At 53.3% G+C, this 60,948-nt stretch overlaps 4 protein-coding genes across 5 annotated transcripts in view; 3 read left to right on the forward strand and 1 right to left on the reverse strand.

Moving 5' to 3' along the window:
- The window catches only part of COPE (COPI coat complex subunit epsilon), a 10,077-nt gene extending 3,321 nt beyond the window's left edge, over nucleotides 1-6,756 (forward strand). Inside the window, exons 4-10 of the mRNA XM_084221253.1 lie at nucleotides 1-38; nucleotides 1,342-1,395; nucleotides 1,819-1,900; nucleotides 3,476-3,631; nucleotides 4,514-4,582; nucleotides 5,444-5,518; nucleotides 5,975-6,756. The exon at nucleotides 1-38 is cut by the window's left edge and continues 115 nt beyond it. Coding sequence (XP_084077379.1) covers nucleotides 1-38; nucleotides 1,342-1,395; nucleotides 1,819-1,900; nucleotides 3,476-3,631; nucleotides 4,514-4,582; nucleotides 5,444-5,518; nucleotides 5,975-6,022 — 522 coding nt within the window. The 3' untranslated portion in view covers nucleotides 6,023-6,756. The remainder of the gene's footprint in view (nucleotides 39-1,341; nucleotides 1,396-1,818; nucleotides 1,901-3,475; nucleotides 3,632-4,513; nucleotides 4,583-5,443; nucleotides 5,519-5,974) is intronic.
- Nucleotides 6,757-10,272: 3,516 nt separating this feature from the next.
- CERS1 (ceramide synthase 1) lies at nucleotides 10,273-27,021 on the forward strand (the record flags this gene model as incomplete). The annotated part of the gene is made up of 7 exons (XM_084221252.1): nucleotides 10,273-10,494; nucleotides 20,018-20,177; nucleotides 21,996-22,176; nucleotides 23,243-23,404; nucleotides 25,534-25,681; nucleotides 26,413-26,549; nucleotides 26,979-27,021. 7 exons carry the CDS (start codon nucleotides 10,273-10,275, stop codon nucleotides 27,019-27,021), a joined length of 1,053 nt encoding a protein of 350 aa, XP_084077378.1.
- Nucleotides 27,022-28,960: 1,939 nt separating this feature from the next.
- GDF1 (growth differentiation factor 1) lies at nucleotides 28,961-31,157 on the forward strand (the record flags this gene model as incomplete). The annotated part of the gene is made up of 2 exons (XM_084221248.1): nucleotides 28,961-29,216; nucleotides 30,258-31,157. 2 exons carry the CDS (start codon nucleotides 28,961-28,963, stop codon nucleotides 31,052-31,054), a joined length of 1,053 nt encoding a protein of 350 aa, XP_084077374.1. The 3' UTR covers nucleotides 31,055-31,157.
- A 3,629-nt stretch (nucleotides 31,158-34,786) lies between these two features.
- Nucleotides 34,787-58,089, reverse strand: UPF1 (UPF1 RNA helicase and ATPase). 2 transcript variants are annotated; one of them, XM_084221230.1, is made up of 24 exons: nucleotides 57,833-58,089; nucleotides 51,560-51,702; nucleotides 51,100-51,189; nucleotides 50,163-50,330; nucleotides 49,196-49,376; nucleotides 48,586-48,747; nucleotides 47,966-48,050; nucleotides 47,719-47,817; nucleotides 47,426-47,534; nucleotides 46,570-46,729; nucleotides 46,336-46,454; nucleotides 45,938-46,102; nucleotides 45,656-45,770; nucleotides 44,505-44,648; nucleotides 43,037-43,250; nucleotides 41,536-41,653; nucleotides 40,431-40,587; nucleotides 39,388-39,530; nucleotides 38,598-38,772; nucleotides 37,877-37,958; nucleotides 36,863-37,024; nucleotides 36,547-36,764; nucleotides 36,124-36,246; nucleotides 34,787-35,185 (listed from the first exon to the last, which is right to left on the reverse strand). In XM_084221230.1, the coding sequence occupies exons 1-23, from the start codon at nucleotides 58,055-58,057 to the stop codon at nucleotides 36,127-36,129; spliced, it is 3,354 nt and encodes a 1,117-aa protein (XP_084077356.1). In that variant the 5' UTR covers nucleotides 58,058-58,089; the 3' UTR covers nucleotides 34,787-35,185; nucleotides 36,124-36,126. The 2 variants fall into 2 exon arrangements, with proteins under 2 accessions (XP_084077356.1, XP_084077355.1); XM_084221229.1 differs by having other exon boundaries at nucleotides 47,426-47,543.
- Between the last annotated feature and the right edge of the window lie 2,859 nt (nucleotides 58,090-60,948).

Here is a 60,948-nt window from a genome sequence, read left to right on the forward strand (position 1 = left end):
GCCCTGAGGGCCCTGCACCAGGGGGACGGCCTGGAATGGTCAGGGCACCCCAAAAACCCTCCCCTGCACCAGGGGGACGGCCTGGAATGGTCAGGGCACCCCAAAAACGGGGGTCAGAAACGGGGGGACAGCCTGGGATGGTCAGGGCACCCCAAAAACGGGGGTCAGAAACGGGGGGACAGCCTGGAATGGTCAGGGCACCCCAAAAACCCTCCCCTGCACCAGGGGGACGGCCTGGAATGGTCAGGGCACCCCAAAAACGGGGGTCAGAAACGGGGGGATGGCCTGGGATGGTCAGGGCACCCCAAAAATGGGGGTCAGAAACGGGGGGACGGCCTGGGATGGTCAGGGCACCCCAAAAATGGGGATCTGGGGACAGCCTGGAATGGTCAGGGCACCCCAAAAACCCTCCCCTGCACCAGGGGGACGGCCTGGGATGGTCAGGGCACCCCAAAAATGGGATCAGCACCAGGGGGACAGCCTGGAATGGTCAGGGCACCCCAAAAACGGGGGTACAAAACAGGGGGACAGCCTGGGATGGTCAGGGCACCCCAAAAATGGGATCAGCACCAGGGGGACAGCCTGGAATGGTCAGGGCACCCCAAAAACGGGGGTACAAACAGGGGGACAGCCTGGAATGGTCAGGGCACCCCAAAAACCTCCCCAGAAACTGGGGGACAGCCTGGGATGGTCAGGGCACCCAAAAATGGGGATACAAACAGGGGGACAGCCTGGGATGGTCAGGGCACCCCAAAAACCCTCCCCTGCACCAGGGGGACAGCCTGGAATGGTCAGGGCACCCCAAAAACCCTCCCCAGAAACGGGGGGACAGCCTGGGATGGTCAGGGCACCCCAAAAACCCTCCCGTGCACCAGGGGGACAGCCTGGAATGGTCAGGGCACCCCAAAAATGGGGGTCAGAAATGGGGGGACAGCCTGGAATGGTCAGGGCACCCCAAAATGGGATCAGCACCAGGGGGACAGCCTGGGATGGTCAGGGCACCCCAAAAATGGGATCAGCACCAGGGGGACAGCCTGGAATGGTCAGGGCACCCCAAAAACGGGGGTACAAACAGGGGGACAGCCTGGATGGTCAGGGCACCCCAAAAATGGGATCAGCACCAGGGGGATCCCAGGAATGGTCAGGGCACCCCAAAAACCCTCCCCTGCACCAGGGGGACAGCCTGGGATGGTCAGGGCACCCCAAAAATGACCCTCAGGGCCATCCCAGGGGGTTTTGGGGTCAGAAGGGGCCCTCAGGGGGTTTTGGGGTCAGGAGGGACCCTCGGGGGGGTTTGGGGTGAGTCCAGCTGGGTCAGTCCCTCTGCTCCTGTCCCTGCAGCTTGGCCATGATGATCCAGATCCTGCTGAAGCTCGACAGGCTCGACCTGGCCAGGTGGGATTGGGCCTTCCCTCTTCCCTCTTCCCTTTCTCTTTTTCCTTTTTATTTTCCTTTTCCTTTTTCCTTTCCATTTTCCTTCTCCTTTCCCCTTTCCCTTTTTCATTTCCCCTTTTCCTTTTTAATTTTTCCTTTTCTTTCTCCTTTTTCATTTCTCCTTTTTCATTTCTTCTTTTCCCTCCTCCTTTTCCCTCCTCCTTTTCCCTCCTCCTTTTCCCTCCTCCTTTTCCCTCCTCCTTTTCCCTCCTCCTTTTCCTCCTCCTTCCCCCCCTCCTTCCCCTCCTCCTTTCCCATTTCCAGGAATCACACCAGGCTTCTCCTGGTGAAATCTAACACAGAAAACTCGAGGGGAAACACCCCCAGTTTGTTTGGTTTTGTGCTGAAATCCCTTTTCCTTTGTGATTCCCCCTTCTCCTGCAGGAAGGAGCTGAAGAAGATGCAGGAGCAGGATGAGGATGCCACCCTGACCCAGCTGGCCACAGCCTGGGTGAACCTGGCCCTGGTGGGTCCCAAAATGTCCCCAAACCCCCCAGGGAGCTGCTCTGTGTCCCCATCCAGACTCCAGGACACAAAATGTCCTTTGAGAGGTTTGGGGACGAGGCAAAACCGCTGAGTTTGGGGGTGCAGGAGGGATGGAAACAACTCCTGCAATTTGTGGGATCCGGGGTCACACAGCTTGGGTCTCCTTAAATAAATTCACATGCCTGGGATCCCATTAAATCAACTCCTCACCAGGAATTCCCATGACCCCAAAGATGTAAATCAGGATTTTCCAGCCCAGGAATGACCCCAAGGATGGAGATCAGGAATTCCATGACCCCAAAGCTGTAAATCAGAATTTCCCAGCCCAGGGATGACCCCTGTCTGTAAATCAGGAATTCTCATGACCCCAAGGATGGAGATCAGCATTTCCCATGACCCCAAAGCTGTAAATCAGAATTTCCCAGCCCAGGGATTACCCCAAAGATGGAAATAATGATTTCCCAGCCCAGGGATGACCTCTGGCTGTAAATCAGGAATTCCCATGACCCCAAGGATGGAGATCAGGATTTCCCATGACCCCAAGGCTGTAAATGAGGATTTCCCAGCCCAGGGGTGACCCCAGGTGTGTAAATGAGGATTTCCCAGCCCTGGGATGACCCTGAGGATGGAGATCAGGATTCCCCAGCCCAGGGATGACCCTGAGGATGGAGATCAGGAATTCCAATGACCCCAAGGCTGTAAATGAGGATTTCCCAGCCCCTGGGTGACCCCTGACTGTAAATGAGGATTTCCCATGACCCCAAGGCTGTAAATGAGGATCCCCCAGCCCAGGGATGACCCTTGTCTGTAAATGAGGATTCCCCAGCCCAGGGATGACCCTGAGGATGGAGATCAGGAATTCCAATGACCCCAAGGCTGTAAATGAGGATTTCCCAGCCCCTGGGTGACCCCTGACTGTAAATGAGGATTTCCCATGACCCCAAGGCTGTAAATGAGGATTTCCCAGCCCAGGGATGACCCGTTGTCTGTAAATCAGGATTTCCCAGCCCAGGGATGACCCTGAGGATGGAGATCAGGAATTCCCAGCCCAGGGATGACCCCAAGGCTGTAAATGAGGGTTTTCCAGCCCCAGGGATGACCCCTGTCTGTAAATCAGGATTTCCCATGGCCCCAAGGCTGTAAATGAGGATTTCCCATCCCTGGGATGACCCTGAGGATGGAGATCAGAATTCCCGCCCTGGGATGACCCCAAGGATGGAGATCAGGATTTCCCATGACCCCAGACATGTAAATGAGGATTTCCCAGCCCAGGGATGACCCCAAGGAGGGAGATCAGGAATTCCCATAAACACTGTGGCTGTAAATGAGGATTTCCAGCCCAGGGATGACCCTTGTCTGTAAATGAGAAATTCCCATGACCCCAAGGCTGTAAATGAGGATTTCCCAGCCCAGGGATGACCCCAAGGCTGTAAATGAGGATCCCCCAGCCCCAGGGATGACCCTGTCTGTAAATCAGGATTTCCCATGACCCCTGTCTGTAAATGAGGATCCCCCAGCCCCAGGGATGACCCTGCCTGTCCCTGCTCTCCTGCAGGGCGGGGAGAAGCTGCAGGATGCCTTCTACACCTTCCAGGAGCTGGCAGACAGGTACAGCCCCTCGCTGCTGCTGCTCAACGGGCAGGCGGCCGCTGCCATGGCCCAGGGCCGCTGGGACGAGGCCGAGGGGCTGCTCCAGGAGGCCCTGGACAAGGTACAGCCCCAAAGGGGGCCCTGAGGGATGGGGGACAGCCCCAAAGAGTGCCCTCAGGGACAGGGGACAGCCCCAAAGGGGGCCCTGAGGGACAGGGGACAGCCCCAAAGGGTGCCCTCAGGGACAGGGGACAGCCCCAAAGAGTGCCCTCAGGGACAGGGGAGAGCCCCTCAGGGACAGGGGACAGGCCAGAGGAACCTCTCAGGGACAGGGGACAGCCCCAAAGGGTGCCCTCAGGGACAGGGGACAGCCCCAAAGAGTGCCCTCAGGGACAGGGGACAGGCCAGAGGAACCTCTCAGGGACAGGGGACAGCCCAAAGGGTGCCCTGAGGGATAGGGGACAGGCCAGAGAGAACCCACAGGGACAGGGGACAGCCCCTCAGGGACAGGGGACAGCCCCAGAGGGTGCCCTGAGGGATGGGGGACAGGCCAGAGAGTGCCTTCAGGGACAGGGGAGATCCCCTCAGGGACAGGGGACAGGCCAGAGATCCCCTCAGGGACAGGGGACAGCCCAAAGAGTGCCCTGAGGGACAGGGGACAGGCCAAAGAGTGCCCTGAGGGACAGGGGACAGCCCAAAGGGTGCCCTCAGGGACAGCCCCACAGGGACAGGGGACAATTCAGAGAGTACCCACAGGGACAGGGGACAGGCCCACAGGGACAGGGGACAGGCCCACAGTGACAGGGACAGCCCAGAGATCCCCACAGGGACAGGGGACAGCCCCTCAGGGACAGGGACAGCCCCAATCCCCAGGAGTTTTCCTGCTCAAATCCACAGCAATGACAATTTTATGGATCCGCCTCGTTGTGCTTGGCCTTGTGAGTGGTTTATTTTTATTTTTTTAAATTTCTTATTTTTATTTTTATTTTACCCCTCTCCCCAGGACAGCGGGCACCCTGAGACGCTGCTGAACCTGGTGGTGCTGAGCCAGCACCTGGGCAAGGCCCCCGAGGTGAGAGCGGGGCTGGGGAGTGGGGTCAGTTTGGGGTCATTTTGGGGTTAAATGGGATAATTTGGGGGGAAATTGGATGATTTTTAAATCATTTTGGGGATAAATGGGATTATTTTGGGATTATTTGGGGGGTAAATGGGATCATTTTGGGATTATTTGGGGGGTAAATGGGATCATTTTGGGGTAAATGGGGTCATTTTGGGATCATTTTGGAAATAAATGGGGTCATTTTGGGGATAAATGGGATTATTTTGGGACCATTTTGGGGTAAATGGGGTCATTTTGGAATCATTTGGGGAATATATGGGATTATTTTGGGATAAATGGGATTATTTTGGGACCATTTTGGGATAAATGGGATCATTTTGGAATAATTTGGGGGGTAAATGGGATCATTTTGGGGATAAATGGGATCATTTTGGGATCATTTTGGGACCATTTTGGGGATAAATGGGTTCATTTTGGGACCATTTGGGGGATAAATGGGACCATTTTGGGCTCATTTGGGGCACTGGCAGCTCCCAGCCCCAGGAACTGTTTTTGGGGGGTTTGGGGGATTTGGCTTTTCCCATGGAACTCGATGCTTCTTGAGGTCCCACCCAACCCGAACCATTCCAGAATTCCACAATTCCTCATTCTTGAGAGAAAAACCCCAAACATTTGGAGTTCTAAGTTCAGCTCTTCCTGATTTATTTTTTTTTCCACCACTGAAAATTGATTTTAAAATATTTAATTTTTTTATTCCAAGTGTGTGCATGGCTCCTGCTGGTTTGAACAGGGACAGTGAGAAAATCAGTGAGAAAAAAACCTCATTTAGGTGGGATTCTGCCACCTCAAAACTGAATTTTTTTGTCCCTCCAGGTCACCAATCGTTACCTGTCCCAGCTGAAAGATGCTCACAAAAACCATCCCTTCATCCAGGAGTACCAGGCCAAGGTGAGAAAATAGAAATAAGAATAGAAATAAATCAAATAAATTGAATTTTCCCCCATTCTGGTGGAGCCAGGGGAAATAAATCCCAAGGGTGCAGCTCCATCTGGTTGAGTTTTTTCATTTTTTTGGGAATCCCAAAGCTGGAAGAAAAACTCTGAGATGCAGATTTTTTAATCCAGGTGGAAATTTGTGCTCAAAACAGGAAAAAAAATGGGAGAGGGGATTTGGGGAGAGGGGATTGGGGAGAGAGGAAGGGAAAAGCAGCAAATGACAAAAAAAAGGGAAAAATGGGATTTGCTGTGAATTTAATTGGGTTTAAATAAATTGGAATTAATTAGGGAGCTGATTGTGGTGGGTTCGGCCTGAGGGGAGGGAATAAATGTAAATTGGAGGGGGATTGATTGGTAATAATTAATTAATTATCAATTAATGATTAATTTTTTTTTGCTGTGGTTGCAGGAGAACGATTTTGACCGCCTGGCCCTGCAGTATGCACCCAGTGCCTGAGCCTGGGAGCCAAAAAATCCTCTCTGGGAGCCAAAAAATCCCTTCTGGAAAACAAAAAATCCCTTCTGGAACCCAGAAATCCCTTCTGGAACCCAGGAAATTCTCCCAGAAACAAAAAAAATCCCCTCTGGAACAGAGAAATTCCCTCTGGAACTCAGTAAATTCCCTCTGGAACCAAAAAATCACCTCTGGAATCCAGAAATTTGCTCTGGGAGAGGAAAATTCCCCCCTGGATTACAAAAATCCTCTCTGGGACACATAAAGATCCCCCCTGGAACTCAGAAATTTCATTGGAACACAAAAATTCCCCCTTGGAACCCAAAAAATCCCTTCTGGAACTCAGAAATCCCCTCTGGTACTCAGAAAATCCCCCCTGGGACACAAAAAATCCCCCTTGGAACCCAAAAAATCCCTTCTGGAACCCAGAAATCCCCTCTGGAACCCAAAAAATTCCCAATGGAACCCAGAAATCCTCTCTGTGTTCCATAAAAATCCCCTCTGGAACTCAGAAAATTCCTCCTGGAACACAAAAAATCCCCTCTGGAACCGAAAACTCCCCCCTGAGTCCCAAAAAATCTCCCCTGGAACCCAGAAATTCCCTCTGGAACCCAAAAAATCCCCTCTGGAACTCAGAAATCCCTTCTGGAACACAAAAAAATCCCCCCTGGAATCCAGAAATCCTCTCTGGGGCATAAAAATCCCCCCTGGAACTCAGAAAATCCCTTTTGGGACCCTTTTGGGACCCAAAAAATCCCTTCTGGAACCCCAAAAATCCCTTCTTGAACCCCAAAATTCCTTCTGGAACCTAAAAAATCCTCCCTGGAACTCAGAAAATCCCCCCTGGAACCCAGAAAATCCCTTTTGGGACCCGAAAAATCCCTTCTGGAACCCCAAAAATCCCATCTTGAACCCCAAAATCCCTTCTGGAACCCCAAAATTCCCTCTGGAACCCAAAAAATCCCTTCTGGAACTCAGAAAATCCCCCCTGGAACCCGGAAATCCCAAATTCTGCATCACCCCCAGCCCTTCTGACAGTTCCTTTTGGGATAAAAATGCCTGGCCAGAGGGAAAACCCCAAAAGAATTTAAAAAAATTTTAAAAAGGAATAAATAAAAATAAAAATAAAAATAATTTTCTTGTAACAGGCTCAGGCTGAGTCTGGTGTCCCTCCTGCAGTGTCCTTGTCACCAATCCCAGCCAGATCCAGACTGGAGGTTTTAGGATTTTTTAGGAATTTTAGGATTTTTTATTTTTTAGGATTTATGGCCACTTCCCCTTTGGAATTTCCCCAATCCCAGCCAGATCCAACCTGGATTTTTTAGGGACTGTTTTGTCAGAAATCCTCCTGGAATTTCTCCCAGTTCCAGCCAGATCCAACCTGGAGTTTTTAGGATTTTTAAAGAATTTTAGGATTTTTTAGGATTTATGGCCACTTCCCCATGGGAATTTCTCCCAATCCCAGCCAGATCCAACCTGGATTTTTAGGATTTTTTAGGAACTTTAGGATTTTTTATTTTTTAGGATTTATGGCCACTTCCTCATGGGAATTTCCCCAATCCCAGTCAGATCCAACCAAGATTTTTTTAGGAATTATTGTGACAGAAATCCCTTTGGAATTTCCCCCAATCCCAGCCACGTCCAACCTGGATTTTTTAGGATTTTTAAAGAATTTTAGGATTTTTAAGGATTTATGGCCACTTCCCCATGGGAATTTCTCCCAGTCCCAGCCAGATCCAGCCTGGATTTTTTAGGATATTTTAGGATATTTTAGGATTTTTTATTTTTTAGGATTTATGACCACCTCCCCCTGGAATTCCCCCCAATCCCAGCCAGACCCAACCTGGATTTTTCGCAGTTCCGGCCCCTCCCCCGGCGCTTTGGGTGATTTTGGGGCAGTTTTGGTTCCGGTGGCGCTGAAAGGTCCCTTTGTGCCCGCCCGGCCGGGGCACCGCGTGCCAGCGATGTCCCCTCAATGTCCCTTTGTGCCACCCTGAAAGGGCCCAGTGTGCTCGGGAATTCCTGCCGGGCCCGGGACCTGGGCTGGGTTGAGATTTGCATCGTTTTTATTTTAGATTTACATCGTTTTATTTTAGATTTACATAGTTTTATTTTTATATTTATATCGTTTTTACTTTTCTATTGATATAATTTTTATTTTATATTTATATCATTTTTATTTTCTATTTTTATCATTTTTATTTTATATTTATACCATTTTTATTTTCTATTTTAATCATTTTTATTTTATATTTATACAATTTTTGTTTTCTATTTTTATCATTTATATTTTATATTTATATCATTTTTATTTTCTATTTTTATCCATTTTTTCTAACATTTTTACTTTCTATTTTATATAATTTTTATTTTCTATTTATATCATTTTAATTTTATATTAATATAATTTTTATATTTATCTAGTTTTATTTTCTATCATTTTATTTCATCTTGATATCATTTTAATTTTATATCATTTTATTCCCTATTTATATCATTTTAATTTTATATTACTTTATTTCATCTTGATATCATTTTAATTTTATATCATTTTTTAATTTTATATAATTTCATTCCATCTTGATATCATTTTAATTTTATAGCATTTTATTTCATATTGGTATTTTAATTTTATATTATTTTATTCCATATTGATATCATTTTAATTTTATATCATTTTATTCCATCTTGATATCACTGTTCCTTTCCCTGGCAGCTCCAGGGGTGCCTGTGATGATGATGATGATGATGATGATGATGATGATGATGATGATGATGATGATGATGATGATGATGATGGATTTCAGTGAGATATTTTCATCCAAACTTCCTTGGAGAGGAAGTTTGATTTTTAAGCTGAATTTTATTTTTCCAGACTCATCTTCAAGGTGAATTTTATTATTCTTCAAGGTGCATTTCATTAATCCAGGCCCATTTTCAGGTGAATTTTATAATTCCAGACCCATTTTCAGGTGAATTTTATGATTCCAGACCCATTTTCAGGTGAAGGTTCCAAGGTTTCCTCTGAGCTTTGTGCTGTGGGAGGGCACAAAATCCCTGGAGAAATGAATTTATTTTCTTTGTACATCAAAGGAAACGGCGCTGCAGGGAGAGAACTCGGGCAGGGATCTTCAACGCTGAGCTCCGTGCACCTGAACCCCAAATTCACATGGAAATGCCCCAAATTCACATTGAAATCCCCCAAATTCACATTGAAATCCCCCAAGTCCACACTTGAATCCTCCAAATTCACATTTAAATCCCCCAAATTCACATTGAAATCCTCCAAATTCACATGGAAATGCCCCAAATCCGCACTTGAACACCCCAAATTCACATTGAAATCCCCCAAATTCACATTGAAATCCCCCAAGTCCACACTTGAATCCTCCAAATTCACATTCAAATCCCCCAAATTCACATTGAAATCCCCCAAATTCACATTTAAAACCCCCAAATTCACATTGAAATCCCTCAAATTCACACTTGAACCCCGTAAAATCCACATTTAAATCCCCCAAACTCGCACTTGAGCCCCCAAATTCGCACTTGAATCCTCTAAATTGGCACCTGAGACCCCGAGGTGTCCCCCGAGTCCCCGCAGTGGCAGCTCCGTGCTGTGCCATCACCGTGCCACCTCTGTTCCATGCCGTGCCATCTCCGTGCCATCACTGTGCCATGCCGTGCCGTGCCATCTCTGTGCCATCACCGTGCCATTTCTGGGCCATTTCTGGGCCATTTCTGGGCCATCTCTGTTCCATGCTGTGCCATCATCGTGTCATGCCGTGCCACCACCGTGCCATTTCTGTGCCATTTCTGTTCCGTGCCGTGCCATCACCGTGCCATCACCGTGCCGTGCTGTGCCATCTCCGTGCCATCTCTGCTCCATGCCGTGCCATGCCGTGCCGTGCCATCTCTGTGCCATCACCATACCATCTCCGTGCCATCTCTGTTCCATGCCGTGCCGTGCCGTGCCATCTCCATGCCCCTCCCCGCCGCCCCGCCGGGCGGGCTCAGCGCTTCCCCCGGTTCCATCACCCCCGCTCCCCAAATTCCCTTTCCCCCCTCTCCTCTCGCCGTCCCGCGGCGCCTCCAGCGCGTTCCCCCCGCGTTCCTCCCTCTCCTCCCCGGCAGCCCGAGGGGGCCGGGCCGTGCCGTGCCAGGGGGCGGCTCCAGCCCGGTACCGGCGCGGGGGGAGCGCGGTGCCCGCCCCGCCGGAGCCTGCGCGGGGCCGCGGCCGTGCCAGCTCCGCGATGCCGCCTCCGGAGCCCATGCCCGGCTACGGGGAGCTGCTCCGCCGGGGTTACGGCAGCCTGGCCGCGGCGGCGCGGAGCTGCGGGGACTGCGGCTGGGAGCTGGCGCTGCGCACCTGGGCCGAGAACGCGCACCTGGGCTGGGCGGAGGTGCTGCTGTGCGGGATCTGCGCGCTGGGCTGGACCGCGCTGCGCCGCGCCTGCTCCCGCCGCCTCTTTCGGGTCAGTGCCGGGCTCCGGGAGCGATGGAACGGGGCTGGGAGCGGGGGGAAGGCGGCGGGGGGGTTTGGGGATTGCGTTGGTGCGCCCCGGGAGCCGCATCCCCGAGCGCGGAGCATCCCGAGGGACCGGGAGAGCCCCCCCGCCGCCTTCCGCCGCCTCCCCCCGCCGCCCCGCCGGCGCTGCAGCCCCGCCGGGCTGAGCGGATTTTCTTCCAGGTTATTGCCAGGTTGTTCCGTGCCTTCCTCCGGCGCTGCAGCCCGGAGGATGGAGCACCCCGGTGCACCGGGAGAGCCCCCCCTGCTCCGTTTCCCTCCCTCCGCCATCCCCCCCCCCCACCGGATCCATCCCCGCATCCCCTCAAAGCTGAGGTTATTTCTTCCCGGTTATTCCCAGATTTTTCTGCCTTTCCCGGAGCTGCATCCTGCAGGATTTGAGCATCCCGGTGCCCCCCCTGCTCCATTTCCCCCTCCGCGTTTCCATCCCTGCCCCCACAAGGCTGAGGCGTTTTTCTTCCCGGTTATTCCCGGCTTTTGCCGTGCTTCCATGCCTTTCCCGGGGCTGCATCCTGCAGGATCTGAGCACCGGCAGCACCGGCAGAGCCCCCCCTGCTCCTTTTCCCCCTTATTCCCCCGACAAGGCTGAAGGTTATTTCTCCCCGGTTATTCCCAGATTTTTCTGCCTTTACCCGGGGCTGCATCCTGTAAGATTTGAGCACCCCGGATCACCGGGAGAGCCCCCCCTGCTCCTTTTTCCTTTTATTTTACCCCACGTTTCCATCCCCACAAGGCTGTAGGTTATTTCTTCCCGGTTATTCCCGGGTTTTGTGCCTTTCCCGGGGCTGCATCCCGAAGGATTTGAGCCCTCCCTGCTCCTCCCCCGCTCCCGTTCCCATCCCTGCATCCCCAGAAGGTCACGGATTTTTCCTTCCCGCTCGTCCCTTGCCCGGGGCGAAGAAGAGGGGACACGGAGGGGACACGGAGGAGACATGGAGGGGACACGGAGGGCACACAGAGGGGACACGGAGGGGACACAGAGGGGGCACATTCCTGCGGTTTTTGGAGCAGATCTCCGTGCCCGGCTCGCTGCTGCAGCGCTGTCGCCATCCGGCCCCCGGAGCGCTTCCCCCGCCGCTGTCCCCCCTCTGTCCCCTCTCTGTCTCCTCTCTGTCCCCTCTCTGTCCCCCCGCTGTCCCCTCTCTGTCCCCTCTGTCCCCTCGCTGTCCCCTCGCTGCCAGGCTCGGGGACGTGCCGAGCGGGGTCCCCGGGCAGGAGGAGCGGCTCTTGGTGGCTGTCCCCTCCCTCCCTGTGCTCCGTTTGGATTTGGGGCTGGGGACAGCCTTTTATCAGGGCAATCTGGAGGATTTGGGATTGGGGACAGCTTTTTGTCAGTTCACCTGGAGGATTTGGGGCTGGGGACAGCTTTTTATGAGGGGGACCTGGAGGATTTGGGTTTGGGGACAGCCCTTTGTCAGTTCACCTGGAGGATTTGGGGTTGGGGACAGCCTTTTGTCAGTTCAATCTGGAGGATTTGGGGTTGGGGACAGCCTTTTGTCAGGGCACCTGGAGGATTTGGGGTTGGGGACAGCCTTTTATGAGGGGGACCTGGAGGATTTGGGTTTGGGGACAGCCTTTTGTCAGTTCACCTGGAGGATTTGGGGTTGGGGACAGCCTTTTGTCAGTTCACCTGGAGGATTTGGGGCTGGGGACTGCCTTTTGTCAGGGCAGCTGAAGGATTTGGGGCTGGGGACAGCCTTTTGTCAGTTCACCTGGAAGATTTGGGGCTGGGGACAGCCTTTTGTCAGGGGATCTGAAGGATTTGGGGCTGGGGACAGCCTTTTGTCAGGGGATCTGAAGGATTTGGTGCTGGGGACAGCCTTTTGTCCCCTCGAGGTGGCCGGGCCAGGCCTGGCTGCCCTTCCCTGGCTGAGCTGGGTGCTCAGGGTGTCCCTAAAGGGATCCCTAAAGGATCCTGGCCTCAGGTGAGCTCCAGCCGAGCCCTCCGGGGCTGGGGGTGAGGATTGTGAGGGGAATTTGTGCTGGGAATTTGTGCCAGGCTGGATTTCCCCCATTCCCAGTCTGTCCATGGCGTGTGGAAGGGACTGAAGATGAGGATTGTGAGGGGAATTTGTGCCAGGATGGGTTTTCACCTCATTCCCTGCCCATGAGGCATTGAAGAGGCTGTGGGTGAAGTTTGTGAGGGGAATTTGTGCCAGGATGGATTTTCCCCTCATTCCCTGTCCATGAGGCATTTAAGGAGCTGTGGGTGAGGAAAGTGCTGGGAATTTGTGCCAGACTGAATTTTCCCCATTCCCTGTCAGGTTCTGAGGGGTCAAAGGGGCTGTGGGTGAAGTTTGTGAGGGGAATTTGTGCCAGGCTGGGTTTCCCTCATGGCCTGTGGGGTTCTGAGGGGTCAAAGGGGCTGAGAATTTGTGCCAGGCCTGATTTCCCCCATTCCCAGTCTGTCCATGATGGGTCAAAGGGACTGAAGATGAGGATTGTGAGGGGAATTTGTGCTCGGCCTGATTTCCCCCATTCCCTGTGAGAAGTTGAAGAGGCTCTGGGTGAAGTTTGTGAGGGGAATTTGTCCTAGGCCTGATTTTCCCCATTCCCTGTGAGGGGTTGAAGGGGCTGTGGGTGAGGAATCTGCTGGGAATTTGGGTAATCACTGGGAATTCAGTGCCAGACTGAATTTTCCCCATCCCCTCTCTGTCCATGACGTGTGGAAGGGACTGAAGATGAGGATTGTGAGGGGAATTTGTGCCAGGATGGGTTTCCCTCATGGCCTGTGGGGTTCTGAGGGGTCAAAGGGGCTGAGAGTGAGGAAAGTGCTGGGAATTTGTGCCAGGCCTGATTTCCCCCATTCCCAGTCTGTCCATGAGGCATTGAAGGGGCTGTGGGTGAAGTTTGTGAGGGGAATTTGTGCCAGGCTGGGTTTTCCTCATATCCTGTGGGGTTCTCAGGGGTCAAAGGGGCTGAGGGTGAGGAAAGTGCTGGGAATTTGTGCCAGGCCTGATTTCCCCCATTCCCTGTGAGGAGCTGAAGGGGCTCTGGGTGAGGATTGTGAGGGGAATTTGTGCCAGGCTGGGTTTCCCTCATGGCCTGTGCGGTTCTGAGGGGTCGAAGGGGCTGAGAATTTGTGCCAGGCCTGATTTCCCCCGTTCCCTGTGAGGAGTTGAAAGGGCTGAGGGTGAGGATTGTGAGGGGAATTTGTCCTAAGATGGATTTTCCCTATTCCCAGTTTGTCCATAGGCATTGAAGGGGCTGTGGGTGAAGTTTGTGAGGGGAATTTGTGCCAGGCTGGGTTTCCCTCATGGCCTGTGGGGTTCTGAGGGGTCAAAGGGGCTGAGAATTTGTGCCAGGCCTGATTGCCCCCATTCCCAGTCTGTCCATGATGGGTCAAAGGGACTGAAGATGAGGATTGTGAGGGGAATTTGTGCTCGGCCTGATTTCCCCCATTCCCTGTGAGAAGTTGAAGAGGCTGTGAGTGAAGTTTGTGAGGGGAATTTGTCCTAGGCCTGATTTTCCCCATTCCCTGTGAGGGGTTGAAGGGGCTGTGGGTGAGCAATCTGCTGGGAATTTGGGTAATCACTGGGAATTCAGTGCCAGACTGAATTTTCCCCATCCCCTCTCTGTCAATGATGTGTGGAAGAGACTGAAGATGAGGATTGTGAGGGGGATTTGTGCCAGGATGGGTTTCCCTCATGGCCTGTGGGGTTCTGAGGGGGTCAAAGGGGCTGAGGGTGAGGAATCTGCTGGGAATTTGTGCCAGACTGAATTTCCCTCATTCCCTGTCTGTCCATGATGTGTGGAAGGGACTGAAGGTGAGGATTGTGAGGGGTATTTGTGCCAGGCTGGGGTTCCCTCATGCCCTGTGGGGTTCTGAGGGGTCAAAGGGGCTGAGAATTTGTGCCAGGCCTGATTTCCCCCATTCCCAGTCTGTCCATGAGGCATTGAAGGGGCTGTGGGTGAAGTTTGTGAGGGGAATTTGTGCCAGGATGGGTTTTTCTCATGGCCTGTGGGGTTCTGAGGGGTCAAAGGGGCTGAGGGTGAGGATTGTGAGGGGAATTTGTGCCAGGATGGGTTTTTCTCATGGCCTGTAGGGTTCTGAGGGGGTCAAAGGGGCTGAGGGTGAGGAAAGTGTTGGGAATTTGTGCCAGACTGAATTTTCCCCATTCCCTGACAGGTTCTGAGGGGTCGAAGGGGCTGTGGGTGAAGTTTGTGAGGGGAATTTGTGCCCAGCCTGATTTTCCCCATCCCCTGTGAGGTGTCAAAGGGGCTGTGGGTGAGGAATCTGCAGGGAATTTGTGCCAGGCTGAATTTTCCCCATTCCCTGACAGGTTCTGAGGGGTCAAAGGGGCTGAGGGTGAAGTTTGTGAGGGGAATTTGTGCCTGGCCTGATTGCCCCCATTCCCTGTGAGGAGCTGAAGGGGCTCTGGGTGAGGCTTGTGGGGGGAATTTGTGCCAGGATGGGTTTTCACCTCATTCCCTGTCCATAAGACATTGAAGGGGCTGTGGATGAGGATTGTGAGGGGAATTTGTCCTAGGCCTGATTTTCCCCATTCCCTGTGAGGGTTTGAAGGGGCTGAGGGTGAGGAATCTGCTGGGAATTTATGCCAGGCTGGATTTTCCCCATCCCCTCTCTGTCCATGATGTGTGGAAGGGCCTGAAGGTGAGGATTGTGAGGGGAATTTGTGCCAGGCTGGACTTCCCTCATAACCTGTGGAGTTCTGAGGGGTCAAAGGGGCTGAGGGTTAGGATTGTGAGGGGAATTTGTCCTAGGCTGGATTTTCCCTGTTCCTAGTCTGTCCATGAGGCATTGAAGGGGCTGTGGGTGAAGTTTGTGAGGGGAATTTGTGCCAGGCCTGATTTCCCCCACCCCCTGTGAGGTGTCAAAGGGGCTGAGGGTGAGGAATCTGCTGGGAATTTATGCCAGGCTGGATTTCCCCCATTCCCTGTCTGTCCATGATGTGTGGAAGGGCCTGTGGGTGAGGATTGTGATGGGAATTCGTGCTGGGAATTTGCCAGACTGAATTTTCCCCATTCCCAGTCAGGTTCTGGGGGGCCAAAGGGGCTGTGGGTGAAGTTTGTGAGGGGAATTTGTGCCAGGATGGATTTTCCCCTCATTCCCTGTCCATGAGGCATTTAAGGAGCTGTGGGTGAGGAAAGTGCTGGGAATTTGTGCCAGACTGAATTTTCACCATTCCTTGTCAGGTTCTGAGGGGTCGAAGGGGCTGTGGGTGAAGTTTGTGAGGGGAATTTATGCCAGGCCTGATTTCCCCATCCCCTGTGAGGTGTCAAAGGGGCTGTGGGTGAGGAATCTGCTGGGAATTTTTGCCCTGGCAGCTCCTGGCAGGTCCTGGCAGCCCCGAGGTGCCGTTCCCTGGGGAAATGGGTCACGTCTGTAACTGCAGAAGGGCCAGGGGGGCTGGGGGGTTCCTGTGGCTCCAGCTGCCTGTGCCTGATGCTGATGAGATGCTGAGCAGGGCTCTGGTGGCATCAGCTTTCCCCCGGCAGCAGGGAGGGACAGCTCAGGCTCCAGGGCTGTATTTTAAAAAGATTGGAAAATTTCCTGGCTGGAATTGCTGTGGGCAGGGATGAGAATTGGGGATTTTCTGTGAAAGCTGCCAGGTTTGGGTCTCAGAGCCCCTGGGAGGGAAGAGCTGGGTCAGGATGGTCCAAGGGGAGAAAAAGGAGTTGTTTGAGCCCAGGAAAATTCGGGATTCTGGAAATTTGGGATGCTGGAAATTCAGGATGCTGGAAATTCAGGATTCTGGAAATTCAGGGTGCTGGAAATTTGGGATGCTGGAAATTCGGGATGCTGGAAATTCGGGATGCTGGAAATTCAGGGTGCTGGAAATTCGGGATGCTGGAAATTCGGGATGCTGGAAATTCAGGGTGCTGGAAATTCAGGGTGCTGGAAATTCAGGGTGCTGGAAAATCGGGATGCTGGAAATCTGGGATTCTGGAAATTTGGGATTCTGGAAATTCAGGGTGCTGGAAATTCGGGATGCTGGGATTCAGGATGTTGGAAATTCAGGATTCTGGAAATTTGGGATTCTGGAAATTCAGGGTGCTGGAAAATCGGGATGCTGGAAATTCAGGGTTCTGGAAATCCAGGATTCCTGGAGTCCTTTCCCCCCCACTCAGCACTGCCAGGATCTCATGTCCCAGTGCCAGCCCTGGGGGTGGGGGCTGTCCCCACATTGTCCCCCAGCCCCGTGTGGGAGCAGAGGACGCCGAGCTGGGGCCGGCTCTGCTTCCTCCTCCCCCGAGCACAAAGCGCAGAGCCGGAGCTGGGGGGGAGAGGAGCCGCAACAAAGGGGCCTTTGTCCCCCGGGGCTGCCCTGCTGTGTCAGCACCGGGCTCCTGCTGCTCCTCCTTCCCCCGGGACACGGAATCCGGGCCGTGAAATCACTCCTGCTGCTCCTCTCCCCCCAGGGACACGGAATCCAGGGGATAAAATCGCTCCTGCTCGGGATTTGGGTGGGAAAATCGCCTTTTCCCACCGGGGCAGCTGGGAAATGTTGGCCAGAGCTTGGCACGGGGCGGGGAAACTGAGGCACGGAGCTGCTGCGGGGGCGGGGAGAGGAGAGATGGGGTGGGTGACACTGCCCTGGCGTCCCCCAGCTCCTCGGGGTGGGTGACAGTCACTGCCCCGGTGTCCCCAGGGTGGCTCCTCCCGGGAGCAGAGGGACAGAGGGGACAGAGGGCACAGAGGGGACAGGGGGCACAGAGAGGATGGGGGGCACAGGGGGGACAGGGGGCTCCGAGCCCCCTGGGGCACCCCCAGCCCCGGGAAGGGGCCGGAGCCTCTCTCGGGGTGAGGCCGGGCAGGGCTCGGGAGCTGTCCTGGCTCATCCTCCCCGCTGGCACTGCCAGTTCCCAGGGCTGCTCCGTGCCAGCCGCTCCTTTGTGTCCCTGGGGAACGTTCTGTGCCCCGGCCAGCCCTGGCACCGGCCCCGGTACCGGCCCTGGCACCGGGTGCCCCTTCCCCCTGCCTGGCTCTCCTGGCTCCTGCTGCTGGAGCTGGGGCAGGATTTAGGGGTCCCTGGGGGTGGATTTAGGGGTCCCTGGGGATGGATTTAGGGGTCCCTGGGGGTGGATTTAGGAGTCCCGGCTGTGCTGGAGGCCGGCGAAGGGAGCAGCCGCGTTCTCTCCTCCCCGCGGGTGTTCCCGACCCCGGGGACAGCCCCAGCTCCGCCGGGCTCCAGTCCCAGCCCCTTCCCCCCATCCTGCCGGGAACCGCGGGATGAGGAGGAGGAGGAGGAGGAGGAGGAGGAGGAGGAGGGGAGGCTGCCCTTTAAACAGAGCCCCGTGACATCACCGCCAGCAGCCCTGGGCTCCTCCAGCCCCAGCCGGATCCCGGCTCCCGACGCGGCTCCGTCGCCCGTAGCAACAGGCATCTCTGCGCCGTCACCATGGCAACGGCAGCCGGGTGATGGGAGGACATCCCCCACCCCCCTCCCCCCTCCGGGGCAGAGCTGGCTCCTGTGGGCAGCCCCGGGGACACCCCCGTGTCCCCCCTGTCCCCTGTGTCCCCCTCTGGAGCCCCCAGGATGGGAAGGGCTGGAGCTGGGTGATCCCTGAGGGGGCTCTGACCCCAAACCCCTGTGGGGTGAGCAGGAGAGCTCAGATCCCAAATCCAGCGTGGCACAGGGGAAGGGACCCCACAGATCCCTGCGGTCCCTCCCGCCCTAAACCCCTGTGGGGTGAGCAGGGGGTTGAGGCCAAGTACAGATCCCAAATCCAGCCTGGGACAGGGGAAGGACTGGAACTGGATGATCCCTGTGGTCCTTTCCACCCTAAACCCCTGTGGGTGAGCAGGAGAGCTCAGATCCCAAATCCACCCTGGCACAGGGAAAGATGTCCCTGCCCACAGATCCCACAGATCCCTGTGATCCTTTCCACCCCAAACCCTCATGAGCAGGGGGTTGAGGTTGAGTACAGATCCCAAATCCACACTGGGATAGGGGATCCCTGCCCCACAGATCCCACAGATCCCTGTGGTCCTTTCCACCCCAAACCTTTGTGGGGTGAGTGGGGCTTTGAGGATCCCAAATCCCCTGGGCTGTCCCTGCAGTGTGGACACCCCAGGAACCGAAGATTTCTGTGCATTTTTGATTCCCCCTGCTTCTCTTCTCCCCTTGGAAAAGGCCTCAGCAGCAGGGGACGTGTCCAGAAACCCCAGAGCTTTTGGGATTGGAGCCCAGAAACCCCAGAGCTTTTGGGATTGGAGCCCCTGGAGAAGGGGCCAAGCACTGGGGACAGCTGGGGCCTTAATTTAGGAGCAGAAAGTGCTGACCCAGGCAGGGTCCTGTTACTCTGCAGAGTTTTGTTTTCACCTGGGGCTCACCCGGAGCAGTTCTGGGGGGGATTTGGGATTTCTCAGGGTTCCCCCAAACCCCTCCCTGGCCTGGGCTGTGTCTGGGGGCTCCCTGGAGCCTGGTGGGAGGCAGGAATGGGGTCTGGGAACCCTCTCTGGGGCAGGGAAAATCCCCTCTGGGACACAAAATAATACACAAAACCCTCCTTGGGGCACAGGGGAGGGCAGTGCCCCTGCTCCCTTCATTCCCAAAACCCGAGGCTGTGCCATGCTGGGTCCGTTTATTCCCAAAAACCCGAGGCTGTGCCATGCTGGATCCATTTATTCCCAAAAACCCGAGGCTGTGCCATGCTGGGTCCGTTTATTCCCAAAAAACCGAGGTTGTGCCATGCTGGATCCATTTATTCCCAAAAAAACGAGGCTGTGCCATGCTGGGTCCGTTTATTCCCAAAAAAACGAGGCTGTGCCTTGCTGTATCAGTTTATTCCCCCCAAAAATGAGGCTGGATCCATTTATCCCCCCAAACCCGAGGCTGTTCCATGTTTTCCGGTGTCTCCCAGCTCGTCCCTGTCCCCCTGGGGAGCCAGGACCAGGAATTTCAGGAATTTCCTTCGCTGAACCCCCCGGCAGAGCTGCCCTGGGGAGGGAAATCCCGGCTGGAAAAGGCGCTGGGAATGTGGGGAGGGATGTCACAGCACCAGGTCCCCGCCGCTGGTGGCACCTGGTGGCACCTGGTGGCAGTGCCAGCGTGCCCAGGGCTGTGCCCAGCCCTTCCCTGCCCGGCCATTTCCCTTTTTCCCGGGAGCCGCCGGCTCCATCCGCCCGGATCGTGTTGTTCGAGCTTCTCCTCGGGGCTTCCCCGCGATTTATTCGGATTTTCTGCATTCCCGGCTCCACCCTGCCGGCACCAGCCGTGCCCCGGGGACGATCCGGGGAGGGAGAGGATGCTCCGGGGATGCTCCGGGGAGGGGAAAGATGCTCCGGGGATGCTCCGAGGATGCTCCGGGGATGCTCCGGGGAGGGGAAAGATGCTCCGAGGATGCTCCGAGGATGCTCCAGGGAGGGGCAGGATGCTCCGGGCTCCCCTTGCACAGCTCCAGGAGGGTCTCCCCCCTCCCTATTTCCCCTTCCCCAGCCCCATTCCTGCTGTCACCACCCTTGGATGAGTTTTTCCTGATGAAATTCCCCCTTTTCCTCGCAGCCCTTCGGGGAGTGGTGCCAGCTGCAGCCCAAAGATGCTGCCAAGATGCCCGAGAGTGCCTGGAAGTTGTTCTTCTACTCCCTGTCGTGGTCCTACGGCGCCTACCTGCTCTTCTGCACCGACTACCCCTTCTTCCACGACCCCCCCTCCGTCTTCTACGGTGAGGACAGCAAAATTCCCCTGAATTCCCTTTTTTGATCCTTTTTTTGTCCTGCTCTGGGTGCAGAAAGGGCACCAGGGGGTGTCTGAGAGTTCCTTTCCTTTGGTCACTCGGTGGCTGCTGGAGGGGCTGAGTGAATCAGGAACCAGTGAGATAAATCATGGACAATCAAATCATGGACAATAATTAAATCATGGAATGGGCTGGGCTGGGAAGGATCTTGAAGATCAGGTCATGGCCATGGGCAGGGCAGCAAGTCAGGGCTTAAAAATCTCCTCGTTCCAACCCCTGCACAAACCAGGCTTAAAAATCACCTCAAATTCCTTGCACAAACCAGGGCCTAAAAATCACCTCAAATTCCTTGCACAAACCAGGGCCTAAAAATCACCTCAAATTCCTTGCACAAACCAGGCTTAAAAATCACCTCAAATTCCTTGCACAAACCAGGGCCTAAAAATCTCCTCAAATTCCTTGCACAAACCAGGGCCTAAAAATCTCCTCAAATTCCTTGCACAAACCAGGCTTTAAAATCTCCTCAAATTCCCCTGCACAAACCAGGCTTAAAAATCTCCTCATTCCAGGCCCTGCACAAAATCAGGCTTAAAAATCACCTCAAACTCCCTGCACTAAATCAGGGTTAAAAATCTCCTCATTCCCCCCACTGCTGTGGACAGGGACACAAACCCAAACCCACACACATATATCACATACAAACCCATTGTTACTGATAACAATTTGCAAAAACGAATCTATAATAACATAGATTATTATTTAATAATAATCTCTAATAAGTTATTTTTATTGTCTATAATAATAGAGATTATTATAAAATAATGATTACCTATATTGTTAAGTTACCTATATTATAAAATAATAATCTATAATAATATAGGTAATTTTTATTTTCTATAATAATATCTTATTCTTTTATAAAAATATAATAATCATATAGCTTCTTTTAATTTTTGATAATAATATTATTTCAATTTATCAATAAGAATACAAATTATTCTTTTATAATAATATATAATCATCAATATTATTTTATTTCCTATAATAATATCGATTTTTTTTCTAGAATAATATATATTATTATTATTTAGATTATTTTAATTTTTCTATAATAATATCGATTACTTTTTTCTAGAATAATATAGATTATTATTATTTAGATTATTTTAATTTTTCTATAATAATATCGATTACTTTTTTCTAGAATAATATAGATTATTATTTATATTATTTCAATTTTTCTATAATAATATAGATCACTTTTTTCTAGAATAATATAGATTATTATTTCGATTATTTTAATTTTTCTATAATAATACTGATTACTTTTTTCTATAATAATATAGATTATTATTATTTAGATTATTTCAGTTTTTCTATAATAATATTGGTTACTTTTTTCTAGAATAATATAGATTATTATTTAGATTATTTTACTTTTTCTATAATAATATCGATTACTTTTTTCTAGAATAATATAGATTATTATTTAGATTATTTTAATTTTTCTATAATAATAAAGATTATAATTGTTATTGTTATTAAATTTTATTTTTATTTTTATTTTCATTTTCATTTTCATTTTCATTTTCATTTTCATTTTCATTTTCATTTTCATTTTCATTTTACAAACACGAACCAACTGGGGGTGATTCCAGCCTGGCAGCAGGGCACTCTTATCATTATCACAATGATAACGATGATGATCATTGATATTATTTTTATTTTCCTACAACAATAATAGCAACAATAACAATTTTTTTTTTAATTTTTCCTCTTTCACCCGCCCCACTGGTGGCGTGGCAGGCTGGCACCGGGGCATGGAGGTGCCCAGGGACATCGCCCTGGCCTACCTGCTGCAGGGCAGCTTCTACGGGCACTCGCTCTACGCCACGGCCTACATGGACACGTGGCGCAAGGACTCGCTGGTGATGCTGCTGCACCACGTGGTGGCCCTCACCCTGCTGGCCTCCTCCTACGCCTTCAGGTCAGCCTTGCCCCCTGCACTGCCCCATTTTCCTGCTCTCCCCCAATTCCCCATGGTTTCTCCCCAGTTCTCTGGTTTCCCCCCTTTCCCTGTTTTTCCCCATTTTCTCCATGTTTTTTTCCCTGTTTCCCCCTCTTTTCCAATTTTCCCCCATTTTCCCCATGGTTTTTCCCCATGGTTTTTCCCCATTTCCCTGATTTCCCCCCTTCTCCCATTTTTCCTCATTTTCCCCATTTCCCCATGGTTTCCCCACCTTTTCCTGTTTTTCCCCATTTTCCCCATTTCCTCATTGTTTTTCCCCTTTTTCCCCATGGTTTTCCCCATTTCCCTATGCTTTTTCCCCTTTTTCCCCATGGTTTTCCCTCTTTTCCCCATTTTCCCCCTCGTTTTCCCCATTTCCCCACAGTTTTTCCCCATTTTCCCCTTTTTCCCCATGGTTTCCCCCCTTTTCCCCCATTTTCCCCCTCGTTTTCCCCACAGTTTTTCCCCACTTTCCCCCAGTTCCCTGCAGTTTTTCCCTGCAGTTTTCCCCCATTTCCCTGTGGTTTTTCCCTGCAGTTTTTCCCATTTCCCCACAATTTTCCCCCATTTCCCTGCATTTTTCCCCATTTTCCTGCAGTTTTTCCCTGTGGTTTTCCCATTTCCCCACGGTTTTCCCCATTTTCCCCATTTCCCCACGGTTTTCCCATTTCCCCACGGTTTTTCCCATTTCCCCGCAGTTTCCCCCCATTTTTCCCATTTCCCCACAGTTTTTCCCCATTTCCCTGCAGTTTTTCCCTGCGGTTTCCCCCATTTTCCCCATTTCCTCACAGTTTTTCCCATTTCACCACAGTTTTGCCCCATTTCCCCACAGTTTCCCCCATTTTCCCCATTTCCCCGCAGTTTCCCCCCATTTTTCCCATTCCCCTGCAGTTTTTCCCATTTCCCCGTGGTTTTCCCCCATTTCCCCACGATTTTCCCCATTTCCCCGTGGTTTTCCCCCATTTCCTCACGGTTTTTCCCATTCCCCTGTGGTTTTTCCCATTTCCGCGCGGTTTTGCCCCATTTCTTTCCCCGCTGTCCCCAGGTACCACAACGTGGGGGTGCTGGTGCTGTTCCTGCACGATGTCAACGACGTGCAGCTCGAGTTCACCAAGCTCAACGTCTACTTCAAGCACCGCGGCGGCGCCTTCCACCGCCTCAACGACCTGGCGGCCAACGCCGGCTGCCTGGCCTTCAGCCTCAGCTGGTGGGTCCTGATCCTGATCCTGATCCTAATCCTGATCCTGATCCTGATCCTGATCCTGATCCTGATCCTAAACCCGACCTGCTGGGGCTGGGCTGGGCCCTGATCCTAAACCTAATCCCGACCTTGTGGGGCTGGTTTGGGTCCCTGGTCCTAATCCCGACCTGGCGGCCAACGCCGGCTGCCTGGCCTTCAGCCTCAGCTGGTGGGTCCTGATCCTGATCCTAAACCTAATCCTAATCCTGGGGCTGGGTCCTGATCCTAAACCTAAACCTGACCTTGTGGGGCTGGGTCCTGATCCTAAACCTCACCTCGTGGGGCTGGGCTGGGTCGTGATCCTAAACCTGACCTGGCGGCCAACGCCGGCTGCCTGGCCTTCAGCCTCAGCTGGTGGGTCTGGGTCTGATCCTAATCCTGACCTTGTGGGGCTGGTTTGGGTTCCTGATCCTGATCCTGACCTTCCCTGGTGGGTCCCTGATCCTAATCCCGACCTGGCGGCCAACGCCGGCTGCCTGGCCTTCAGCGTCAGCTGGTGGGTCCTGATCCTGATCCTAAACCCGACCTCATGGGGCTGGGCTGGGTCCTGATCCTAATCCTGACCTTCCCTGGTGGGTCTGGGTCATGATCTTAAACCTTACCCTCCCTGCTGGCTTTGGGTCCCTGATCCTAAACCCGACCTTCCCTGTGAGTCTGTGTCCCCTGATCCCAATCTTGACCTTCCCTGATGGGTTTGGGTCCCCTGATCCTAATCCTGACCTCATGGGGCTGGTTTGGGTCCTTGATCCCAAACCCAACCTTCGTCCCTGCTGGATTTGTGTCCCCGATCCTAAATCCAACCTTCCCTGGTGGGTTTGTGTCCCCTGATCCTAATCCTGACCTTCCCTGCTGGATTTGTGTCCCTGGTCCCAATCCTGCCCCTCTTTGGAGGATTTCTGTCCCCCTGGTCCCAGTCCCCTCTCCCCTCCCGGTTTTTGGGACCCCCCACCATCTCCTGGGGCCGAGCTCCTGCTGGGCTCGGAATCCCTCTGTAGTGCGGGGTCTGAGTGCCTGTGAAATTCCTGTGACACTGCCGGTGACACTGCTGGTGGCACTGCTGCAACAAATGACCCGGGAGGGGGGAGGAGGAGGAGGAGGAGGAGGAGGAGGAGGAGGCGCTGCCATTTCCCAGCAGCAAGGAGCGCTTTTCCAGGCAGGAAAAGGGAGTTGGGGCTGTCCCAAATTGCAGCTAATCCTGGAAAACAGAGGTGGAGGATGGATGGATGGATGGATGGATGGATGGATGGATGGATGGATGGATGGATGGATGGATGGATGGATGGATGATGGATGGATGGATGGATGGATGGATGGATGGATGGATGGATGGATGGATGATGGATGGATGGATGGATGGATGGATGGATGGATGGATGGATGGATGGATGCATGGACACAGGGATGGATGATGGATGGATCCATGGATTCATGGATGGATGGATGACCAGGCTGTGCTGGCCCTGTCCCTGTCCCAGGATCTGGAATTGGGGTTCAGGGGGCAGCAGGCTGTGCTGGCCCTGTCCCAGGAGCAGGAGTTGGGGTTCAGGGGGCAGCAGGCTGTGCTAGCTCTGTCCCAGGATCTGGAATTGGGGTTCAGGGGGCAGCAGGCTGTGCTGGCCCTGTCCCTTTCCCAGGAGCAGAAATTGGGGTTCAGGGGGCAGCAGGCTGTGCTGGCCCTGTCCCTGTCCCAGGAGCAGGAATTGGGGTTCGGGGGGCAGCAGGCAGTGCTGGCCCTGTCCTAGGAGCAGGAGTTGGGGTTCAGGGGGCAGCAGGCTGTGCTGGCTCTGTCCTAGGAGCAGGAGTTGGGGTTCAGGGGGCAGCAGGCTGTGCTGGCTCTGTCCCAGGATCTGGAATTGGGGTTCGGGGGGCAGCAGGCTGTGCTGGCCCTGTCCCTTTCCCAGGAGCAGGAATTGGGGTTCAGGGGGCAGCAGGCTGTGCTGGCCCTGTCCCAGGAGCAGGAGTTGGGGTTCAGGGGGCAGCAGGCAGTGCTGGCTCTGTCCCAGGAGCTGGAATTGGGGTTCAGGAGGCAGCAGGCAGTGCTGGCTCTGTCCCCTGCCGGGGGCACACTGACCCCACGCTGTCCCCGTCCCTGGCAGGTTCTGGTTCCGTCTCTACTGGTTCCCGCTCAAGGTGCTCTATGCCACCTGCCACTCCAGCCTCCAGGCCGTGCCCAACATCCCCTTCTACTTCTTCTTCAACGCCCTGCTGCTCCTGCTCACCCTGATGAACATCTACTGGTTCCTGGTGGGTGATCCCGGGCTCCCTGCCCAACCTGGGGCTGGGGACAGCAGGGACATGTCCCCTGTCCTTGGGCTCAGCCCTGTCCTCGCTGCTGCTGCTGCTGCTGGAGGGGGTTTGGGGGGTCAGGGGGGAGGCTGGGGGGTTCGCTTGGCATTGAGAGTGTCTGACACCCCGGGGGGAGTGATAACAGCAGCCGGGGCTTGGGAGAGAGGTGGGAACGTGCTGGGAATGTTCCTGCATCCCAGAAAGGGATTGGAGAGAGGTGGGAATGTGCTGGGAATGTTCCTGCATCCTAGAAAGGGGATTTGAGGAGGTGGGAGCGTGCTGGGAATGTTCCTGCATCCCAGAAAGGGGATTTGAGGGAGGTGGGAATGTGCTGGGAATGTTCCTGCATCCCAGAAAGGGATTGGAGAGAGGTGGGAATGTGCTGGGAATGTTCCTGCATCCCAGAAAGGGATTGGAGAGAGGTGGGAATGTGCTGGGAATGTTCCTGCAAGCCCCAGGCTGCAGGGAGGGCTGGAGAGGGGAGATCCGTGGGGCAGGGCAGGGCAGGGAGCTGCTGATTCCATCACCCCTGCGATGAAACCAGGAATTGTCCTGGAGTTCTGCTCCATCCGGGGCTGTGCCCCTCCCGGGGGGAGCTGCCCTGCCCGAAATGGGGTGGGGGCAGCAGGGAAAGGTCCCCCCGGCCTGGGGCCGTGCTGAGGGTCGCTGTCTGTCCCCCTGTCCCCCAGTACATCGTGCTGTTCGTGGCCAAGGTGCTGCTGGGGCAGATGCAGGAGGTGAACGACGTCCGTGAGTACGACGTGGAGGAGAGCAGGAGAGCCGGGAAGGAGGCTGGGATCCAACTGCCCCAGGCTCTGAAGGAAGGGTATGTGGAATTCCAGGCTGCTTGCTGTGGGTCAGAAAACCCTGAAGCACATCCAGCTCCACACCTGGGACGCCTCCCCTGCCCCGGGGTCTGGCCTGGGGCACTGCCAGGGATCCAGGGACGGCCACAGCTGCTCTGGGAATTCCATCCCCACCCCCCCAGCCGGGAATCCCTTCCCAACATCCCACCCAAATCTCCCCTTTCCCAGTTTAATTCCATTCCCTGCGCCCTGCCCCTCCATGCCTTGTCCCTCTCCAGCTCTCCTGGAGCCCCTTCAGACCCTGCCAGGGCTCTGAGCTCTGCCTGCAGCTTTTCCCTGCTGCTGGAGCCATCAAAGTGCACAAACCCGGGGACAGGAGAGTCCCCAGCAGGGCAGTGAGGGAGGGATTTGTGCGGCCAGGGGCTGACACGGGCTCTGCTCTCCCCCAGGCTGCACCTCAAGAACGGCCTCGTGAAGGACAAGAGGTTGTGAGGGCGGCGTGGCCGCGGCTCCGGGGCTGCCCCTGCCCAGGACCCCGCTCTGGGACCCTGCCAAGGACAGGCCCGAGGAGAACTTCCCCCCCTGCCCCCTGCCAGCCCTGCCCGAGCCGGGGAGGACACGCCACTGCCAGCACAGGGCCCTGTGCCCTGTCCCCTGGCGCTGGGGGCTCCCAGTTTGGCCCAGTTTGGCTGGGAGGCTGGTGGCTGTGCTGGCCCAGGTGGGATCTGGGGCTGCCTTTGTGTCCCTGGTGTTGCTCCACGTTCCCTGTGACACCCCCTGGACCCTCCCCCTGAGCCCTCCCCCGCTGCTCCTGCAGGGTCCAGCTCCAGGGAGCTCCTGTCCTGCCCTGGGAGGGGGACCCCGAGGCCAGCTGTGCTCCAGCTGTGCTCCAGCTGTGCTCCAGCTGTGCCCCAGGGACTGCAGAGGTGACCTTGCAGGAGTCACTGCCGCCTGCAGCTGCCACTGCCTGGGAATCCACCTCAGGAGCTCCAGCCCAGCCCTCTGGAGGGGGCCCAGGAGGTTCAGTTTCCCTGGAAAAATCCCCTGTGGGTCCTGGAGGGGCTTCAAAAGGGTCCTGCAGGTCCCTGCTGGGGGATTCCCCCCAGGACCGGCCCCTTGCTGAGGGAAGAACAGAGAATTCCTGCTCTTGGGTTGGGGTTTGGGGAAAAACAGAGAATTCCTGCTCTTGGGTTGGGGTTTGGGGAAGAATAGAGAATTCCTGCTGCCAGGGATGGGTTTTGGGGAAAAACAGAGAATTCCTGCTGCCAGGGATGGGTTTTTGGGAAGAACAGAGAATTCCTGCTGCCAGGGTTGGGATTTTGGGACAAACAGAGAATTCCTTCTCCCAGCTCTGGGTTTCCAGGCAGCTCCAGCCCTACAGGTTCCAGCTCCCTGTCCTGGGCAGCTCTGTGGGTTTGGGTCCCTCACTGTCCCCTCTCTGTCCCCTCCCAGGCCAGGACCCACAGCTCCCTCCCCCAGCAGCTGAGGGGGATCCAGGCCGTCAATTCCAGCTGTGCAAGGTTGGGAATTTGTGGGAATTTGTGGGATTTTTCCATGTTTGGTGTCTCATGGTGAGACCAAACTTCCCCTCCAGACTTGTTGTGTCTGAGCCAGGGACAGACCCTGACTGGGGCTGTGGGAATTGTCCCCAAGCTGTGGCAGGACCTTGTCCCCCCCTGTGACCTCCAGGGTGTCAGAGGACCCTCCCAGTGCTGGAATTCCTTGGGTTTTTTGTGGGATTTGCAGGGCAGGAAGGGAACTGATCCCCCAGCACGGGCCGGAGCAGAGCTGGGGTGGCCTTGGGGGGATAAACCTGAATTTTCCAGCGCTGGCATTGAGCTGGGTGGCTCCAGCTGCCTTTGGGGGCTGTGACATCGAGGTGGCCGTGGCAGCTCTGCTGTGATGGCCAGAAAGGATCTGGGGGACCTGGGGGTGCCTGGCTGCAGCCGGTGGTTTTTGGGACTGTGGTTTTTGGGGCCGGTGGTTTTTGGGACTGTGGTTTTTGGGACCGGTGGTTTTTGGGGCCCTGTGAAGCAGGACTTTGACGGTTTGATGTGCTGGAGGTCGATGGCTTTAACAGTGAAGCGTTGGATGCCGTGATTGAGTTAAAAAAGGGATTTTTTGGGGAGGAAGAGGCTGCTCCGGGTCTGCCCCCAGCTCCGGGCAGCGCTTTTGGGAGCAACGCTGGATTTCCATCCTCATCCTGACCCCACGGACCGCGCTGGAGCCCGAGTGGGCGCTCCGGAGATGCTGAAGAGCCCTGAAAGGGTTAAGGGGTGCCGGAGCCCGCAGGGATCCCACCCCGAGCCGGGAACGCCGCGGTGCTGATTGAGCTCGGAGCCCATCAAAGGCGGCAATCAGGCTCCCGGCCGCTCTTTGTCTGCCGAGCGGGGCCGCGATGTGGATGTGGCTCCTCCGAGCCGCGATGTGGATGTGGCTCCTCCGCAGCCTCGCCTGGGCTCTGCTCAGCCCCGTCCCGGCCGCCGAGCCGGGCCCGCAGGAGCGCGCCCTGCTGAAATCGCTGGGGCTGAGCGCCAAGCCCAGCCCCAGGAGCCCCGCGCCGGTGCCGCCCGTGCTCTGGAGGATCTTCCAGAAGAGGAGGACGCTGCCCCAGGCAGAGCCGGAGTCCTGTAGGGTGGAGGAGTTGAATGTCCCCGGGAACATCGTCCGAGTCTTCGCCGACCAAGGTACAGCCACGCCGCGTTTGGGCTTCCCCGGCTCCAGCCTTGGCTCCGCTCCTTCCTTCCCCGAGGCCGGAGCTGGATTCCAGGAGAAATCCCTGCGGGATGGAGTCTCCGTGGATGCTGCCGGTGATGGTTGATGGGTTTGGAACCCCGAGGCGGGGGGTGAGGGGGGCAGCTGTGCCTGGCTCTGTCCTGGAGCCCCCTAAATCCATCCAAGGCGCTGGCTTGATCCCACTCTTGATCCCAGGCTTAATCCCAGTCCTGATCCCACTCCTGGTCCTAGTCCTGATCCCACTCCTGATCCTAGTTCTGATCCCAGGCTTGATCCCACTCTTGATCCCACTCCTGATCCTAGTCCTGATCCCAGGCTTGATCCCAGTTCTGATCCCAGGCTTTGGTGGAGGTCAGTGGGATCGTGGCTGCAGGAACGGGATCAGCAGCAGCTCGGGCAGGGATGGGATGCTCGACCCCCGGGCTGTGTCCCCCCCTCCTCATTGTCCCAGGGCACATCTGGCTGACCCCAGGGCACATCTGGCTGACCCCAGGGCACATCTGGCTGCTCTGAGCCGTTCTCAGACCCCTGGGGACTGTTTGATTCTCGCTGAGGGCTCAAAGCACCCCAGAACTCTTTTCTCTCATGGTTCAGTTTGGCTCGGGCTGCCTAAACCAGGCTAAACCCAAACTCGCTGCTGTTCGCCCTCTTTTCCCCAATCCTGCTCAGCCCCAGCCCATCCCGGGAGCAGATCCTGCTCACCCCGAGGGTTCCCCCATTCCTGGGGCTGATCCTGCTCACCCCGAGGGTTCCCCCATTCCTGGGGCTGATCCTGTTCACCCCGAGGGTTTCCCCATTCCTGGGGCTGATCCTGCTCACCCCGAGGGTTCCCCCAGCCCATCCCTGGAGCTGATCCTGCTCACCCCGAGGGCTCCCCCATTCCTGGGGCTGATCCTGCCCAGCCCCAGGGATCCCCCAGCTCACCCCCGGAGCCGATCCTGCTCAGCCCCCGCGTTCAGCCACCCCCACCCCTGTTTCTCCTTCTTTGCCAGGCCGCTTCCTCCCCGGGTGGCAGCCCCAGGGGCGGCTGTGTCTGCGGAAGCTCCTGTTCTTCAACCTCTCCGCGCTCGAGGAGGGCGAGCGCCTGACCATGGCCCAGCTGGAGCTCCGCTTCCAGCACAACTCCTACCACGGCCCCAGCCCGGGGCAGGTTTTGGAGCTCCGGCTGTACCAGGCGTCGCCCCGGGGGCAGCCGCAGCCCGGCCGGGGGCCGCTGCTGGAGCGCTCGTTTGTCCAGCTGCGCAAATCGCTCCTGTTCGACCTGAGCGCGGCGCTGGAGGCCGGGGAGGCGCCGGGCAGGGGTTTGGCTTTGGTGCTGGAGATCTCGGGGAGCGGCGGCCCCGGGAGCCCGCGGAGCCTCTGCGCCAGCACCGACGCCTTCGCGGCCACCTCGCTGCTGCTGGTGACGCTGGGGCGGCAGTGCCGGGCCGGCCGCGGCAGGAGGAGCGCCCCGAGCCCCCCGGTGACCCCCAGCCCCCTGTGCAAGCCCCGCCGGCTCTACATCAGCTTCAGCGACGTGGGCTGGGAGAACTGGATCATCGCCCCCCAGGGCTACCTGGCCAACTACTGCGGCGGGGACTGTCCCTTCCCGCTGGCGGCCGAGCTGAACAGCACCAACCACGCCGTGCTGCAGACCATGGTGCACTCGCTGGACCCGCAGGGCACCCCCCAGCCCTGCTGCGTGCCCGTCCGTCTGTCCCCCATCTCCATCCTCTACTACGACAACAGCGACAACGTGGTGCTGCGGCACTACGAGGACATGGTGGTGGACGAGTGCGGCTGCAGGTAGCGGGGTTGGAGAGGGAGCCGTGGACAAACGGGGGGGATCCCTTGAAATCCCTTTTGTTTTTAATTAATTCCCGCTGGGACATCCCCGCTGCGCTCGGGGGCTGTGCTGGGGTGAGGCTGCGCTGCTGCTTTGGGGTCGCTTGGGGTGGGGTTGTGGGGTGATGACCGAGGCTGGTGCTGGGTCCCTTCTCGGCACCGGGCTGTGAATCCCAGATTTCCCCCCTGGTTCGTGCCAGGCACCCCCAGGGCTGCAGGTTTTTGGGGTTTTTGGCTGAACTCTGCAGATTTCTCAGGGCATAAATGAATTTTCTGGCTGAAACGGGGCTGGGGGTTCCCTTGGGGTGTGGTGCAGCTGCAGGGACAGGGATGGGGTGACCAAATCCCTTCCCAGGGGAGGCAGAGCCAGGCAGGAGCTTTCAGGGCGTGGTTGGTGATGGGGTGGTTTGGGGACAGGGCTTGTGTTGGGTGGCCAAATGCAGAGGAGGTTTTGCCTAAAAAATGAAGGTTTTCCCTAAAAAAAAAAGGAAATTTTCCCTAAAAAAGGAGATTTTACCTAAGAAATCTGCTGGATTCCTTGGGCAGGAATGTGGCTGAGGGAATCCGGGGGCTGTGCTGGGGTCAGCGGCTCCCTCCCCTCCCAGCCCGATGTCAGTCAGTATTAATTTACCTCATTTGCATATGGATGAGCCCAGGCTGTCCCCGAGTGTCCCCAGCAGGAGCCAGGTGGCAGCCGAGCCTCAGGCACGGGCAGGGCACGGAGCTCTGCTCGCTTTTGCTTTTCGGGCCGGTTTCGGGGCATTTGTTGGGTTTTTTGGGCTGCCAGCCCCGGGCCCTCTGTGGGGTCACCGAGGGGCAGCAGGGACCCCAGTTTGGGCCATTTCCCATCTCTGAGCTCCTCTCCCCCTCCAGCTGAAGGGGCTGAGCCGAGCTTTGGAGCCCGGCCCAGCTGAGCCGAGCTTTGGAGCCTGGCCCAGCTGAGCCGTGAAACCACCAGAGCCAGAGCGAAGCTTTTGGGATTTTGGGGCAAAGGAATCCCAGTTAGACTTGAATTTTTTTCTCTTTCTTTTTGAACTGTGAAGCCGTTGTGCAGCTTTGGGGTCTTTTTTTCTGTTTTCTCTTTGGGCTCTGATGGTTTTCCCACCTCCCCTCCCCAGGGGAAGCACTGAGGGTTGAACCACTGGGGGGGCCTGGGGATGGTGATTTTTTTTTTTGTTTTCACACCCAAAACGTGGAGCTTTAGACCCAGCCTGGAGCAGCTTTAGCTGAATTCCCGTTCCCAAACCCTGGTGTCCCCACCCAGCCCCGCTCTGCTCCATTTCAGTGTTTAAAGGGCTCAGAATTCTCATTTTAGACGGGCAGAGGAAGAAAACCTCCGAGTATTCCTGGGTTTGTGGCCACCCGGGGGGAGGGACAGCCAGGACGGGACCTGGGCTCACCCAGGCCCGAGTTTGTGCCCAGGGTGGTGCCAAGGCCAGGCCTAACCCCCCCCAGACCCAGCTTTGAGCCCCCAGCCCTGAGCCCGGCAGGGCAAAGCCATTTTTGTGTTTCCCTCCAGGCCGGGAGCTTTTCCCAAATCCTGGGGCTGGAGGAGAGTGGGGGCCCTTCCCAGTTCTCCCAGTTCCCCCAGTTGAGTCGCTCACCCCCTCTGCTATGCACACCCCCACTTTTGTACTAGTCTTGTGTTTAAAAAAAAGTAATAAACTTGAAGTTTATACAATCAGACTAAAGCTTTAATGAACGTTGCATGGTTTCCTCATTGAAACTTAGGGGCCACCTTGAATTGCAAGAGCTGTTTATTCTTTTTTTTTTTTTTTTTTTTATTATTATTGATGACAAACAGGTTTTAAAACAAAACTGAGACCAAAAAAATTAATTAATTAAAAAAAAAAAAAAAGAAAAAAAAAGAGTTTTAACACCGTGCTAGCACTGATGTCTGGATTTGTAAAACTCAAAAAGAGTTTGAACTGCTACAAAGGAAAAAACCAGCACGAAGCAGAGGCAAGCATTCCCAGCAGTGAAATAAAGGGTGAGGGGAGAGGAGGGGGCTACATTACTCATGGAAAGCTTTGCACAGAGGGGTTCAGCTTAAACCTACCCGAAATCTACGCCACTACGCAGCCTACCAAGGAAAAAAAATTAAAAAGCCCTTCGGCAATGTTAATAAATAAAACGAGTCCATCTCACGAGGAAGGAAGGTGGCCTGTGTCTCCATTCTTTCACTGTTTTAGAATCTAAACTCTGGAGGCTTTGGATGAGAAAAGAATGGGTTTTGTGAGTTGAGTTTGTTGTGGTTTTTGCAGTTTCTGCAGCTCCCCCCCGGGGCCGGGGGAGCGAATCCCGCCCGGGCTGTTCCACGCCAGGGCAGACCCAGGGCAGGGTCTGCAGGAGGGAAGGAAGGAAAGGATCCCCCCTCCCCGGGCACAAAACGGGGTCTGAGCTGTTTCTTTGAAGTACATTCAGATGAGAGGTATTTGGAGTTTTTTCCCCCCCAAAAAAGGACTAGAAACACTTGGAGCCCTTTGAGTGTAAAGCTTAACTCCAGGCTGGGCACAGCCGGGCTCGGATCAATCTCTGCTGCTGTGGCCAATTGGGAGGCAGAGGCTCCTCTAACTCAGATCTGTTAAGAACGGGGCTGGAGGGATCAATTCTCTCTGTGCTGCTCCTAAGAAAGGTTTTGACAGAAATGAAAAGCTCCCAAGTGTTCCCCTGTGGGTGTTTCAGACACGGCTCCAACTCGGAGCTTCTCCTCCCAGCCCCGGGCCCAGCCGGGCTCACAACTCTGCTCACAAAGCAAAGTCTGCTCCGGCTTCATCCCCTGAAACCTCGGCCTCAACACCTCACTCTGTCCCTCTGCTGCCTTCACCACCCAAAGCCTGACCCATCCTCCCAAATCAAACCCAGCTCTGTCTCTCAGAGGCCACCACCTTCCACCACCTGCCTGCTTTGTCCGTTTGTCCGTCCTGCTCCTGCAATGGCCTGGAGCCTTTCCTTCCGTCCAAAATAATCCCCAATTTCCACCACTCCTCCCCCAAAGCTGTGGGGACCAAAGCAGGCCTGGCTGCACCTTCCCCCCGGGGCCGAAGGGCACAGGAACCCGTCCCCCTTCAAGCAGAAAGTTCATCTTACAGAAAGGCTGTTTTTTTTCACAGAGTAGAGTCCAGACAGTTGCCAATTAAAGCATACAGAAAACACTTTGAAACCCTCCTGCTCGAGCACGCAGGCTCCTCTCACTCTAAACCTATCCCATGTAGGAAGAAGAGGCTGATTGCTGCAACTTGAAATCACACTGAAAGTTCTCAAGGATGGTGTTCTAATTTTTGTTTGAAACATTTTTTTTTTTTGGTTTTTTTTTTGAAAGTTTTTTTTTTTGTAATATAAGCTTCTCAGAACAAGGATCTAAATCTCCCAGGTCCACCACTAAGAATTCAGAGACAAAACTTCTTAAAAAATTCAGTGCTCTTTTTGAAAGAATCTCTTTTAAAACCACCTCGTTCAGAATGTGGGCGACACGATGACAACAAATTTCAGAGCCAGTGTTGGACAACAAAACCTGCACCTCAGAGTTGAGCAGCAGCTGGATTTCTGCTTGGCTGGCTGTCACCCAGGCAGGGACTTTCTCTCCTTTTTTTTTTTTTTTCCTTTCTCTCACATACTCTGCCTCTAAAACACAAACAGCTCCCGCTAAAATATTTTTAGTACCCCTCCCAAAACGAGCCCAACTCTGAGATGAGGGTTTTCCTCTCCCCATCTGCTCTGAAAGGTTCGAATGCCCTGCTCGCCAAGAGAAGTATGGAATGAAGTGAAACCTGCTTTGTTAAGGCCCTTCTCCGGAGCTGGGGGAGCAGGGACTCGGCTGAGCCTCCTGCCGGGCGAGTTCCCTCCCAGCCAGTCCTCCAGGGCTCCTCTCCTCGCGTCTCCGTGTCTCAGTGAGCTCCAGCAGTGGCTCTCGCGCGCGCTCCTCTCTCTCGCTCTCCTCTCCGTTGGTTGGTTTCTTTCTCCTGTTGCTCTCACACAGTGGTGCTTCAGTTTTAGCAGTGGAAAACAGGTATCCATTTTATTTTATTTTTTTTATTACCCAGAATAAAATGCTGATGAACTAAGCTCCACACAAGCTTAGCTCTTCTTCCTCAACCTGCGGGCAGGAGGAGAGCGGAGTTAGGGAGGTCGGGCTCAAACCGGGAGGGGACAGCTCAAACTGGGGAGGGGACAGCTCAAACTGGGGAGGGGACAGCTCAAACTGGGGAGGGGACAGCTTAAACTGGGAGGGGACAGCTCAAACTGGGAGGGGACAGCTCAAACTGGGAGGGGACAGCTCAAACTGGGAGGGGACAGCTTAAACTGGGGAGGGGACAGCTTAAACTGGGAGGGGACAGCTCAAACTGGGAGGGGACAGCTCAAACTGGGAGGGGACAGCTTAAACTGGGGAGGGGACAGCTTAAACTGGAGAGGGGACAGGTTAAACTGGAGAGGGGACAGGTTAAACTGGAGAGGGGACAGGTTAAACTGGGAGGGGACAGCTCAAACTGGGGAGGGGACAGCTTAAACTGGGGAGGGGACAGCTTAAACTGGGGAGGGGACAGCTCAAACTGGGGAGGGGACAGCTCAAACTGGGGAGGGGATGGGTTAAACTGGGGAGGGGACAGGTTAAACTGGGGAGGGGACAGGTTAAACTGGAGAGGGGACAGGTTAAACTGGGAGGGGACAGCTCAAACTGGGGAGGGGACAGCTTAAACTGGGGAGGGGACAGCTTAAACTGGGGAGGGGACAGCTCAAACTGGGGAGGGGACAGCTTAAAACAGGGAGAAAACAGTTTAAATTAGGGGAGGGGACAGCTTCAACCAGGGAGGGGACAGCTTAGATCAGAGGGAAGGGACAGCTCAAACCAGGGAGGAGACAGCTTAAATCAGAGGGAAGGGAGAGTTTAAATCAGGAAGGAGACATCTTAAATCAGGGGAGGGGACAGTTTCAATCAGAGGGAGGGGACAGTTCAATCAGGGGAGGGGACAGTTTAACAGTTTCAATCAGAGGGAGGGGACAGCTGAGCTCAGGGAGGGGCACGGCCGTGCTCACACTCTAATACTGTGACAGTCCCGTCACTCCACCATGTTGATAAGCTCGTTCCCCCTGGTAAGTTGAGTCCTGTGACAGCGCCACGTCAATCTGGGATTTAAACTCATCACCAAGGTAACTGTCCTGCAAGGGGAGAGGTGAGGGAAGCCTCAGCATCAGTGCCCAGCTCAAGTGCAAGGCAGAACCAGGTTGATCATACAGCTGAGAGCGTTTGGGTTTTTTAAATCCGCTTTTTTTGGTGCAGAATTCCCCTCAGTTAAGGCTTTCTGAGCTGTTTATCAGCTGAAGCAACATTTCCCTTCCATGCCCCCATCAGTGCAGGCTGCACACGGCAGCTGAGCCACTGAGAGCCCTTTCAGGAGGGAGCAGGTCACCAACACAAACCCCAGCAAACGCTCCTGCCCTCCCAAAACCCCCACTCACCTGGGATAATTCCGGCTGGGAGAGCCCAGGCTGACTCATCTGGGAGGGCTGGCTCATGGAGATGTAGCCCTGGGTCAGGGGGCCCTGGGAGAAGGGCTGGGACACCACGTCCTGGCTGGCCTGGCTGTTGGGCAGGTTGGACTGGCTCGTGCCAGGAATCCCAAATCGATTTTTCTGCCGCCCGCCACGGCCCGTCTTCCCTTTGGGAGCCCCACGGCCTGGAAAAGATCCAGCCCAGGCAGAATGAGAACTGTGCCAGCTTTCCTGGGCAATCTGATCCCTCCCAGGTCCCTCCTGGGCTGCTCTGCCCCCTCACCTGCAGCGGGGCCGTTGGCCTGGCCGAAGTAGCCCGGGGGGGGCATGGGGGGCATGACGAGGTTGAAGGGGATGGGAATGTTCATGGCGGTGACGTGGCTGGGGCCAGCACTGATCATCCCAATCTGGTCGTGGGTCTGGAAGTACATGTTGGATGGACGGCCTGGCAAGGGGAAAGCACAGGAACTGCAGCAATTCTGCTTCAGGATCAATCCCCAGCCCTGCAGCAGGAGGGAGAGGACGAGCTCCCCCTGGCAGAGGCAGCAGCGGCTCTGCCTCGCTGCTGATTCCAGCCCTGGAAATTCCATCAATCCACCCAACACATCCCACAGCTCCTCCTCACAGCACCACCTGAGACCCCTGAAATGCTTCTCACCCTCCTTTTCCCCTCATTTCCCCCTGCTCTGCACGTGGCAGGTTGGGATTCTACTAACCAAGAGCAAAATCCAGGCTCGAGACTTTCAGCTCTCAAATTCATCCCGAACATTTTCAGTTGTTAAATTAAATCCCAAACATTTCAGCCTCAAATTCATCCCGAACATTTTCAGTCCTTAAATTCATCCAAAGCATTTTCAGTCCTTCAATTCATTCCATTTTCAGCCCTTAAACTCATCCCAAACATTTCAGCCTCAAATTCATCCTGAACATTTTCAGCCTCGAATTCATCCCAAACACTTCAGTCTCCAATTTACTCCAAATATTTCAGCCTCACCTTCATCCCAAACATTTTCAGCCCTCAAATTTATCCCAAATGTTTTCAGTCTTTAGATTTATTCCATTTTCAGCCCTTAAAACATTTTCAGTCTTCAAATTCCATCAATTCCAGTTCTCAAATTCCATTTCTGAAGTTTGAAGTTTAAATATTTAACCAAATTCAAAATTTGCAGAGGTTTCACAGCTTTTAAGAAGTTTCAAAGTTTGAAGTGTGTTAAGATGTGACCCCTCAGGGGCTGGATAGGGGAAAGAGAAACCCCAGAAAGGGAATTTTGGGATGAATTTTGGGGATTTCCTTTACCTTGGCTGCTGCGGTCGTAGACAGAGCCAGGGATGATGGCCTCGCGTGCATCATACATGGCAGTGGTCATGAAACGAGCACCCTGCAGAGATTTTGGCTTTTAGGATTTCATCCTCATTTTTCCCCCCCCCAAAAAACCTTGCACCGCATCCTCAGTGGAACCAAATTTGGGTAAAAATCCATAAAACTCCACAGACGGCACAAATGTTGTGGAAATTAATTCTAACACATAAGAAAGTTGTAATTATTATTTCAGCCCCATGCTGAACAGCAAAAGTAAGATTTTCCAGCAGCCTGTCCCAAACTGTGAGACAACATTTGATGAGTTTTCAGTCTATTCTGAGGCCCTGGCACTTCCCTTGCTCCACTCAGTGTCCTGTGGTGGCTGCCAAGCTCCCCCAGTGACAATTCATGTTAAAAACCGAGTATAAAACTTGCAGCTCGAGGGTTAAAAGTCACTTTTCCCTTTCTACACAAACCAGTTCCTTCATTTCATTCACCTCAAGATTCCCCCCTCAATAAAATCCTGCAATTAAAAAGAAATGACGAAGTTTGCTCAGCCCGGGGACAGCAGCAGCCGCTTCCCCCTGAAGTCACGCTGCACCAAAAATGGAAACTTGTGGGGGTGTGAGGCTGTGTGGGTGGCTCATTCCACCCATTTAGGATTAATTAACCCATCAGGGGCTAATTGGCTGCTGTCAGGAGCCCGGGGGTCACTCACAGGGTTGATGGTGTTGACGAGCTTGCGGGGTTTGCTGAACTGCATCAGGCTCTCGCGCAGGTTGTTCAGGGGCCCCTCCACCAGCACCTTCTGCTCCTTGTAGTAATTCAGGAGGTGATTCCAGAGGGGCTGCTTGGACAGGGCCTTGGGGTTCCCCACGATGATCACCCCATACCTGGGAACACAGGACCACAGTGACCCTGGTGCTGGTACAGCCACGCTGGGGTTGGAGCAGCCCCGGGCTCTCCCCTCTGGAGCTGCAGGAGGAGCTGGTGCAGCTGGAATTGCTCACAGCCACCATTCCAGATGTGCCTCAACACCTGGAAGGGGACTGCAGCAGGCAGCTCCTGCAGCAGCACAGAGTTCCTCCTTCAGGCTTGCTCTGTGTCCCACCAACCCCCCTGTGCTGGGCTCCACCTCAGCCTCTCTGCAATCAAAGGCATCAAAAAAACCCCAAATGGGCCCAAAATGGTTCTGAAGTGCTAAAGCAGCAGAGGAAGGGAAGGATCTGTGCTGGAAATGGGGAGGACGTGGTGACATTTGGTACTGATGCCAAATGGTGGCAGGGGCTGAGGGGAGCAGATAAAAACAGCCCAGAATGGTTTGGAGGGACCTCAAAGCTCCTCCAGAGCCACCCCTGCCGTGGCAGGGACACCTTCCCAGCTGCTCCAGCCCGGCCTTGGGCACCTCCAGGGATGGAGCAGCTGTGGGAATGCACCCCAAGCCCTGCCCTCCCTCAGAGGGAAGAATTCCTTCCCAATTTCCCCCCACCCTGTGTCCTGCCCCTCACCTGGCTCTGGTCAGGGCCACGTTGAGCCTCCTGGGGTCGTTGAGGAAGCCGATGCCCTGGTGCTCGTTGGCCCTCACACAGGACAGGATGATGAAATCCTTCTCCCTGCCCTGGAAGGCATCCACGCTGGCAATTTCCACTTCCTGCAACACAGGAAAACACCTCAGGCACGGAAGCAAAACAGCTCTGCCACCAAAGGGCCTGGCCACGCACTGAGCTTCCATCAGCTGAGAAAAATGTTGTTTTTGGAGGGAGGAGTGATTTGGTAATTCCTCTGGGCACTGAGCAGTTCCCAGAGGGGAACAGGGAGTCTCAGTTCAGGAGAAATTCCTTTCATGTTCAGCTTTATGGTTCTCCTGTTTCCCCAAAACCGTGCAAAGCAGCTCGAGGAAGAGTTTGCCAAAAAGTTCTGACTGTTCCAAAATGTTGTAGGATGAGAGGTCCAAATTAATTCTGAGAAACATCAGCGAGAGGGACACATCATTCCTGGCACAGGGAAAAATATTTCCACCAACTTCCCTGCAGTGAAAACACTGCTCAAGTTCTCAATCTTGCAAAACAAGATCATATTGAACACAGAATTGTCCTGTTTGTAGCAGCAGCTCGTTTTTCTGTTTGGTGGAGGAGTTCCACTGGTGGCAGGATGTGTTCCCAAGCAAATCAATCGTGTGGCCAGCAGGATTTATGTGCTCGGTTTCCTGCACGTCCCTTGGCACCGAGGGCTGATGAAGGCACACAAGGTTTTCCACAGTGACCTCTCCCTTCTGTGTCTCACAGGATTTGTTGCAGCCTCTTTCCACACTGATTTTTTCAGGCCTTCCTCCTTCCCCTGTTCTCATTGGTACCTCCTAACTCTTCTTGATTTTAAACTCAAAAACTCAAAAAAAATCAATCCATATTAACCAAAACCAACTCAAAAACTCAAAAAAAATCAATCCATATTAACCAAAACCAACTCAAAAACTCAAAAGATGAGCCTGAAGATGGAATAAACATGACAAACCATGGAGAATTTCCCAGTCTGTGCCTTTTGTGTGCAGTACCTGGTAGAGCTTGGTGTGCAGGGAGCCACTGAACTGCATGTACTGCACCAGGTAGGAGCGCTGGCCCTCGTAGGGGGTGATGATGCCAATCTGGTCAGGCTTGGCCCCAGCCTTGAGCAGCTTGGTGGTGATCTTCTCCACGTTGGCAGCCTCGGTCCTGGGGAGGCACAAAGGGTCAGCCAGGGCAGCAGGGCTCGGTTTTTAGCAGGTTCATGGGATTTAAAAGCCTCCCATGGAAAGATCGATTTTGCTCGAGCGCCGCAATTAATTCAGCTCGAGCTCCTGACAGAGGAATTTGGGCCAAAAGCAACATCCCAAAGGCCTGAGCACCTCACAGATTCCACCTCCACCTTCTCAGCCCTGCACAACAGCAAAACCTCCTCAGTTCCAAATGGGATTTCTTGCACACATGGAACTTTCACAATCAGCATCACTGCAAACACCCCCCAGGTCCTTCAGCTGCTTTATCTTAAAGCTTTAAATATAAAATGTTTTGGATGTCAATGCCCCCTATCAGGCAAGCATTGTGCTGTTTGTTTGGGCACAATCTGCTCCTCTGTATCCAGTCTTGCACATGCTGCTCAGGAAACAGACTGAGATTAAAAATATCTCAGCTGATATTTTGTTCACAAGTTGGGCTGGTTTCCCTGCCAGGCACGTGAACAATCATGACCCAAGAGGAGCAGATTTTACATTTATTTGTTGAAAAAGAAGGTTGAATGTGCAGAAAAAAGGGATAGGATAAAAAAAAAAGTGCATTTCCATCCCTTTTGAAGTAAATCTGAGATTCAGGATTCTGCTTGAGGAGTTATTGGAATTCAAAATGTGACTTGATCAGCAATTCCTGCTGGCCCAAATTCATCCACATCAGACATTTTATCATGGCCTCAACCAGGGAGGGTGAACTCCCCCACACAGCAACCCCAGCTCTGAGCTGCTCCCTCCTGCTGCCTTTTCCTCCTGGTTTGCTGTGAGAGGAGCCCAGGGAAAAGCAGCTCTGAAATGCTGCAAGCCCTGATGGAGATTTTTATTAAAATGAGGATTCAGCCATGAGGAGGCTCCAGGCCTGCCCAGAGGCCAGGTCAGACACCAGGGCTGTGCTCACCTGTTCAGGTAAGAGGTGCCTGAGCTGGCAATCTCCTCCTGCCCCTGGGTCACGTAGAAGAACATGGGTTTGTCAGGCTGGGGCCACTGGAAATCGAAGCCTTTCTTCACCCTGTCAGCTGGGGAGCACAGCAACAGGAGCAGAACAAATCAGCGACACCACTTTGCAATTTCCATATCAAAGAGCCTCAAAATGAAGCGTGATGCAAATTTTTTTAGTAAAAAACCAAACCCAGATGAGAGAATGCCTGCTTTGATCCCTGCTCAAGATTTGCAGCTCTCCCCAAAGGCTCAGAAACCTTTAGTGTCACTCTCTTTTCAGATGATCATTTTAATATAAAATCTTATTCACTCTCCAGATTGTACCAAAAGCACCAACACCTCCCAGGCCATGGAAACAGAAACCAGTAGGGCTAAACCTAAATGAAGAGGGCTGACCCAAAAATGAACAGGGCTGAGCCTAAAATGAACAGGGCTGAGCCCTAAATGAACAGAACTAACGCCAGAATGAACAGGACTATCACTAAATGAACAGGACTAAGCCCAGAATGAACAGACTAACCCCAAATGAACAGGACTAACCCCAAAATGAACAGGATAACCCCAAATGAACAGGGCTGAGCCCAAATGAACAGGGCTGAGCCCAAATGAACAGGGCTGAGCCCAAATGAACAGGGCTGAGCCCAAATGAACAGGGCTGAGCCCAAATGAACAGGGCTGAGCCCAAATGAACAGGACTAACCCCAAATGAACAGGACTAACCCCAGATGAACAGGACTAACCCCAAAATGAACAGGACTAACCCCAAAATGAACAGGACTAACCCCAGATGAACAGGACTAACCCCAAATGAACAGGACTAACCCCAAATGAACAGGACTAACCCCAAATGAACAGGACTAAACCCAAATGAACAGGACTAAACCCAAATGAACAGGATAACCCCAAATGAACAGGACTAACCCAAATGAACAGGACTAACCCCAGCTGAACAGGACTAACCCCAGAACAGGATAACTCCAGATGAACAAGACTAACCCCAAATGAACAGGATAACCCCAGATGAACAGGACTAACCCCAGATGAACAGGACTAACCCCAGATGAACAGGACTAACCCCAGATGAACAGGACTAACCCCAGATGAACAGGACTAACCCCAAAATGAACAGGATAACCCCAGATGAACAGGATAACCCCAGATGAACAGGACTAACCCCAAAATGAACAGGACTAACCCCAAATGAACAGGACTAACCCCAAAATGAACAGGACTACCCCAGATGAACAGGATAACCCCAGAAGAACAGGATAACCCCAGCTGAACAGGATAACCCCAGCTGAAGTCAGCCAGGTCTATGCAATGCCAAGGGAACAATCTGGTGTGCCCCACTGGCCCTGTCTCACTCAGTGCCTCTCCCTGCCCTGTTCCCCAGCCCCTTTCTGAGGGAGGGCTGGCACTGTGGTGCAGCTGGGCTGGCAGCAGCCCTTCCCTTCCCTTACCTGCAGTGACGCCGTTCTGCAGGGAGCCCTCGTAGAAGATGTTGGAGGGGAAGGCGCTGAGCGCGGGGTGCATGCGGTACTGCACCTGCAGCCGGATGGGCCGGATGCCCAGCACCACCAGCCGCTCAAACAGCGACTGCGACAGCCCCGCCTTGGCTGCCTTCTTGCACATCACCACGGGGCCCAGCTGGCAGTGGTCACCCACCAGGATCAGCTGTGGGAAGAGTTTGGGGAGAGCTCAGTTTGGTTGTTTGGAGGAACAGAAATATCCTACAGGAAAAGGGAGGGGCACCATTTGGGATGGGAGGATCCGAAATCGCACCCAGTGCCACTTCCCACCATGCCAGGTGGGTCCAACCTGGCCTTGGGCACTGCCAGGGCTCCAGGGGCAGCCACAGCTGCTCTGGGAATTCCATCCCACTCCCTCTCCAGCCTCCCAGCCAGGAATTCCTGCCCAATATCCCACCCAAATCTCTCTTTTCCCAGTTTAAATCCATTCCCTTATCCCCAATCCATCTCCAGCTCTCCTGGAGTCCCTTCAGACCCTGGAAGGGCTCTGAGCTCTCCCTGGGACTTCTCCAACCTGGCCTTGGACAATCCCAGGGACGAGGCAGCCACAGCTGCTCTGGGAATTCCATCCCAGCCCCTCCCCTCCCTCACAGAAACGATTTCCCCTAAATATAAAATCCAAACCCACTCTCTGTCACTTTATAAACCATTCCCTGACAAATCAGGAATTAATCATTCTAACTTGTGATAGGCTTCAGCTCTCCCCAAAGGCTCAGAAACCTTTAGTGTCACTCTCTTTTCAGATCATCATTTTAATATAAAATCTTATTCACTCTCCAGATTGTTCCTAAAGCACCAACACCTCCCCGGCCATGGAAACAGAAACCAGTAGGGCTAATCCTAAATGAAGAGGGCTAACCCTAAAATGAAGAGGGCTAACCCTAAAATGAACAGGGCTAACCCCACATGAAGAGGGCTGAGTCTAAATGCACAGGGCTGAGCCCAAATGAACAGGGCTGAGCCTAAAATGAACAGGACTAACCCTAAAATGAACAGGGCTGAGCCCAAATGAACAGGGCTAACACTAAATGAACAGGACTAACCCTAAAATGAACAGGACTAACCCCAAATGAACAGGACTAACCCCAAATGAACAGGACTAACCCCAGATGAACAGGACTAACCCTAAAATGAACAGGACTAACCCTAAATGAACAGAACTAACCCCAAATGAACAGGACTAACCCTAAAATGAACAGAACTAACCCCAAATGAACAGGACTAACCCCAAAATGAACAGGGCTGAGCCCAAAACGAACAGGGCTGAGCCCAAAACGAAGTCAGGCAAGTTTATGTTGTAAAAAGGGAAAATGTTGTGTGCCTGCAGTGGGAGCGTGGCTGCTCAGTGCTGCTTCCTGCTGGGTTTCCAAACAGTTTTTTAGGGAATCCAGGGCTGTACCTGCTTGGCCCCCAGCACCACGGGCACCATGCACTCGGGCTCGGTGGCCTGCGTGCTCTCGTCGATGAGGATGGAGCGGAACTGCATCTTGGCCAGCCGGGGGTCCCCAGCTCCCACACACGTACAGCAGATCACATCGGCGTTCTGCGGCAGCCAGGAGCGGTGTCAGCACCGGGGCTGCACTGGGGGGCTGGGGTGGGGGGCTGGGGTGGGGGACACTGGGATGGGGGGGCACTGGGATGGGGGGCACTGGGATGGGGGGGCACTGGGATGGGGGGGCACTGGCACTGGGATTGGGACACTGGGATGGGGGCACTGGCACTGGGATGGGGGGGGGCACTGGGATGGGAGGGCACTAGGATGGGAGGGCACTGGGATGGGAGGCAGCACAGATTTGGGGTGGCAGCACAGATTTGGGGCAGCCCCGGAGATTTGGAGTGGCTGCAGGGATTTGAGGGGGCAGCCCCGGAGATTTGGGGATCAGCCCCAGGGATTTTGGGGAGCAGCCCCAGGGATTTGTGGGGGTCAGCCCCGGGGACCTTTGGGGATTAGCCCCGGGGATTTCTGGGGATCAGCCCCGGGGATTTTTGGGGGATCAGCCCCCGGGGATCTTTGGGGATCAGCCCCAGGGATTTCTGGGGATCAGCCCCAGGGATTTCTGGGGATCAGCCCCGGGGATTTGTGGGGATCAGCCCTGGGGATTTTTGGGGGAACAGCCCCGGGGATTTTTGGGGGGATCAGCCCCGGGGATTTCTGGGGATCAGCCCTGGGGATTTCTGGGGGATCAGCCCCGGGGATTTCTGGGGGATCAGCCCCAGGGATTTTGGGGATCAGCCCCGGGGATTTGTGGGGGTCAGCCCCGGGGATTTGTGGGGGTCAGCCCCGGGGATTTTGGGGGAATCAGCCCCAGGGATTTTGGGGAATCAGCCCCGGGGATTTTGCGGATCAGCCCCAGGGATTTTGGGGGATCAGCCCCGGGGATTTCTGGGGATCAGCCCCAGGGATTTTTGGGGACCAGCCCTGGGGATTTGGGGGGGACCAGCCCCTGGGGATTTTGGGGGGATCAGCCCCTGGGGATTTCTGGGGATCAGCCCCAGGGATTTCTGGGGATCAGCCCCAGGGATTTTGGGGGATCAGCCCCGGGCCCTCACCATGAGCAGCTCCCGCTCTGCCGTGCGCTTCAGCGCCCGGTAACGCTTCTCATCAGCAGAGGAAAGTTCTCCAGTCTCATCCTTGAGCTGCTGCAGCTTCTGAAGCTCTGGCATGCTGATAAAACAGCAGGAATTTTGCTTTACAGCCCAACCAACTTTGTAGGATCGCAGTGCAAGTGATTTTTAACTAAAACAATACAAACCCACCAAGCTGCAGTGACAACACCCCTCAGCTGTGCCCACCAGGAACACCAAAAATGGATTTTTTTCCTCATTCCTCACCTGTCCATGTTCCTGATCTGGTTGTGCAGGGCCAGGAAGGACACGGGGGAGTCGATGGCCTCGCGGCTCTTGGCACACAGACGAACCACCTTGAGGCCGGTCTGGTGGATCTTCTCTGTCAGCTGATCCACAGCGATGTTGCTGGGGGCACACACCAGCACAGGCCTGGGAAAACCAGCCAAAAATCAGCCATAAATCAGCCAAAAATCTCAATAATCTCAATTTCTTTCCACTAGACTTGCAATAAAATATAAATAGGAACACATCCCCTAAAAACACGCTTTGTGCAACGAGCCCAAGTCTCACCAGACAACACAGTTCAATAACACAAATTATTTTTTCTTTTTCTTTGCATGAGTCAAGCTCATCCATGAAGGCTCAGAGAGAGCAGCTCTCACCCATTGCCCTGCCTGGCCAGGTGATACACGATGGTGGCTGATGTCACCGTTTTCCCAGTGCCAGGGGGACCCTGGATAAGGCTCAGAGGACGCTGCAGGACGGTCTTGACAGCATAAACCTAAAAAAAAAATAAATAATAGAAAACAAATTGTTATTTAACATTCCCAGCACAGGACTGAAGTTGTTTCACCTCTATTTATAAACCCTCTGTCATCCTGGGCAGATGAGGTTACCTGAGAGTGGTTGAGATCAGGGAGTCCCTGGGCTGTGAAGCGTTTTGGCAGCTGGCATTTGATGATGACATCTTCCACCTCGTGGCCCAGCAGTTTGTGGTAAATGTACCCAGACACTGAGGTCTCATCCACTGCAAATGTTTTCAGAGCACTCTGCATCCTGAAATGAAGGAAAAGCAGGAAAATTATTCCTAAAGATCAGTGTCAAGCACCCCAGGTGTCCTACAGCAGGTATCAGACACAACAGGAAAGAGAACAACAGCCAACATTCATGAACAGAATTAAAATCACAGAAATCACACTCAGAACACAGATTTTGCCTTTTCCCCACGTGAACATTACAAGGAATTCCCAAAAAAATGTTGAGAGGAACACCAGCTTTGGTGACAGAACCTGTGACAGGAATTTAGGTGCAAGATTTGAAGAAAATTTGCAGCCATGATGAATAAAATAATAGGATAAGAGGAGATAACAACAACAGGATATATCACTAATAGGAAATTCTAATAATCTCCTGTTTTACCAACTTGGCTGAAGCCTGTGTGCCCCACAGCCAAATTTTGATATTTTAACAGTTTAAAACAATTTCAGGAAGCTCAACTATAAAATTGTTGAGGTAAATTGCTAAAGATAAATTTCTCCTTTTGATGTTTTTGCAACAAACCCTTCAAAATGAGAACATTTTGTGCCATTAATTCCATTTCTGAACCAGGTGTCCACCACACAGACATCTCTGATGGGTGCTGCCCAACCAAGACGAATTTTTTGGTTGAAAAACGCTCAGTGAAGGCAAAGAACAAAAATCTACAGTGAGTTCATGCAGTGCCTGCCAAGCTGGGAGGTGCTGCCTCAATACCTGTCAAAGGAAGTGGATTTCCACACAAAATCCACCTGGAAGTTGTGGGTGACCTCCACGGGAGCTCCCACGCTGCTCCTCAGCTCGATGGCGATCTCATCACCATAATCTGTAGAACCTCGTTAAGTAGTAATTTCGAGCAAAATTTTGAATTTTATTCTCCCCAATTTTGGTGATTTTCTTCAGCAGAGCCCCCCCCACCACCCTGAATTTTAAATTAGCAGAGAATTACTTTTGGAGATGATGAAGGACTCGTTAAGGACTGCAGCTTTGGCCAGCCCTGTAAAGGATACTGTCAGGAACTTTGATCACGTGCCCAATTCCTTTCCAGAGCGGGGCCAGGTCTCCCTTGTACCTCAGGCAGATCTCATCTCCCTGCATCAGGCGCATGTCTGCAAAGGAAAAGGAAAAAAAAAGCTCTGAACAACCACAAAAACCTTCCAGAGGTAGCCCAGGGCAGCCCTCAGAGTGCTCTGAAGGCTGGTTTTATTCAAAGGTACAAAAAAACCCCTGACAAAGAGACAGTCCAGGTGTCCTTACCTGAATCAGTCTTTGGCAAAGTGAAATAAGCAATTCTCTTCTTGTTCAAGCCCAGGTCCCACCTGACTGTGATGTTATCTTGGGTCTGAGGGTAAAAAAAAGAGCAGCTATTATTTTCTTGAGGAGTTGTTTGCCAACCACCACAGTGCAGAAATGACAAAACTTGCTGTTCCAAAGTCACAAAAATCCGTGTTCATTCCTGTGAATTCTGTTCTGAGAGTTAATGGTGAGAAACAAAGTCCTGCTCACCAGCTGTGGAATTCTCCCCCTCTTCAAACACCCATTAAATGTTTCCAGGAGCTCTCAGAACTCCCATTTCCCTGCCAAGGAACTACAACCAGCTGCACTTCTGGGACAGAAGGTGCTTTTTGGAAAGAAAAACTTCAACACAAAAAAGGTGAGAAGTTCCCAAGTGTTTTAAGCTCTTAAAACCCCTCAGTGTGGGATTTTCCTCTCCTCTCCCTGCTATCACAGCACCATCACTGCTGATATCCCAGTGCTGCTGCACCACAGCAATTCACACATTTATTGATTTATTTATTTATTGCAATCAGGGTTTTGTGCTGTTTGACCCCAGGACTGTCAGGAGTCCCTCAAAAGGCAAATCTCACATGTTTTACCTGAGATTCCTTGAGTTTCTTGTCATAATCTGCCTCAAGCTTGACCAGAGGACCAAATATATTTTGGTATTGATAAGCATCTTCATATCTAAGCAGGACGTGCTGGGGTTCCTCATCAACACCAGGTTTTTCCAAGTCCTCAAGGGTTGCAGATGGATTTTCCTGGAAATAAAAGCAGAGAAGTTTAGTTTGACATTTTGAAGTATAAAAATTGACAGCAGGACAGGTAAAACCGTGTTTTACTGATACAGGGAGTGATATCAAGGTGGAACCACCCTTAAAGCTGCACCAGGGCTTTACAAATTGTATTAAACCCAGTTTAAATTTTAAAGGATGCACAAAAAACCTCTCAAAACCCCATAACTGAATGAGCAACAATTCCCTGCACCACTTAAAGCAGAAATATTTGGGAAGTCTTGATATGAACAAGGAAAGTTGGTTTGCAGCTTGGTGAAGCTTTCACCAATTCCCTGAATCCTCTGACCACCATGGCACTGCAGGATTTAAACCTTGGGTGATTTCTGCCTTCCAGAGCTCCTAAAACTCTTGTCCTCTTTTGAAAAACAACTTCAGAAGTGGTAAAACAAACCCCCAAAGGTTGAGGCTGTACCTTCCAGAGCTCCTCCAGTTTGTTGATCTGCTGGGCCGTGATCTGGCGGGCGCGGAGCTGCTCCTGCTCCGAGGGGATCTTCACCAGCCACGAGAGGAAGCAGCGGTCCTGGATCAGGGGCTGCCACTGGGAGCTGTCCCAGTTGATGTCCTTCAAGCTGCTCTGGCTGGCACAGGGCTGCCTGCAGGACCAAAACACAGCCAGGAGATGTGAGATCAGACCAGAGTCTAGTGTGGAGGGTGAAAAGTGGGCTGGTGTGCTCCTGAAACTGCTCAAAAACCAGGGAAAATCCAAGGAAAACAAGCCCAGGCTGCTGGGAAAATTCATTTTTTAGTCCTTTCAGGAGTGTGAGAAGTGTTGCTTGGGTGTTTCCAGGACTGAAATTGCATTTAAAATATTAAATATGACACCTTTGGGGGGGGTTATAACCCATGAGGACTGTGCACACACAGACCAGGAAAAGAGGTTATTCCCCAAACAGAACTTCCTCCACAGAAATACAATTTCTACCAGCAACCACACAGCGACAGCACCAAATTAAAACACTCACAATTACAAATTTTCAGTTCTGACTTAGCCTGTCAGAACAATTTCTGATTTATTGTGGCCTCAAATGACTCTGTGAGCTGAGAGAAAAACACCCTGAGTGAGAGTCACTGTTCCAGGGCGCCAGAGTCACTTCCTGAATGGAGCTGTGCCTCTTCCAAAGCTCAAAACAGAGGGAAAAACACCTTTCTTCCATTAAGGAATGCAGAATTTAGGGAAAAAAACACTGTTGTGTCTGCCCAACACAAGAGAACTCCCTTTGCTGCCTTAGCCATCTGCATCCCTGAACTCTGTGCGAGCACCTGATGGAAAAAGGGTGGCGAACTAGAAAACACAAAGTATTTTGGGCCAAAATGAAAGCAAGGGCTGCTTTTTCTAAAAGCAGCAGGTGAGGAGAGCTGGGAGCAGAGCCCTGGCTGACCTGCAGAGCAGAACCACCACGGAGTCAGCCTTGGCAGGGATGAAGCCCAGCAGGAAGACGTTGCGGCAGCCGCAGTTGTAGCACTCCAGCACGGTCTCGCCCAGGGGCCCATCCTTGTGCAGGGTCACCTCCTTGCACTTGGCTCTCACCAGGTGGTTCACAATGTGGCTGCAAGCAAACAGCAAACAGGTTTAGAGTCAGATTTCACACCACAAACACCTCTGAGAGCAATTAGTAACACAAATCAATCTGTTTATTGTGGCACACATTGGGAGGATGTGGCTCTTTCCATCCATGCTGGGAACATTGCTCAGGGCATGGATGCTGGGAGATGGAAATGAGAAGAAAAAATGGGTACAGAGTTGTGTTTGGCTCTTTCCATCCATGCATGGGTGCTCTGATGTGAAAGGAGAAGAAATGGGCACAAAGTTGTGTTTGGTTCTTTCCATCCATCCATGCAGGGAACATTTCTCAGTGCATGGGTGCTCTGAGTGTGAAAAGAAGAAGAAATGGGTACAAAATTGTGTTTGGCTCTTTCCATGAAAGCTGGGAACCTTCCTCAGTGCCTGGGTGCTCTGAGTGTGAAAAGAAGAAGAAATGGGTACAAAGTTGTGTCTGGCTCTTTCCATCCATGCAGGGAACACTGCTCAGGGCATGGATATTGTGAGAGTGGAAAGAAGAAGAAATGGGTGCAGAGTGAAAAGAAGAAGAAATGGGTACAGAGCTGTGTCTGGCTCTTTCCATCCATGCAGGGAACATTGCTCAGTGCCTGGGTGCTCTGAGAGTTAAAATGAGAAGAAATGGGTGCAAAGTTGTGTTTGGTTCTTTCCATCCATCCATGCAGGGAACGTTGCTCAGGGCATGGGTGCTCTGGGAGTTAACATGAGTAGAAATGGGTGCAAGGTTGACTTTTTTGTCTCATGGTTTCATCCTTTACCTGCCAGAGGTGTTGCCACGGCCGTTGCAGAACCATTTCTTGCTGGTGTTGCAGTAAACCACACAGGCAGGGTCGTGGATCCCACAGTAGCTGCAAAGGGAAAAGCAGCAGGTGATTGGTTATTGCTGAGAGGAAATCCAAACCCAAGCTCTAACTGCATTTACAGGGCTCAAAAATAAGGGGAAGTGGAAACTGGGGAACATCAGTGCTGGGAGAAGCATCAAACAGCCAAATTTCTGTTGTGAGTCACAGATATTTTAATATTTAATTAATATTTTCATATAAATTTTTAAATTCTCAATATTTAATATTCCCATCACTGGGGTGGCTGAGCCTGGGATTTATCCCCCAGGGAGCTCTGAGCTGGCCAGGAGTGGAGGTGGCAGCTCCAAATCTGTTCAAGAACCCCAAGAGCAGCACAGGGAGCTGTTCCCAAATCCCCTTTCCCTGCAAGCCCCACCTGCAGGCGTGCACAGGGAGATCCTTGGTGTAGTAGGTGTCCTCCTCATCCTCCTCAAAGTTGAGCTCTGCCAGCAGCTGGCTGGTCTTGGCCACGTTCTCATCCACAGCTCCATTCTGCAGGATCCCATCAGGACCATTCACCTGCCATTGGGGTGCACACCCAAAATGAACCCCAAAATCTGAACCCCCCCCCCCAGGAGCATTAAACACACCCCCATTTTACAGGGCTCTATCAGCTCCTGTTTCCAGGATTATTTCAACTCCAACTGATAAATTGGAATAAAGTTTCCAGGAGGAGATTGCTTCCCTGCAGATTGTGTTTTTCCACACAATCCCACAATCAATACCTGCTCCATCACCTCCTGTTCCACAGGATTAGCTGAACTCCAACTGATAAGCAGCAAAACAAGGAGATTGCTTTGCTGCAGTTACATTTTTCCACAGCCTTACATAACAAAATTCCATTTCAACAATTCCAGCAGCTGTTTTCTCACCCTTTTTTGGTTTTTGATTCCAGGGATCTACCTGGGAACAGGAATTTCCCCCACCTATTCCTGCAACATTTGGTGCTCTCTCAGCAACTTTCCCTGACCAAAATAACTCCATTTTTTGGCACTTTTACCACCAGGAGGTGTGGATGTCACTCTGGGATTTTGGCATGGCCACTGCAGGTGCTGCTCCTTGGGCTTTCCAGGTGTCCTGGTTTAATTTCTCCAGCCCTGAGGGGCTTTAGCACCTCAATACTGAGTTGGGAAAGACCCCAAAATTTGGTTTATTCTCTGCCTTCTTTAGCCAAGTTCCCACCAAAAGATGAACAGGGATAAGTTTATCTTAATCCATGTTAATTTTGAGTGGAAAATGTGGGAAAGAGGCCATGAAAGTGATTGGAATATTCACAACACAGCTGAGGGGAGTGCTGGGGTCATCTCCCTACCAAAGGGATAATTAACACCCCACAATGTTTGTAAAGTTAAGACTTATTTATAAATTTGAACCAGCCAAATAGGACAAAAATCCCTCAAGGCCTTTGTCTCTGAATACAATATTTTAACAACTTAGATTTCATGTGATTTCTCTGGGAGGTGCAACAGAAAGCTGAGAACACAAAACCTTTTGTAAAAGACATCAAAAAAGAAATAAAAAAAGTTGCTCTACTCAAGCTGTAATGAAGCAAACTCAGCTTATTCCTCATTTAGAGAGATGCACATTAAAAATTTAACAGCCAATTGCAAGAGTTAAAGTCCAAAGCCAACTTCCCACTTGCCCTGAGCCATCAGGACCTGCCCTCAAAGCCACCAGCCCTGCAAATGAAATGAGGAGCATTTAAATAAAATAAAATAAAATAAAATAAAATAAAATAAAATAAAATAAATAAATGGGCTGGCTTTTATTGGTGTTATCTCCATAGGAACAATCAGCCCAAAGGAACTGAAAGTGCAAAAGGGAAGATGGAAAAAGGAATCAAACCCCACAGAAGGAGCAGCAGCAGCACAACCCCATTAGTGGGGTGAGGGCAAATCCCATCAGCTCGCTGTGGAACAGACTCTGCACAGGTGCCAGCACAGAAATCTCCACTTCAAATCTCCATTTCAGAACAGATAAATAGGGCCTGACCTGGCACAGGTGGGATTCCAAAGCCTGGAGTTCAGCTGAACTCCTCACAAGCATTCCCAGGCATTTCCCCACCATGCATTATTTTAATACATTTTTTGGGTGCTCATACAAAACTCCCTTCCTGTTTTTTTAAAAAAAGCATTAAAGTTTGGGATTTTTTAAGGCAGAAAAGGCAGGAATGCCAAGGGCAGGAGTGGCTGTGCTGTGGCAGCCCTCGGGGAGGCAGCAGTGATGTCACCTGCGCTGTGCAGAGCAGCCCCAGCCCTTGGCAGGCTCTGGAGGAGGAAGCGATTGCTCCAAACCCTCCTGTGATGTCAGCCTGTGTGCACTGGATTAAAAACCTGGCACGGGCACCTGTGGTGGCAGGGGGGCCACTGCTCTGCTCGAAAAAATGTTGGCTGCAACTTCTGGCACGGCGAGTTTGGCAGCTCTGGGCAGAGCATTGAGGTGCCACAAAACTGCTCCCAAAAACTGCCGGGCCTGCCTGGCTCCTGAGCTGCCTCCAAACATTCCCTGGGACACCAAGCACGGCCAGGACAGAGTGAGGGACAGAGCCCGGCAGGGGACAGGGAGCTGAGGCTGCTCCAGCCCTGGAAGAGCCCCAGGGTGGCCTGGATGGGGTTTGGAGCAGCCTGGGACAGCGGGAGGTGTCCCTGGGGTTGGGATTTAGGGCCCTTCCAAGCACCCTGGCAGTCCCTGATGCCATGGAGGGGTGACAGGATGGGGATAACCAGGCTGGGGGGTCCAGGAGGGCTGGAGAGGGGCTGGGGACAAGGGATGGGGTACAGGACACAGGGATGTTGGGAATTAGGGGTTGTTCCCTGTGGGATTCGAGGCCTGGCTGCAGGAGGGAAGCTCCAGGGACACCCTGGAGCCACTTCCAGAGCCTAAAGGGGCTCCAGGAGAGCTGGAGAGGGATTTGGGGCTGGGATCCCAAAACAGGGAATGGATTTAAACTGGCAAGGGGAATCTGGGTGGGACATTGGGAAGGGATTCCTGGCTGGGAGGGAATTCCCAGAGCAGCTGTGAGCAGCCCTGGGTCCCTGGCAGCGCCCCAGGCCAGGCTGGAAGGGTTTGGAGCACCCTGGCACAGTGGAAGGTGTCCCTGCCTCTGGGACTTTCAGGATTTAACTTTTCCAACCCAAATCAGGCCGGGATTCTGGGATCCTGCTGCCTGGGAGTCCCAGATCAGGGCTGACAGAACCTTCCCAGCTGCCACACCCGCCCAGGCCAGGAGCAGAGCCCCAGGTGAGTGAGCACACCTGCAGCCTCCCCAGCCAGCTCTGCTTTCAAGTGCTGCATTTCAAGCTGCAACAAGAACTGCACTGCAACTCCAGCAGGTATTCTGCTAGAAAAGTCCTGCAGGAGGCTCCAGCACCAGCTCAGGGAACCCCCAAACCCCACATTTCTGGGGTGGGGTGCCAAAGGCAGCTGCTGCTGTTTGGGATTTTCCCCTCAGGGCTCTGCTGGCATCCCCAGTGAGGGTGATTTGCTTTCCCTTTCCCGAGGAGGAAGTCGGGAAAGCCTCGCCCCTGGGAGGGAGCGGCGCTTCCAGATGGGACCTGAGCGACAAGGACTCGTCTGGCCCCGACAAAACAGCCTTTGTTAGCACTGGAAATTAAACCCAGCCTGCCTAGGCCGGACACCCAGCCTAGGAGCTGCCCCAGCCTCGCAGGAGGGAGAACTGCAGAGAATCCCAGGGTGGTTTGGGGTGGGAAGGGGCCCTAAAGCCCAGCCAGGGACACCCCCATGATCCCAGGGTGCTCCTTGGACACTCCAGGGATGGTTTGGGGTTCCAGGAGCACCCCCATGATCCCAGGGTGCTCCTTGGACACTGCAGGGATGGTTTGGGGTTCCAGGGACACCCCCATGATCCCAGGGTGCTCTTTGGACATTTTAGGGAATCCCAGGATGGTTTGGGGTTCCAGGGACACCCCTTGTGATCCCAGGGTGCTCCTTGGACATTTCAGGGGTGGTTTGGGGTGGGAAGGGGCCCTAAAGCCCAGCCAGGGGCACCCCCATGATCCCAGGGTGCTCCTTGGACACTCCAGGGAATCCCAGGATGGTTTGGGGTTCCAGGGGCACCCCTTGTGATCCCAGGGTGCTCCTTGGACACTGCAGGGATGGTTTGGGGTTCCAGGGGCACCCCCATGATCCCAGGGTGCTCTTTGGACATTTTAGGGAATCCCAGGATGGTTTGGGGTTCCAGGGACACCCCTTGTGATCCCAGGGTGCTCCTTGGGTACTTCAGGGATGGTTTGGGGTTCCAGGGGCACCCCCATGATCCCAGGGTGCTCCTTGGATACTGTAGAGAATCCTGGGCTGGTTTGGGGTTCCAGGGGTACCCCCATGATCCCAGGGTGCTCCTTGGACATTTCAGGGATGGTTTGGGGTTCCAGGAGTACCCCCATGATCCCAGGGTGCTCCTTGGACACTCCAGGGATGGTTTGGGGTTCCAGGGGTACCCCCATGATCCCAGGGTGCTCCTTGGACACTTCAGGGATCCAGGGGCAGCCACAGCTGCTCTGAGGATTTTAAATTCCTCTTAAAACACTGCAGAAAATCGATTCTTATTTCTAATTTTAGGAAACAATGGAAATAGAGTGTTCTATAGAAAATGTTTGGGCTCCAGTCCTACTTTGGGCAATTGACCACTAATCACTTGTAACACTATTAAACTATTAATTAAATACATTGGGAAAGGACATTCTTTTAAACTAAATACATCAAATTTTCCTAAAACATGAGGTGCCCTGCTTTGCTCATCTTTTTAAAAAGACCCCAGAAACAGCAGAGCAGAAGTTTCCACCTCCAATATTCCTCAGCTCCAAATCAAAATTTTTATTTCATTAGTTTTAATTATGATCACAGGGCTAATATTTCATTAAGCAAAACCCTGATCAATTGGAGAAGCCATTATTTAAGATGAAAGAACAAACTTCAATTATCTGGTGAGGGCAGCAAAAATTTTACCTTGAACCTTTTAAAAAAACCCCAGATTTTGTGATTTTATCAGCCCTGAGCCCGTTGAGAGGGGCAGGTCTGAGCAGATCCTGAGCTTTGTTTTATTTCACTCCACCTCTGAGAGTCCCTCCCCAAAAATGACATTTCTAACGTCAAAATGAGCACCAGGATGACCACAAAAGTCTGCAGAAACTCAAAACCACCCTGATTTTTTTAAAAAATCAAAGTGAGATCCCTTTCTTTTAGCCAGGAGACAAAACCAGTACCTGAAGGTGCTTTTATAATTTATTTTTTTTTTTACTTTGACTTCAAAGGTTTTTCAAACATGTTTAGACAAAAAAAAAAAAAAAAAGAGGCCAATTAATAATCCTCTTGTCTGGACTTTCAGCTTATGAGGCTGATTTTGGGGTGGTTTTTCTTCTCCTTGGCCACAAATTCCCTACTGGGAGCTCTGGAGTGATCACAACCCATTAAAGGTTTAAAATTAAATGTGATTAAAATTCTCTTTTAATGTATAGTCACTGAGATTTTACAGCTGGTAGAAAGTAATTCTGATCTCTCAATGCCCAAACCGGATCGATTCTACCAAATCCAAAAGGTGCAAATGAACAGAAAATAACCCAAGAGCTCTGAGCTCTCTGAGTCACAAACACAGCGACCTGAGCACATCCCTGCTGTCACCGAGCACTTTCAGGCATAAAAATTGATTTTATTTGTGTCTGGAAACCCCCAGGACAGGAGAAATCCTCCCTCAGAGCTGCCCTGCACACCTGTGGAGCTGGATGTGCTCCCTGCTCCCAGCTTTTGCAAATAAAAGGACAAAAAGCAGCTCCAGGATGTTTGGTTGGGGATAAAAACTCAGCGACAGCTCTCAACTCCTGTCTAAACTCATCCCTTAACACGTGGGTGATGTACAAGCATTTAATGGTTAATAATGGGATTTCTGTGAGGAACCTGAATATTCCATGATCTTCAAACTGGAGAAAAGTGAGGTTTTTTTTAAAAAATACGGGAGAGTTCCTCGGTGGTTTTGTTGTTTACTACGGGCACACTGAGATTGTTATCTCCATTTCCAGCACTTCTTGGGAGCTGTAATCCTAATTCCTGCCCTGCCTACGAGCTGTGAATTGCTAAATAAATACAATTTCATTCTTTTAGGTGCCAACCATCAACTGTGCTAATAAAAAAAACCAAAACTAAAACCCGTTTTTAAGCCACGAGGAAGCAGAGGTCAGAACTTGTCTCAGGCCTGTCCCTGCCACACAACCCCCAAACAAACCAGCCCAACAACCGTGCAGCAAAGAAAGTGGAAACCGAAATAAAAAATTTCAATTCCGAGCAACAACAAGGAGACATTAAAGCGCATTTCAGCGAGGGGAAGTAAAAAAAGCCGAATTTCCTCAGCGCCCAACTTCCGATAACCAAACCCCCCCCAAACCCCGCGTTTGTTTTAGGGAGAAAGAACCCGAACTGACACCCAGCCTCAGTGCTTTTTTTTTTCACCTCCCTATCGCAACGACACAACTATCGCGACTCGGCCAGCCGGCCGCGAGTTCCCTCCCCGAACAACTCGCTCCGATTCCGCCTCCCGGGGCTCCTCCACACGCGGCTCCCGCCCCGGCGGGGCCCGAGCGCCCGAGGCCGCCCGCCCCTTCCGGACCCCCCGCTCCCCGCCGCCCCCCGGCCCCCTCACCTGCGCTTCCAGCGGGCCCGGAGCTCCCTGCCCCGCGCCGGGGGGCCCCTGGCCCTGTGCCGGCCCCGCCTGGCCGGGCCCGGGCGGGGTCTGGGTCTGGCTGGGGAGGGTGAAGTCGGTGAACTCGAACTCGGAGCCCTGCGTGTCGGCGCCGAGCAGCTCGGCCTCCTCGGTGTCCAGGAAGGTGAGGGTCTGCGAGCTGGGGCCGTACGCCTCCACGCTCATGGCGGCGGCGTTTCCTCTGGCCGGGAGCCTTCGTTTTCCCCCCCACCCCCCCCACCACCCCACCAGCCCGGGCCTCCCCCTCAGCGAGCCCGGGCGGCCGCGCTACGCGAGCGGCGGGATCCGCCGCGCGCACCAGGCCGCGCGCCCCCCCCACACACAAAAACGAACCCGCCGCCGCCGCCGCCGCGCTCGGGCCGCTCCGCCGGGCGGCCCCGGAGCCAACGGGCGGGAGAAGGGAGAGGAGCGGGGCCGCGTCCGAGTGTCCGGCCGGGTCCGAGCGTCCGTCCGGCCGCGGCCGCCGCGCGCCAGGCCCGTGAGCGGTGACGCGGAGCGCGCGCGGGGGACGCGCCGACGGCAGCGCGCGCGCGCGGGAGGGGACGGGGTGGGGGGGGCGGGGGTGACGCACACGCCGCACGTACGGAACGGGGGGGGAGGGCACGGCGCGGCCGCCAGGGGGCGCGCTGCCCGCCCCGCAGCACTCATGGGGAAGGGCGGGGCTTGGCTCTGAGTGACGGGTGCGACGGCCAATGGGTTGTTGAGGTGTGGGAGAGGGAGGGGGAGTGCGCGCCCCGCCCGCCCAGTGCACGCGGAGGGAAGGGGCGGGGTTTGGCCCGGAGTGATGGGTGTGGCGGCCAATGGGACATCGAGATAGGGGTTAAGAAGGGGCCGCCCGGTGAGGGGGTGCGCTCCCCCACACACACGGCGAGGGGCGGGTTTGATTCCGAGTGACAGGCGTGGCAGCCAATGAGGGCGAGAGGGCGGCAGTGCGTGCTCCGCCTACCAGCGCACACTTTGATGGGCTTAGCTCTGAGTGACGGCTTGGCAGCCAATGGGTTCTTGAGATTACGTGTGGGGCTGGGCCTGGCTCTGAGTGACAGCTGTGGCGGCCAATGGGACATCGAGATGAAGGGCGGGGGCTGAGGTGGTGGAGAGGTCATTCTGAGGGGATGTGGTGGCACTGGGCACTTGTGAGGGGCTGAGGTGTGGAGAGGTCACTCTGAGGGGAATGTGGTGGCACTGGGCACTTGTGAGGGGCTGAGGTGGTGGACAGGTCACTCTGGGGGGGCTGTGGTGGCCCTGGGCACTTGTGAGGGGATGGGGGCCTCAGGTGGTGGACAGGTCACTCTGAGGGGGATGTGGTGGCAATGGACACTTGTGAGGTGGTGGACAGGTCACTCTGAGGGGATGTGGTGGCACTGGGCACTTGTGAGGGGCTGAGGTGGTGGACAGGTCACTCTGAGGGCGATGTTGTGGCCCTGGATCTTTGTGAGGGGCTGAGGTGGTGGACAGGTCACTCTGAGGGGATGTTGTGGCCCTGGATCTTTGTGAGGGGCTGAGGTGGTGGACAGGTCACTCTGAGGGGATGTGGTGGCAATGGACACTTCTGAGGGTTTGAGGTCCTGGCGAGGGGAATGTGGTGGCATTGCACCCTCGTGAGGGGATGGAAGGGCTGAGGTGGGTGACCCTGTGGTGACAATGGGCTCACTTAATCCCCTGTGCCCACCATGAGCTGCCAGCTCTGCCTGCTCCTGTTGGAGCTGACCCCTTGGTGGGGGCTAAGTGGGAATTAAGGATGGGGAATTCCAGGAATTCCTGCTCCAGCTGTAATTCCTGTCATACCTGTAATACCCCTGAGTGAGAGCTGAGCTGCTCTGGGCCTGCTGGACTGGGGATTCTCTGAGGCCACATTTCTACCTTTAAATACAAATCCCTTTTAAGAGAAATCTTCTGTGTGTTGGGAAAGGCTGGATGTTCAGTCCCTCTCCACGTTGAAATGCAAATCTGTATCTTCTCTTATAAATAACTTGGATTTTATATTCTTGCTTTCGGTGTAGGATAAAGCCTGGCCTGAATCAACGTGTTCCAGATCTGCTGGGCTGAAAAGATGGAGACTGGAAAACATCCTTGTCCTGGGAATATTGTGCAGCAAAAGGAAGGGAAAAACACAAATCCAGAGAACACAGAAGCCACCACTTCTGCAGAGAGACTGAATTTTTTGAGTAAAACCAAAGAGTAACGGGGAGAAAGCATGAAATAACATCTGAGGATGAAAGTGGAACCAGAGGGGGGAGGTGGGAAAAAAAAAAATAATACAAAGCCAGGTGGCTGCTCGCTGCAAACACTTTTATTTATTAATAAACACAACACGCTCCAAACATTTGGCTGCTTGACAGAATCCTCAAAAGTCTTGGAAAGGGATCAAAGTTCCGCCGGGTTCCTGTATAACGCTGCCTCTGAGGACAAGCGTGGCAAATGCCACAGCAGCAGGGGATGTGTCCCCTCGGGGTGGCCTTGGGGACACTTGGGTGCTGCTGTCTGAGGTGCTGAAGCTGCAGATCCTCCACCACGGCCTGCAGAAGCAGCTGGGAAACCAAACTGGTTTGGGCTGGGGGTTGGAATTTTCGCTTTGGACCATGTGAATTTTGGGAAAACCAAACTGGTTTGGGCTGGGGGTTGGAATTTTCACTTTGGACCATGTGAATTTCTGGAAAACCAAACTGGTTTGGGCTGGGGGTTGGAATTTTCACTTTGTGCCGGCCCAGAGCACGGGGATGTGAATTTCGGGATCGTCCTGCAACACTGGAAGCTCTGGGGGCCACTTGGAGGCCTTTAAGGATAAAATGGAGGCACAGGCAGGCTGCAGAGCTCCCAGGATGGGTTTTTTTGGGTGTTTTGTGCAAGTTTTACCCCTCAAACCCTGCAGAGCTCCCAGGATGTGTTTTTTGGGTGTTTGGTGTCTCCCTCAGACCCTGCAGAGCTCCCAGGATGTGTTTTTTGGGTGCTTTGTGCAATTTTTCTCCCTCAGACCCTGCAGAGCTCCCAGGATGGTTTTTTTTGGGGTGTTTTGTGCAATTTTTCTCCCTCAAATCCTGCAGAGCTTCCAGGATGGT

This window comes from Fringilla coelebs, assembly GCF_963513975.1.
Source record: "Fringilla coelebs genome assembly, chromosome: 24".
NCBI lineage: Eukaryota > Metazoa > Chordata > Aves > Passeriformes > Fringillidae > Fringilla > Fringilla coelebs.

Excerpts from the sequence above, each read along its gene's own strand:
- UPF1 (XM_084221229.1), bottom strand. The coding sequence starts at position 58,057 with ATGAGCGTGGAGGCGTACGGCCCCAGCTCGCAGACCCTCACCTTCCTG. Across the intron at positions 41,654-43,036 it reads GCAGAACGGCGTCACTGCAG|CTGACAGGGTGAAGAAAGGC; the intron begins GTAAGGGAAGGG and ends TGTGCTCCCCAG. Across the intron at positions 38,773-39,387 it reads GTGGCCCTGACCAGAGCCAG|GTATGGGGTGATCATCGTGG; the intron begins GTGAGGGGCAGG and ends CTGTGTTCCCAG.